Source organism: Dryobates pubescens, chromosome 16 (genome assembly GCF_014839835.1).
Source record: "Dryobates pubescens isolate bDryPub1 chromosome 16, bDryPub1.pri, whole genome shotgun sequence".
Taxonomy (NCBI): Eukaryota; Metazoa; Chordata; class Aves; order Piciformes; family Picidae; genus Dryobates; species Dryobates pubescens.
The window spans coordinates 16258743-16329620 of record NC_071627.1 but is presented as its reverse complement, the minus strand read 5'-3'; the positions used below and the strand labels follow the sequence as shown (position 1 = coordinate 16329620).

General features: G+C 49.2%; 1 protein-coding gene across 1 annotated transcript; it reads left to right on the top strand.

The window, feature by feature from the left end:
- Positions 1 to 31642: 31642 nt before the first annotated feature.
- ADRB2 (adrenoceptor beta 2) lies at positions 31643 to 66295 on the top strand. The gene is made up of 2 exons (XM_009904719.2): positions 31643 to 32914; positions 64327 to 66295. Exons 1-2 carry the CDS (start codon positions 31738 to 31740, stop codon positions 64359 to 64361), a joined length of 1212 nt encoding a protein of 403 aa, XP_009903021.2. The 5' UTR covers positions 31643 to 31737; the 3' UTR covers positions 64362 to 66295.
- Positions 66296 to 70878: the final 4583 nt, after the last annotated feature.

Sequence of the window (70878 nt, the reverse complement as noted above, 5' to 3'; positions counted from 1 at the left end):
TCACTGCTGCATGCCAGCCTCCTCATGGCTGCTGGCAGAGGGTGGAGGGGTTGTTTATTTTCTTTATGGGAAAATGGGATAAGACACATTTCTTTAAATGGTACTGGACTTCATTGGCAGTTTATTATGGGATAAAGGAAAAAGACTGAGCAAAGCACAAGTAGATTGAGTGCAAGAGCAGATGCAGACAGTGTTGGAAATGATCCTCCCTCCCATACAGGCTGTGTTGAGCCCTGGCACCTCATCAGCCACAGGCTCAGGAATGTCCTGGGGTTAAAAGCCAACTCCAAAGCATGTTTGGGCTCTTGATGTCTGCTCCAAGAGAGGCTGGATATGTGGTACCCAGGCTGGGCTTGGATTCATATTCAGGCATCAATGTACCAATGTCCCAGGAGTGACAAGAGAGCTCTTTGCCAGCTTCATAGTGAAATCCTTACACAAAAAAAACTTCTCAAAAGCAAGGCCAAGGACTCTCTAAGCTAAATCCAGCCTAGCAGAAACCAGTCAACGATGTGAGCACTTGGCAAGATGCACTGCACCAGTATCTGGGTGTAGCTGGATTTGCGGATTAGCTGAGATCAGCTCCAGTGGCTGACTCCAGGGCGTCAGGGAGCTGTTTCTGTGAATGGTACCTGTGAGAACCATCTGGGAGTGACTCAGCCAAACAGCTTCACCAGCCCTTCAGAACACATCACACCTCATTTTCCTGCCCAGCCATAATGCTGCACTAGTTGCTGAAAGCCAAATTGCTCAGCTGGGGTGAATTGCAGCAGCATTGCCAGCCCCCAGCCCCTGGGACCATCCCTGGTTTGCATCAGCTAGACCAATTCCTCTTATTTTTTACCTAAAGTAGGGCATAGAAATGGGCTTGGGTTGGTGTCTGTGGTGTCTTTATCTGAGGTTGTGGGAGAGAACTGTAGGCTGGGAGGTGCCACTCCAGGGTGTTGCTGAACCTGTGCTGACAGTGGGATGAAAGACAGACCAGTGCTGAGCGTGCTGAAGCAGTTAATTTATTTTGCTGTCCTGTAAATCTTCCTTCAGGCCTTTTGTGGGTATATGCCCAATACTTCCTTTCAACAGCAGACTGTCCACAGAGCAACAAGAGCAGGGAAATTGCTTTTTTTTTTTTCAGCTGGGCTATTTAAAGAAAGACTAGAAGGGTGAGAAGTCTGCTGTCTGCCCTTACACTGATGAGCTGAGGATGCAGTGATGATTTATGAGACCCTTTATTTCTTTCTCCACCCATGTGGTTTCTCTGTGTTGTAATGCTCGCTGGGCTTTGGGTCATTTTCAGCTTGGTTAAAGGTGTATCTCATCTACACAGAAGGGGTTTTCATTCATTTCTGGCTTTAGCCATCATCTTTCACTACCCTGGGAACCACAGCATTCGGTGAGGGTGTGCTGTAGGTGGCATCAAGCTTTGTTCCCCCTGTCAGCCTAAACTTAAACATTTTTTTCCTCATAGTCATGACCAAACAGATAAAAGTCCTGCAGCCAATGTGTTCTTTACAGGCCTAGAGACTTTAAGGTAGTATGTTCTGTCTTTCAGGGTTGCCTTCAAAGTGTTAAATGCTGGGTGTAATGACACAGAGGAGGCAAATGTTGTAGGTACTGCTGAGCTGGGTCACTAGTGTCTTTGTCACCCACGCCCAAGACTGCCCTGGATCAGTGGGGACACCCTAGGAAATACTCTGCATTTTCTGGGTAAATTGAGCTGCTTGATGCTTCAAAAGGATTTACAAACCACTTCCAACCTCACTGCAGTACCTCTGTGTGTCACTGCTAATAGTAATTACTTAAGATCACAGTGTCTTCACAAACTCCCTACCATGTCACCATTCAAGTTAAAGCTGGTTTGGCACAGCAGAACAAACAGCATAAAGATGAGGACACCACCAGGCCTTATCCTGAGGTTTTCATATCACAAGTGCAAACCACTGCCTCCTACCCTGGTGCAATCCCTCAGTGCCTTTGAAGACCATCCCTCCATGGCTGGAGATGCTGCTTTGCTTTGCAACATCTTGTTTTAGTATCATAGTATCAGTCAGGGCTGGAAGGGACCACAAGGATCATCTAGTTCCAACCCCCCTGCCATAGGCAGGGATACCCCACACTAGATCAGGCTGGCCAGAGCCTCATCCAGCCTGGTCTTGAACACCCCCAGGGACGGGGCCTCAACCACCTCCCTGGACAACCCATTCCAGGGCTTCACCACTCTCATGGTGAAGAACTTCTTGGGGCCACAGAGCCCAAAGGAAAGCTGATGATGAGGCAAGGTGTCTGACAAAAGCTTTGTGTTCCATGAGCAAATAACATCCCCAGCTTTGTTTGCTGAAAGGGAGATGGCAGTGTCTCTCACATCCCTTTTCAGCACGGCAAACAGCATCACAAGTGTAACAATATGAAAGCCATCAGCTGTCATGAGATGGGGAATCTCCTCCATCCCAGGCCAGAGCTGTCCTCTGAGGCCTTGTAACTTCTCTGTGCTGGGGAGCCTGCCTGCTTTCTCCAGTGAGAAGAAAGCCAGAGAAACACAATAAATGGAAAGCCTCAAGCTCCTGACACATGAAGGAAAATGGAAGCGGTGCAAATTAACGAGTGACTAATAGGACACTGTAATCATCTGCAAACACAAGCAGAGTGTGCACACCAACAAGAAAAGGAAAGCAATTAGAAGAACATTAGGGTGGGGTTTTTTTACATTTCTTCTATTAAAGAAATAGAATGACTAATTGAAGGAAAGTGTAAGCTGAATGTCAGGAAACAATTCCTAACTGTGAGCTGTGCAGGGGCCGTGGAACAAGCCTATAAGAAGAATGGAAATGTGATTTCCTGAGCTGTTCAAACCTGAATCAAACATTCATGGCCTGAACCTGTCATTGACCTGGCAATAGACCAGCTCCTGAACCAGTTCTGCTTGAGCCTCTGGTTTGTCACAGTTGTTTTAGAAGAAAAGTAACATGTTAATGTCTATGGAACAGTTAAATTCACCACAGGAATCCTTTATTCCTTGAAACTCACGGAGAGAGACAGACTTCTAATTCCATGAAATGCTAACAGGAAGATCTCAAACACTGTTTGAGTGCATTTGCCTTGAACCCTTCCTTCTCTTGAAGCTGAGGAAAAACAACTTCAAATTACCATTTTATCTTTATTGTCCACCCTGGAAGGAGCATTCATTTTCTGATTCATTTACTCCTGTGATCAGTGCCATCTTGAACTCTGAAACTGCCTCTCTAGGAGGTTACTGCCCATCTGGGTTTGGTGTTTTCAGCCCTGACAGTGCCCTGCGGAGCTGACCTCCGCTTGCCATTCCTTCCCAGCGTCCCCTGTGGTGCTGGCAGTACGGGCTGGCCCCGCCGTGCACAGTATGCCATAGGAAGAGGAAAGGAGATGGCCTCCTGACAAAACTTGCTATTGTGAAATGCTAAGCTCTAGGGAAAGATAGCAACAGAACTGCTAATAAACAAAGGCAGCCCAGCGTGCGGAGTTTCTGCTGCTCGTGAGTTTTCTCCAGCCTCTTGAGAAGGGCTGACCTTTAGCAGAACAGAGGGATGTGGCTCTCAGGAAAACAGTTTGAGGAGAATGGTTCATCCCTGCCCAGCTCCATGCAGTGCCACTGCTGAGTGAAGGGATGGTGCAGAGAAGTACCGGGAGCTGCTGAAAGGACAGTGTTGGTCACACACTTTCCTCTACACATGTATCAAAACAGCCAAGATCAGGAAAAGGGCAATGAGGCTGGAGAGAGGCCTCGAGCACAAGCCCTATGAGGAGAGACTGAAGGAGCTGGGATTGTTTAGCCTGGAGAAGAGGAGGCTCAGGGGAGACCTTATTGCTCTTTATAACTACCTGAAGGGAGGTTGTAGCCAGGAGGGGGTTGGTCTCTTCTCCCAGGCAACCAGCACCAGAACAAGAGGACACAGTCTCAAGCTGCACCAGGGGAGGTTTAGGCTTGTGGTGAGGAGAAAGTTCTTCACTGAGAGAGTTGTTGGCCATTGGAATGTGCTATCCAGGGAGGTAGTGGAGTCACCATCCCTGGAGGTGTTCAAGAGGGGTCTGGACATGGCACTTGAAGCCATGGTTTAGTAGTCATGAGGTGTTGGGTGACAGGTTGGACTTGATCTTTGAGGTCTTTTCCAACCTTATTGATTCTATGAGTCTATGATTCTATGAAATCTTGGTGCAGGGAAGAGAAGATGGACTGTTTCCCTGAATGGAAACTCCCTCCCAGCCTGCTGTGGGACACTTACATTCCTCTGTTGTCTTTGAAGCAGTGGTGATGGTTGACTGAGCACTGTCTGAAGAAGCACACACAGAGGTGTCCCTGTTTGTAGAACTGATTTGCAAAGCACTGTGAATTTCCCAGTGCTGCCAAAGTGGAGGTGTAAATCAGCAGTGACAAGAGAGGCTGTTGTAGGAAGGGTGTGTGTGAGCACAGGCACAACTGACAATTACCCAGGGACAATTCCAACCACGCTCTGGTGTACTTTTGCTCTGTTCACCACATGCCATAGAAAGATGCAGTTAGTGTTACTTAACATTTGGCTGTTTTTCCCAGCTTAGACATTGTTGACTCATTTGGTAGCTGCGTTATTTCTTTGGAAAGGTTAAAGGTTTCCAATCATCCAGGGCAGAAACAGAAAAAGATCACTAACCCAGAGGTGGATGTGGACCTTGTTCTGACCTTCAGCTGCAGTTCCTGCCAAGTCCCTCAAACTGCTTTTCTGTTCTTATTCACATTTTTAATGCAGAGTAACTTTCCTGTAACCTCAGAGTTTAAATTCATTGTTTCTGATGTCACTGATTTATGGCATAAGGTTGTAAAATATAAATGGAGTTTTGGATAGGAAAGGCCTAACTTGGGGTAAAAATGAGTCACAGAACTCATAAGTTAGAAATGAGAAATGTTACACTGGGGGAGCAAGAGACCTTGACTGAGACCAGGAGGATGTGACAATGACATCCCTTTTCGCTTGCTACTAGCTCAATAGCACAGATGAGGCAGATACAAAGACTTTAGGTGAAAGTAATTTACATGAGCAGAAAACAGAGCATTCAAAAGAAAGCTCTGGCCTTTCTACAGGCCTTTCTGCACTTCTAAATCCCAAGCCATTTCAGAACAGGTTGTGCTAAGAGACCACCCAGGTGGAGACTACACTGCGCATTGCCACTCACCTGGCTGAGAAAGATTTCTGTGTTTCTTGGATCACCCATTCAAGACTGGGCCTCTGCCTGTGGCAAACTGCTAGTGCCTGGCACATGACAGATGTCTGTTCAATGTCTCGTGCCCTGGCTGCTAAAAATACCCTTGGCAGTCAGCGCCAGTGCTCAGCACTTGACCCACCTATGTGTGTGTCTCTGTGCCATGTCACTCCCCCCTGTCTGGGCATGGTTTTTCACTACAGTGGATGAGGGCTATGCTGAGCTCACTAAAGAGCTCAGCCCTTACATAAATGACAGGTTGTTATGCTTAGGTGGCCTTGAAGTTTCTGTGCTCTTGCAATCTGTAGTGCACCCGATCTTGATAGCCAAGAATAGACCTAAAGCCCTCCACAAACACACTTGCAGAGCAGAATAAACAGGTCTTCAGCAGAAAGTAGGTTATCTGCCCAAGCAATCTTTCAACAGGCTCTTCTGCCTAGCCCAGGCAACTCTCGGGGCTTCCCCTTGGGAGTGGCTGCCATGATTTGGCCAAGGGTAGTCTACCTCTATCTCACAGTGTCACAGATACCATGCTTGCAGCCGGGGCTCCCACATCATGAATTGTGGCCAGCTCCTCCCTCTTGTCCTAAATTCAGCTAACAGAGAGGTACAACTGGATCTGCTGATTCATTAGTGTAAGGGAATCTGGAGAGAAGGGCTGTGTGCCCTGCAGCAGTCTCCTGGAGGATGAAGACATCCCTGGCAATGGCACAGGCTGTGGGGACAGTGCTGACTTGACCCTCTGTGTGCTTTGAGCACACTGACACAGGACTTTTGTGAAGCTGTTGCTTCAGTGACCATTTGACTGGAGCTTGACATCAGCATTTCAGTTGCAGGAGGAGAAGCTGTTCAGCAGGGCCCAAGACAACTGCAGGTACTAGCATACGTACCTCCCTGAACAGAGCTGATTTCTTCAAGGACACATCTTTGGCCTTGCCTCAGAAATCCTCACTTCCCATCCCTGAAACACTGCAGTTATTTCAGATTCCTTCTCCCCTCCTTTCTGCCTCAGCCTCAACCTTCCTGGTATTGTACCAGTGTTTGGAAGCAGTATTCCTGGAAAGATCTCGCTGAAGTCATCAAGGGACTGATTTTCACATCTCATGTGGGCACCAGTACCAGAGAAACTGCTGGCTGGACTATTTGTCCAGCTGCTCTGTTACCATAATTGTGTGTATCTGTTCAAAAATCACATGGCCCTGTCTGCTGGCACTCAGTCATGAAATGAAAAATAAATGCTAAGCTTGCCATCTACTATTTGTACTTTCAAGCACTTTGAGTTTTCAGTTCAGTCTCTGTGTACTGTGTCCTCAGTGAGATGACAGTTCTTCACTTTCACAGCTGGCACTCAGTACCATGTGTGCATGATCCTTGAGAAAGCATGAAGAGGGATCCCTCAGAGTCTTGTCCCAGGCAGCTGGTCGTTAGCCACCAGCTCAGAGTGATGCTGAGCTTGGGGCAGGCCCAGGCTGTGCCCCGGTGCGCTGCTGCCGAACTGCCCCAAGCAAAAGACACAGTGTTTGTGCTGGCTGAGGCAGGACAGATGACAACTCAGAAAGCAGAAAGTTTACCAGGATAAACATATCCCCATTTCTCAGCATTAGGAACAAACTTAGATTGGCAGTGTGAATCTGTGCCGATTCAGGGATCTGCAGCATGAGTCTCAAACCTGGTTGAGCACCCTAAAATTTTATTTAGCTCTTGGATCCGTGGTCTCCTGTTAGCAAAGCTTTACTATGTCTAGAAGTTAGCTTAGGGCTCTCACTGATCTTTGGCAGTATCTTGAAGCAGTCAGTCACCATGTCTCGGCTAAGCCATGACTACATGTCACAGCCGGCAAGAGCAGCGTGGGGTATCCCAGTTCCTGCCTCCTACAGCTCACAGAGACAAGAGCCAGAAGTGCCTGATGGGCACAGGTGGCCTGTGAGTTCCTGAGTGTTTCAGCCTCCTTGATCTTGAAATGAATTTTTTTTTGTGGAAGACTTCATCCTCTGTTGAGCTATGGTCTGTTCCTCAGTTTTCATCTGGTTTCTCTCAGGAAAAGATTAAAGTGGTGGTAGCAGCACTCCTGCTATGGTCTTCTGCACTCCTGCAGCCCAGCCTGTGAACTACATGAAGCTTTAGCTGCTTTGCCCTTGTTCCTTCCTCTGGAAATGAATTGAAGTCACAGTGACAAGCTTACTTTACCAATGTTGGACTCTGGCCAGAGTTTGAATATTTGGCTGCTCAGATATTTTCAGCTTGGAATCCCCTATCATTTTCTGTCATATCTCCCCAGCCCAAACACTGCATTTCCACAGCAAGCTAAAGGCAAACACATGAACTGGAAAAGGTTTGCCTAATCTCATCACCATCGTCTGTGAACTGTGCATGTGAATGGCTTGACATATGATACTTGTGCACAGTGTTTTAACCAAAGTGTCAATTCCTGTGCTTCCAGATGCTTTTTATCAACATCCCCGAGGAGTCCCTTGTGAGCACAGGGACACACTCTGCCCTCAGCCACACCAGGATATGTCTGAAATAGTTTGGTTGTCTGTAGTAGTATAACCGGATTTTTATCAATGTAGCTGAGACGAGATTCTGTCCAAGATGTTCTAATAAAAACAAGAGGCTGCCCTGGGAACAAAGAGCATGTGATAAGTTTTTTCCAGCTCACTCAGCAACAAAGAGCTGAGAACGAGATGGGGCTGCTTACAAACTCATGGAGGTGCTGACATCCCTCATGCCTTTCACATTACAGCCACAGGGCTACATGAGGCTCCCGATGTCTTCAGGGATGGAGGTTTTGCGTGGAGATAAACTTTGGTACTGATGGACTCTGTAGCTGCCTGATGAAATACACAGCAGAGGCAGGAGGTCAGTGAATAGTAGGAAAGTTTCACCTTAAGGGTGAGGAAAGATCAAGAAGAGTATCAAGATGCTTTAGAAGCAACAGCTTGTTTGCAGAGGGCTTGTGACCCAACCGCCCTCTCAATTCTGTGTGCTCACAGGGCTGGAAGGACAAAAGACTTTTGGATTTGCCATTCGGTGTGTCAGTGATGAAGGATTCATTTCTGTTGGTGTAAAACCTGTTCAGCGGGAGCTATGTCTCCATATTATGGTGGCTGTCATCACAACAGAGATACTGAGACCTCTCTCACTGGGCATGTTGTCTTTAGCCATGTTGGAAAGTGTCTGGTTAGAAATAAGGTGGGAGGCACACTGAAACTTCCCTGTATGAATTCCTTTGGAGGCCTCCAGTTAAAGCAAAACCACCTGAGCTCAGAGGAAAACAAAAAAGAATCCAGCACTGCAATTACTGAGGCCCAGGCATCAACCTCTATCCTGCACTACATATCTGTGGAAAGTTGGTATCTTCTTGGTATCTTCTGATGTGGGAAGACAGTGGACTCACAGATGAATGGGACATCCCAAGGGGCAGTTTGGTGGATGCTTGCCTACTCCACAGCCTGAAATCTCATCCCTGTCCTCTGTGACTGCCTTGCCACCACCCTGTGTTCCTCTTCTTGGAAAGCAAGCACCTTGTGGGAGCAGGGCAGGGTAGATGACGGCTTTATTGCTTGAAGCTCTAAGTACTGCATCCTGCTTCATGTACTAAAAACTGGTTTGCCTTTTCCAGAGCTGCTTCATAGGCTTTCAGGTTCACAGCAGTTCAGCCTCATCAGGTCAAAGGCAGCTCAGTGCTTACGTGCAAAATTGTTTCATAGTGGGAACACAAGCAGAAATCCCAGGGGGTGGACTGACAGCCAGTCAAGATCAATAAGAACTGTGCTGCCAGGCTGGAGAAAACTGTGAGGACAGAATTAACATAAAGTGGGAGGTGATGGATGGAGAGACCGAAAGACTTTTGAGCTGGGGACAATGGTGTTACATTGTAGAGGAAGAGAGTAGTGGGACCACTTGCACTCCAGACCTCCAGTTTACAGGTGTGTTGCAATACTGGTGGTGTTGATCTTGTGGGTAGTGGCTGATGCAGGAAAGTACCCAGCAAACTGTCAGAACTTGCAGGCTTAGGCTAGACTGGGGAGCAAATACAGACATTTCTGGTGTGGATGTCGAGGTGATACAGTCATGAATGTGGACCTGAGTCTGTGTCTACCTATTGCTGACAACATACACATACTGGCCTTGCCTTGGTATCATGCAATGTCAACACACCCATGTCATATTCTGATTCTAATTAGTTAGTACTAATTCAGATCTAAATAAAAACTCCTGACCAGCCAAACTTTGTTTGCATGGTCTGGTCTTTCTGTTCAGTGTCCTTTTAATGACAAAAGCTATTGGACACTGCCCAACCCATTTGAAAAGAAAAGAAAAGAAAAGAAAAGAAAAGAGAAGAAAAGAAAAGAAAAGAAAAGAAAAGAAAAGAAAAGAAAAGAAAAGAAAAGAAAAGAAAAGAAAAGAAAAGAAAAGAAAAGAAAAGAAAAGAAAAGAAAAGAAAAGAAAAGAAAAGAAAAGAAAAGAAAAGAAAAAGAAAGATTTTTCTGTGTCATCACTGCATTATTTGATCTCTAGATTCTACACAATTTTCTACTTGTAAGACGTGACAGAATGTCTTCCTGACAAGTCCAGAGCACATTATTCACTGCTGCATCAGATATACAACCGGTAACGTGGCAATGAAGTGTTCTAGTCCTGTTCCTGGCAGTGACACTGCTCTTAAGTAATCCACTCAAAAATACTCTCTCCTGATCCAGTTCTCCCACCTGGACAGTGTGTTGATAAGGGGACTGTGGTGATGAATTGCCTCTCTTTAGAGATTCCCCCATGGAACCAAATTATTGCATGACAGATTTCTGAGGTCAGGAGGCTGTGCAAAAGCCTGCAATCTCATAAAATGTGGACAATATCCCTGACAAATGGCCAGATCCTGCTGTCCTGTTCTGACAGCAGCAAATGAAAACAAATTCAAAGGCTAATGCCTAGATGAGCATCTTACCCTGGGTATGGTGGAGTGTTCTTGTTCTCTTCCTGCTGGGACTGGAACAGTGCCAAGCTGACAGGACTTTGCTTCAAAGCCTGCTGGTATTTCCTTTGAGTCATCTTGGTGAAGAAGCTGATAAGGCTAGGCCAAGACTCAGTGCAATGCTAGTGTATCTGCCTGAGAGTGCAGATCTCTCCAGGGCACTGCCTTTAGGAGCCCCCCGGGGTACGAGTCAGCGCTGGAGCTTTGGCTCTCACTCCTGCTCTGTACAGACATACTTTTTTGGTGAAAGTCACTGTCAAACAGGCCATGCCAACAGGAACTGGTTGAAGAATAGACCTCATACAGTGGATGGGAGTCAGGATGTTCTAAGTCTCATACCCTAAAGTTTCCTAAACTTCCTCAAGTCCTCCCATGATGTTTCATGCTTCAAGACCAGGTTGGATACATATTTCGGACCCTCTGAAACTGTGTGAACCCAAATATGCTCGGAGCATGCCGCCAAAAGTCCTGTCAGAGGAACCCTGAGTGCCACATATGCAGGTTTTCCAGGAGCTCAGGCAATGCACAGCCACCCTGCAGCAAGCCAGCAGCAGCAGAGCATGGAGCCAGGACCTCTATCAAGCAAAGAAGAAACTGTGGTAATATAGTTGTATGTGAATGAAAGCTTTCTTCCAGGGATGGGCAAAATTTGTACATCCCCATCTTGGAATCAGTCTAGGATTTTTGACCCAAACACTGGGGAAATACCGTGGGCCAGGACAACCTCCTGTGATGTTTTTGGTGCCTGGTTTTGGGAATTAATTTCTCATTCCCAGTCGTGAGTCTGCCTGTGGCATTTTATCCTCACTAACAGCCACATCCGAGCTGAACTCATTGAGCATTCAGAAGCAGCTGAGATGGGATTTATTGGATTTTTCACACTGGACCAAGAAGCACCCTGACCCATCATTGCCTCCTCTCAGCTACTTATAAAAGTGCTGTTTCCAAAGGCTGAGGTGCACACAGGCTCTGTCTGACCACCTGTTGCAATAAAAAGGCAGAATAACCTCAGCTGGGCTCTGCAGTGCATTGCAATTCCTTGCCCACATGAAGAAACTCTTTGAAAATCAAGAGATTGCAATTTGCTCTGATTTCCCCTTTCTTTTTTTTTTTTTAACTCTCAAAATTATTCATTCATGCCAAGCTCTAGCTATAAACCAGTTTTATTTCAAGCTGGCTAAGCAGCTTTCAAATCCTGAGTATTCATTATTCATTTCAGCCAACTCTTTTGCTGAGCTGTTGGTATGTTGTGGAGTTTACATCCATCCTCCACTGCCATCCAAGGAGGAGGTGCTGTGATCACTGCAGGCTCAGAAACACTGCTAAACACTGATTCCTGAGTACCCTTGGCTTCACTGGGGCTCTTTAGCTTAGAGAAGAGGAGACTGAGAGGCAACCTCATCAATGCTTATAAATATGTAAAGGGTGAGTCCTGAGAGGATGGAGCCAGACTCTGTTCTCTGGTGCCCAATGACAGGACAAGGGGCAATGGTGGGAGTTGAGGCATAGGAAGTTTCATGTAGGAAACTACATAGTTTCATATGAGGATTTTTTTTTTTCACTGTGATGGTGACAGAGCACTGGAACAGGCTACCCAGGGGGACTGTGGAGTCTCCCTCTCTGGAGATAGTCAAAACTCTCCTGGATGCGTTCCTGTGTAATCTGGTGTGGGTGATCCTGCTCTGGCAGGGGGGTTGGACTGGATGAGCTTTTGAGGTGCCTTCCAGCCCCTGAAATTCTGTGACTCTGTGATTCAGTGCCAGCAGAGTAAGGCCAAAGTTGCTTGGAAAATCCCACTCCCACTGTGAAATGTAAGCAGCACTTGGAGGTCTGCTACCTGGCTGATTTAAGGACTTTTAAAGGCAACGTAGCGCTCGTTGTCTGAACAAATCAATGTGTGGGACCAAGTTTTGAGCCACAAGCTGCCCAGGGCAAAAGGACTGCTCCACATTGGATTGAAAATTTAAAATGGAAATTCTATATACAAATATATACAAAAGGTATTCAGGTAAAAGGAATACATCCACAAAATAGGCTCAGTCCTCCACCTGGGCCTACCAGGCCAAAATCACAGGGTCACAGGATGCCAGGGGTTGGAAGTGACCCAAAGAGATCATCGAGTCCAACCCCCCTGCCACTGCAGAACCATACAAACTAGCTCAGGTCACAGAGAAATGTGTCCAGACAGGCCTTGAAAGTCTCCAGAGAAGCAGACTCCACAACCTCTCTGGGCAGCCTGTTCCAGTGCTCTGTGACCCTTACAGTAATGAAGTTCCCCCTCGTGTTGAGGTGGAACCTCCTGTGCTGCAGCTTGCATCCATTGCTCCTTGTCCTAGCACAGGGAGCAAGTGAGCAGAGCCTGTCCCCTGCCTCCTGACACCCAGCCCTCAGATGTTTATAAACATTTATTAAACCCCCTCTAAGAGCCTTCTTCCAGAGCCTTCCTAAAACCTCCACCCCACTCAGCCTCAGCAGGCCCAAGCGCAGCCAAGCTGCCCCCCACCCCGAGACTCAGGCCCTGCTGCAGGCTTCACCAGGCCTTGCTGCATAGCTGGAAATTCCCTGCCAGCAAAACACCCTGATAAGTGTGTGCAAAACACCCTGATCATTCTTCTGAGCTGTACCACTGTGCCTAAACTATGCTCAGGTTGGGGTGGAATTCCATCATTTTCACAGCTTTGTGCCACGACAAAGGTAGCAGGAACGGCGGTGTGAAGTTTGTTCCCAGCGAAGGGTTAATTAAAGGAGATACAGGGAAGCTGGAGGAGTGACAGCTTCCAAGGGGCTCATGTGAAATGCTGGTGGGGTCATTTCCACCACTCGCTTCCAACTTTCCCTGTGATTCCCTGAAGTTCTTCCAAGACAAACACAACGCTGTTTGCTGAGGCTTTCCCAGCCTTCCCCCTGACACCAGAACTCTCTTTAGTGGAGACAAATTCCCCCAAGCTGTTTGCAGCAACTGCTGCCTAATGACTATCGTGCTGCTGGTTCGTTACAGATTACTTCAAGATGCTGAGAGATCCTGCCTGTCTAATCCAATTTGTTTCACTTTCGATGCCTCCAAGAGGAGAGGTTGAACAAAATAAATGTATACCAAAGCGATGTCTGCTGCACGCTATTGAGGAATCCTGCTTGTCATGTAAAGGTCAGCTGCTGTCAGACTGCTGCTAAATCACAGCATTTTCTTTCTTCTCCAGCCTGGGAAACAAACTGAAACACCAGGACAGACCTGGACCTGGAAGAGATGCAGATTCAGTGTGAAGCTGCAGGCCATGTGGCTAGAGCAGTCTAACTCCTCCTTGGCAGCGAGAGAAAAGCTTCTTTACAGGCACACATCTTAAGAGCATCTGGGAAATGCACTTAGAGGCTCTGATGTGCTACTTATTTCCTCAGCAATTCACTTACCTTTCCACAGAATTGTAGAGTAATTTAGGTTGGAAAAGGTCTTTAAGCTCATTAATTTCCAGCCATTATAACCCTAACCTGCTAAATTCAGCCCCTCTTGGATTTAAAAAGAGCATTGCTACTGTTGCTCTGCCTCTGCAGGGAGCAGAGGGCAAGGACCTTGAAAGGTGACTCTGATGATTTGGTCTGCAGAGTCTTTTAAGTCCTGTACACAGACATGAGTTCAAATTCACAAGTCAAACATTTGCGATGGTAGCAAGCAAAGAGACAGAGCCTTGCATTTGCTATGGAGAGGTCACCACAATATTATTCTGAAATGTGCCATAAATTCTCTTTAGTTTTATTTCTGCACCCGAGAGGCTCTGTTTACATCAGTATGTGCAAACTTTAAGGAATCTTCAGACTTTCTTCAACAGACTGGAAAGCTTGCAGCAAAATGCTGGGATGAGGCTGATACTGTCCGGTGTCCTGGCCAAATGTACTGTACAAGCCCTGGAGTTTTCTGCACGTTCAGACCATATCTGGACAAATCTAATATGTTTCAAATCTAGGAGGCATGAAAACAAGAGCTGGCCTCCTACAACATCAGTGAAATATCCATTCTGCATGAGAAGGAGCTCATCATGTATTTCCAGATGTCACCACCAAATACCAGAGGAGAAGACCGGAAGGAGCTCCTCGTTCGTTTCTGTAGTTTCAGTGTTTAATAACCCTGTTGCAGCTGCAGTCATAACCTCTGATCCCTGCCCAGTCTGGATACTTTCCCTCAGACTGGAAGAGTCTGGAAGAGGAAAAGCAGAAATATGATGTTTAATGGTCCTTGGTACTGAATTGACAATTAATTTGTGCATTATTTGAATAGCTATGAAGTCTTACCTTGCTATTCTAATTTGCCTTCAGCTGATGAAAGAATGAAAGAAGAAAGAAAGAAGGAAGAAGGAAAGAAGGAAGAAAGAGGGAAAGAGGAAGAAAGAACGAAAGAAAGAAAGAAAGAAAGAAAGAAAGAAAGAAAGAAAGAAAGAAAGAAAGAAAGAAAGAAAGAGAAAGAAAGAGAAAGAAAGAAAAAGAAAGAAAGAAAGGAAGAAAGAAAGGAAGGAAGAAAAAATTTTTTTTAAAAAAGAAGAAACTAAAAGAAAAATGAAAAAATAAGAAGGAAAATAAAATTAGGAAACATCTCTTAGCAGAAAGAATATTCTCTGGAGTCACTTGAAGAAGGATGTCAACAGACAGCATGAAAATGTGTTTCCTATGCACTGCATGCCTGAAACAGGTGGAAATGATATTGTTTCTGTGAGTTTTTCACAAAGCTGTTTCCATCTCCTTTAATATGGGCTTTGGACAGAGGAGGTCAGCACTAAAAATCTTCATCTACATAGTCAGATACAGTCTTATCATAACCAGTCACGAATATACCTTCTAAATCTTGCCTTAACATGGAAAAGAAGCCTATGTTTGCCATACAGAACAGACCTTATCTTAGTGCTCCAGTTTTAGCCTTTCTCCAGTTTTTGTCTAAAGTAGGAAGTACCCAGTTTTTATGGGTTTTATGGGTTCAGATTATGAAATATTGCTTCTGGCACTAAGAAACTTGTTCAGGTTTGCCCTTTAAAAATGCTGTTTATTTTCTGCAAACAAGAAGTGACATTATCCCTACTCTAGCTCAGGGTTTGGGTTGGGTTGGGTTGTTTTTTTTCTTTTAAGTACTTTGTCTTCTTAAGGAACAGTAGGGATGTAGCTGAAAGGTCCTCTCCTTCCAATTTGCAGAACACATTACCTCTAAGAACAGTCCAGTTAGCATTTCCACAGGTTACTCCCATTTGTAATTTGGATATGTTCTGAGATTTAAAATGCAAGGATCAATTTCTCAGTACACTGCACAGCCACAAGCTCATTTCAGTGCTTGCAAACACAAAGTTACACTGGATGCAGAATATAGATTTCACGTTGTTTTCTTATTAAACCAGTTTTTGACTGAGGACTGTGGACCTTAATACCCTATATGGTCAGATATGAAGACAATTCACTACTAGGAGCACTGCCAGCTAATGTCCTAATCGTGTCTCTATTGCAGTGTATTCTGTCCCTTGAAGATGAAGTACAGTATTGAAATCCAGAAGGATGAGCTGAATTTCAGTACCTCTGACTTGAGGATGCCAGGAACTCACATACAGCTCTGAATTATGGTGACTGTAGAGCCAAGCTGAGCTCCACTGGGATGTGGGATACTATGAATACCTCTAGGACTCTAACTAGAAAGACATCTTTCCATACTGTGTGACAAGAAGCTGTAATAGGATCCAACATGGATACCGTTTACCGAGGCAGAGAGAACACAAGGTTCACCTGTGTGAAACATAAAGACCATGAGCTGTGGAACAGGCAAACAGAAGCTTGAATGGTTTATAATCTTAGGTGTTGACTGGGCACAAATTAATCTAATTATTAGACTACCCTGGCTTGGCAACATTGCAAAAATTCCTTCCAATTGCACGTTGCTTTCTTCCTCTCATTCCACCTTTTCCTCAGACTGCATCTGCTTTGGCTTCAAACACTAAAGAAGAACCATACCAAAGCTGAGATAGGGGCACAAGGAAAGGACCTGCTTGTTCCCATTGTGGAGGCCCTGCTGCCACTAGAACATGTCCCACTGCAACTTGGACATGCCCAGACATGTGGGACTGCAGCCTGTCTGCATCAAGTAGCTTCCTCCAGAGAAGTTTGCCAGTCACAGAGCATTAGGGAGTGACACAAACATAGTTTTAAAAAGTCATCAAGCACAACTAGATTTTCACACTGTGGCATCCAGAATATGCACAGGCACATGCCCACCCCTCCAGTGAGTCCAGAGCCTGCCTGGTAAACACCGGTGTGTGATTTGTGAGCTCCTAGAGTTTTGGCATGCATCTATGCTGTGCTATATGTGTCCTGCGTGGTGACGTGTTTTGGGTACATCGGGTTCCTACTCTGTCTTGCTTGCATTTAGGGACAGAGACAAATGCTGGAACCTGTGACAGAGTGGAGGAAAATAAATGAACCTTCAATCAGAGAGGAAGAATCTGCCCCACACCTACACCTCCCTCTCCCCCACCCCCGAACCCCAAAAGTGCTCCTATCTTGAAATTAGGTGGAAAACATTTCTTCAGCAGCTATTTAGTTTCTTTCCTCTTTCTCTGTCTACCCTACTAGCATGTTTTAAAGTTAATTACAACATTCAATAGTCTGTTGACAGCATGCCAGCAAGACTCCAGGAAGGACTCAGCAGAGGGTCTCTGGTCCATGCTAAGGCCAATTTTACAAGCACTTCCTTTCTCTCCTGAAGCACTGCAGGGGTAATACAAGATCTTTCCTCCCTATGCTGCCACTAGAACATCAGAGTTCTGAGTCATCTCCACACACAGAGGCTTTCCTTATTGTACAGAGGAGGTTTATTAGTGTACACAGCAGCAGCTCCAGTCCAGCCACCCAGGCTGTGGTGTTTAACACCCTCAATCATTTGATTAGCCTCTTCAGATCAAATTACTGGAACTCCAGATTGATAAAACCAGTGTTCACTCTTGGCTGGATTCCTCATTTTCCTTCTTGTTGCCTTACCTTCCAGATCCTAGCTATTTTGAAATCCATTACTTCCAATCAAAGCCCTTTAGGACAACTGACAGTCCTGTCTGTTTCTTCCCCTGCCACCCTGAACTATTAGAGCAAAAGAGGTTTTCATTAATATCTCCCAGCTATGCTAAGCATGATGCAAAAAGAGGTTCAGGGAGCAGCAAGCAGACACAGAGGTGCTGCACATTAATTTGAGTGCAGGCAGATGTGTGCTTGCTTACGTTAAGGCACAGAGACGTGAAGAAGTGGATGAGTGAACTGGGAGAGAGCCCCAGTTTTTGACCTGGTCTCTGTCCCTTCCTGCCACCCTTCCTTTTTTTTTAATCAGGGTTTTTCCTTCATAATCTAATAATGAAACCTGATGAGCTTGTGAGTGAGCGAGTGAGTGAGTGAGTGAGTGAGTGAGTGGATAGCATCCCACCATACATTCCTACAAGGTGGCAGACAAGGAGCAGATGGAGGAGCACAGAAGACAACATTTTTCCTGAGCTAGGGAATAAGAATTCAGGAAATCCCTCCAGCAGCACTACATATTCATAGTAGTCTTCACCAAAACCATCTGGTTTTATCTCTTCCTGATCCAGACAAACCCCACGCTGAAGAGCCTTCAGCACAAGAACAAAACAATCATTACATCTGCATGTCTTTGCCCTTTGTCTCTGTCCTTTCTCTGCTGTACCAGATCTTAGTCCTAGCTCATGATGGCACATTTGTGAAGGACACTGACCTTCTCAATTCAACCCTTGAAAGATCTACAATGTTGTTGTGCCAAACCACAACTAAAGCAATCTTTGACAAAAACAGATTAAAAAACCCCTCCCTGATCTTTCTGTCTTGGCAAAACTTAAAAACATGATTTAATGCATGAGTAAATCCTTAGACATCTCTGTGCATTCTATTTTTCTCCTAGCCACCAGCATGATGATTAGAAACCTGTCTGGTTTGTACTATGCAGCATGCTGAGACCTGAAATTCCACTTTGCCATGGTCTGCCTGGAGCCTGGGAATGATCCGTGGGTGCCACCTCTGCAAAGATGGTACCCTGCATAGTTGACATCTCCTCTCTCTGGGCCATAAGCTGAGAAGCCCTGGTCACAGTGGTGCTAAACCAGCTTGAACTCCTGCTATGTCACCTGAAAGTGAGCTTGAGAGAGCTGTCCAAAGCTGAGGTGTCTTTGGGTGCTATCAGACTTTCTGCTGTGCAGTGATAAAGGATGCTGCCAATGTGACCTTCTCCTCATGACTGGCTCTCACTGCGTCTCCTCACTGAGTATCAGATCAGTCTCACTGAAATTAAAGGCCATCTTGCCATGTGAAAGCAGACTTTGAGAGAAGCAAATCAGACTCCTTACTGTCAGCCCGCAGTAGCAATAGACTGAGCTGTTGATGATTCAGCTCTGCAGTTGCCAGTAGAACCTTGTCTTCCCTTGGTTTTCTCAGCAGAACCCTAATGGAGCAGAACAAGCAGCTACCCTTTGCTGAACAACTGCACAAACAGAGCTGTCAGCAACATCTCAGACCATTGGGGAGCACTAGCTGCTGATAAGCCTTTAAGAAAAACACGATTTGTACTTTACAACAGGAGCTACACACTCATCTTTTTCCCCATGGGTGAAAGATCCAAAGCAAACAGTGCCATGTCCTTATCAGCTGAAACATCTCTTGGGGAGTGGTCCAAAAGTGACTAAGGCAAGGCTCTCCCCTGTGAAGAGCTTTGTCCTATTTCCAGACAAAGATATTTGCATCTAGTTAAATCCTCTGGGCTTTATCAGTGGTTGTATGTGAGTAAGAAAATAGTGATGGACACAGTGCTAAAAAAAAGTACTGTAAGTCTCTCACATTCCTCATTCCAAATCAACCCATTATGTGGCAGATGGCTACCCCTGTTTGTGCCATGCTATTAACTGTAACAACCATCTAAAGCATCCATTTCCCCAGCCACCATCCTGGAAGTAGGAGTGGGTATCTACTATCAATTACCCACTAACAACAGAGCTAGGAGGCTCCAGAGATGAACAGACTCTTTATGGATGAGAAACAGATGATTTGGCTCCACTAACAACCCAGATAAGAAACTCAGTAGCCCTTCTTCCAGCAGGATGGAGGGAACTATAACAGAAGCATTAGATGTGTGTCATTTCTTTTCAATCTTGGAGGGGAGTGGGTTTCTAAGCAAGATCACAGGTCCCAGTGCACTGCAGATCATGGTAGATGGTTGTTGGGCTGCCCAGGGAGGTGGTGGAGTCACCATCACTGGAGGTGTTTAGGAAGAGACTGGATGAGGCACTTGGTGCCATGGTTTAGTTGATTAGATAGTGTTGGATGATAGGTTGGACTTGATGATCTCAAAGGTCTCTTCCAACCTGGTTTATTCGATTCGATTCAATTCGATTTGATTTGATTAGATTCTACTGGCAGCCAGATACTGTCATTCACATCCTCAAACCCTGCAGCTCACCCAAATCCTGGAGCACCGGGGAATTTGGGGGCATAGGCAAATGGGACATAGGTGGGAAAGCGCAAGGCCATGTGCCTCCTGTTTTGCTTTCTTGGAATTCACTCAGAGACGTCTGCTTCTTGACATGGGCTCCCATTTGAAAGATTTTGGCTTCAGAGAAGCTGCAACCAAACATGAAAGAGCCAAGAACTGGGTCTCATGGGGCTGGGCCAGATGCCTTCATTCCTTCCCCCACGGCAAAGCTCCTGTGAACTGGGGTCTCCCACATCTCTCACAAAAGCTGCTGACTTCACTCATAATGATAATAATAACACAGACTGTGAGGGCTGTTTGGGTAATGAGCTTTACATTCTTGGGGGGAAAGAAAGGTTTGGTGACTTGGCTGGTGAAGCGAGTAATGGAGCCAGGACCCATGACCTCCTGGTCCCACACTCAATCTCAAGGAGAAGGTTATTACTCTTGGCACCAGAGATCAGTGGAAAGCAGCTGCTCTGTGTGCTCTGGACTGTTTTACCTGCTTCAATAAACCCTCCACATCCACCCTGGCTGGGAAATACAACTGCTGAAGTCAAGATGCCAGCAGGTGAAGGATGGAGGTGCTGCTTGTTTTAGTTTCATTTATTTAAAGCCTTATAATTACTTTTCACATGGCTATATTCATTAATATTTATTTTGGACTTCAAGCAGGATTTTCCCTTTAAAAACTGCACCCACTCGAACTCTGCAGCTGCCTTAACTCATGCAGTAGGAATGAACTGAGATTTACAAGGAAAGGGAATGTGTATCTTCCTGTAAAGTGTTTTTGTCTTGTTAGGTCTGTCAACCACAGCCACCTAAAACTCTAAATCTGGACAGAGAGGAGGCTCTTTTTTGCAGATAAAGGGTCTGGAATACACTGTGTGGGATAGTTACAGCTAGTGCAGCAGGTGACAAACACAGCAAACCACCAGGCCTTCTCCATACCTCTGCTCTGCCTGTAAAATCACCCACGGTCTTTTAGCTTTAGACAGTCTCTTTGGAAGCCATTGAAGTTGTTATGGAAACTGTGTAAAGGAGCGAGTTACTCTCACAAGGAAGGCTTCACCTCAAACACCAAAGCCATCTGTGCCCACAGTGCTAGTGGGAAATGGTGCTTGGGCTGCTGAGATGTCCTTGTTCTCTTTCAGCTGTGCAAAAGTAGTTTAGGAGATGAAACCAAGGATGCATTGCAAATATCTGGTGAGAAACAAGGGGTTTTTAAACAGGTGACAGGCAAAAGTTCCCATTTCTGGACCAATGTGCCTCTACCTTGATGTGCACAGCCCTGTGTTGTCATCTCTGGGATGTGAATGCTCCTTCTGTACCACACTGCAAGAGCAGCTGCTGTGCTGGTAAAGGAACAGCCACATTCCCTGTGTGCCCTACACAGGCAGGGATGACATAGTGATAGAGCTGGGAAGTCTGTGTGGTCCTGTCCAGTCACCATTCTGGCTGATACTGTGCAGAGGGAGCTACTGACAGTGACAGGGATGACAGAGGTCCCTCCTTGTGAGTATTTACCCACCGTGCACACGCATCCAGCTGGTTGCTGGTGGTTACACTACAAACGAAAGAGTGATGACTACTGAGCTCATCAACGACAGGGACAGGGACAATACATGGGCTCTTCCTGTGCAAAGGAGGTGGGGTGAGGACAACACAGCACACCAGCTCTCTGCTAGTGTTGGCATATGCTCAAGGAAAGTGCACAGGCTCTTCTAGCTGGCAGACCCCCAGACTGTTTTACTTTAAGGGTGAAGTTGATTAGTTTGACTGCATCTGCTTTTATAGCATCCCCCAAAGATCATAGAATCATAGAATCAACAAGGTTGGAAAAGACCCCAGAGATCACCAAGTCCAGCCCATTACCTAATACCTAACACCTCATGACTAACTAAACCATGGCTTCAAGAGCCATGTCCAACGCCTCCAGGTACAACCCCAGGAGCTTCAGGTATTGTGCTCCTGTTTGCACAGCACAGCTGCCAGGCACAGGCATGACTTTCAGCAAAAGCCTTCAAACCCTGACTCAGAGGGATGTGGCAGCAGTGGGGACAAGAGCTCAGCACAGTGTTCAGGCTGAGAAGCGACTCAGCAGAGGAGCTAGGTGGGCTGCTAGGAAACCCATGGATAAAACCATGGTGACCTGGAGGAGGAGTTCTGCCTCATGAGAGGCCAATGTCATTTCTACCTCCTCTCCTCCTAGCCCTCAGCCCATATCTGCATGTACATCTAGTTCTGTATTTTGGAAATTCAGGATCTCCCTCATTGCATCACCTGCTCCTCCAGGTTTCTGGAACACCTCTCCCTGCTTTCCACTTCCATTGGCGAGTTACACAAGTGATTATGAAACCAAATGGCTTTGACCTTTGAAGTGGGAAATCAATGGCTGGGCAGGGCTCAATTTACTGCAGAAATATTTACAGGCACATCAGGAACATTGTATTAATCTCTTTCATTCTGGGGAGAAGGCAAGGAGCCAGCATATGTTAAACTTCATTCATACGTTAGGATCTTCATTATGACTGTTGGTTTACCAGCCACCTGGCTACAACTCCCTTCAGGTCGTTGTAGAGAGCAATAAGGTTACCCCTGAGCCTCCTCTTCTCCAGGCTAAGCAACCCCAGCTTCCTCAGCCTCTCCTCACAGGGCTGTGCTCCAAACCCCTCCCCAGCTTCGTTGCCCTTCTCTGGACACATTCCAGCAAGTCAACATCTTTCCTAAACTGAGGGGCCCAGAACTAGACACAGGACTCAAGGTGCGGCCTAACCAGTGCAGTGTACAGGGGCAGAATGACCTCCCTGCTCCTGCTGGCCACACTGTTCCTGATACAGGCCAGGATGTCATTGGCCCTCTTGGCCGCCTGGGCACACTGCAGGCTCATGTTCAGCCTACTGTCAACCAGTACCCCCAGGTCCCTCTCTGCCTGGCCGCTCTCCAGCCACTCTGACCCCAGCCTGCAGCACTGCATGGGGTTGCTGTGGCCACCTTTTCTTTTTTGAGCCTTTGGTACTTTCCTGGCGAACTGAGGGAGAGCATGCCTGTTCTCTGGGGAGTGGGCAGGAATTCTGGAGGATACATCCAGGGTTCTCAAAACGTTGAGTCTGTGCCTCCACCAAAGAGGTTAACAGCCTGAGTAGCAGTAAAAACCCAGGCTTGCAGGTTCTCTATTTATTCAACTGGTTGGACTTGCAGCCATTTTTTATCCCAAGCATTCTGCTGTGAGCTGGCTGAAGGGGCGAATTGGAGTTTGCCAAGGTTAATTTTAGTAAGAGACAGCCTTACACCACTTCCCTCAGGGCTAGCTACATTAAAAGGAAGAAAAAAAACCCAACCACAGATTAAAATCACCCAATTATCATACTACAGCAAATAAAAACATTAGCCAAAGATGTAATCTCACGTGCTATTAAAATGCACTAACACAAAATACCATTCCCAGATAGCATCTCCGAGGTGAATGCCACACACAATAGCCCATCTAAAAGTGATTACTTACATTGTTTAAGGAGTTAGAGTGTTTGTTCTGACATTCCAGAGTGGGCTGGGGTGGGTAAAGAGTCTGAGTGGCCATAAGACATGGTGCCTTTCATTTTCACACACTGCTCTGACCTTAGAGTTCATGAATGAGCTAAGAAAATGAGGACTGGATGAAGTATACAAGGTGGGACATGGTGCCTTTCATTTTCACACACTGCTCTGACCTTAGAGTTCGTGAATGAGCTAAGAAAATGAGGACTGGATGAAGTATACAAGGTGGGACACGGTGCCTTTCATTTTCACACACTGCTCTGACCTTAGAGTTCGTGAATGAGCTAAGAAAATGAGGACTGGATGAAGTATACAAGGTGGGACATGGTGCCTTTCATTTTCACACACTGCTCTGACCTTAGAGTTCGTGAATGAGCTAAGAAAATGAGGACTAGATGAAGTATAGAAGGTGGGATACACGATGTGAGCTGGAAGTGTGCTGCAAAGTTCTCCCATGGTTAGGCAAGAAGATGAACAGACTTCACATCAGATGCCAGGCTGAGAGTGGGCAAGCAATATTCAAGTTGCCTACCTCCAGATGTACACATCCCCTTCATATCTTAGTGCCTACTACACTTCTTGCTACTAGACATGGTCTCCAGTGAGGTAGATTTGTTGATGGTAAGCAGCAAAATGAGTATCTTTGGATGTTTCTGGAGATGTTTGTGAACAAGCCTCATTTTCCTCAAAGCATTCACATCTGAAGTCTTCTCCTGTCCCTCAAATCTTGCATAACACAACTATTGCCTGTCTTTTAGGTGTCAGTTAACTCCCATGCTAAGAGTCAGATCTCCATAACCATTCCCACTACAAATGTCCAGTTTCTGTGTAAACCAAGAAGACTAATGGCTACAGGCATTACAAAGAAATGAGACAAGCCTAGGTTCACTCTCAGATCCTTCTGAATTGTGATTTCTTTTTTCCAGCAAGGTGATCAGGGAAAGTATGGGACCATGAATGTTGTAACCACCAAGAAAAACAAACGTTTTTAGCACCACCTTGTAGTGTCCGCTCTAAAAGACCTGACAGGCATTAGTGAATGTCCTCTTCAGATGCTTGGAGGAATAAGGATTAACTTATTCTACTTCACTGAGGGAGAGCAGGTTAAGTGCAGAGTGACTGAAAAGGTCTATGTGATCTAGGAACCAAGGCTTATAGTCTTCTCTTTGCCATTATATGTCTGGAGCACTTGGCCAAGGGTTCAGAAGACGTAGCTTTTTGGGGACTCCATGGCTTTTGAAAGATGTCCACAGGATGGCCAGGCATCTGCTGGCAGTGTGGGCATGACAGACTTGACTACCCATACTCTAACTAGCCAGGGCACCAGAATCTCCAGCATGGGCTGTTCAAATCTGCCTGAGATCTTGGCATTGTGGAAGCCCTTCTTTCTGCACCCTTACTGCTGCTGTCAGTCCTCCTGGCCGTGCACACAGTGCAGAGCTACGGTTAGAGCTCAGCTCCATCTCAACCTGGCCATCTTCTCTTGCACATCTCAGCTCCCCAGCTGGCTCTGTCCTGCCAGGTGCAGGTCACCCAGGTACCAGCTGCTGGCTTGGCTCCAATACATGTCAGTGTAGCTGCTTTCAGACCATGCCTAGAGCCTTGCCCACAGTGGAAAGGGTAATTAAACTAAATTTAAACCTCTCAGATTTGTACCAGATGAAGAGCACACACAAAGCACCCACCATGGCCATGCCACTCTTCTAGTTCTTGAATCATCCCTCAGAGCTGATGGAAAGTTTGGTCTGACCAGCAGCTCTATAAGCTATTTTGGGTTTGATGTGCAGCAGATTTGATAAGAAAGCTCTCAGGAAAAAACAAATTTCCTCTTGGACTCAGCAGAACTGGGCACATATTCCGGCACACACAGTTCCCTTTCCTATAAGCTCATGAAGTAGCCTTCTAAAATTAGGAATGAGAGGTGAAGCTCTGGCCTTGCTGCAAGCAAGGACTTCTATCTCCAGGACCAAGATGTCTTTAGAGGGTCCCTTCCAATCCAATGCAATCTGTGAACCTGCTAATCTGTGACCAGGATTCACTTCAGGGGTACAGTAGACTCTAACTGATGGTGGAGAAGTGAGGAGGGCAGAGGGCCCTGTGTTTCCTGCATTTCTTCTCTGGTGTGTCTCCTATATACATGCCTATTGTCTGAGTCAGAGGTTTACACTGAGTCAGTGCAGGTACCATGCAATGTGCTTCCTGCCTAATGGTGCTGAGCATTGTCTGAGGAGTGCAGAACACCTCACACGACCAAGGGAGGATAGAGGCTGGAAGTGAGAAGCAAGGCACCTCAGTTTGGCCACAACTTGGTGCATGTGTGTTTGAATCAGACTTGTTTGACTCACACTATGAGTGTGTCATTCAGTGTGGCTCCAACCCAAGCTCCCATGAAATATGGGTACATGTATGTATTCTTACCATCTCTGTGGCCCCAGGTGCCTGTGGCACCTGGTTAGTGTCTCCTGTGTGGGGGTAGTGGAGCCAAAGCCATCTGGGTGATGATGGTGTCTGGAGGATGGGCTACAACTACCTGAAGAGAGGTAGTAGCCAGGTGAGGGGTTGGTCTCTTCTCCCAGGCAGCCACCAACAGAACAAGAGGACACAGTCTCAAGCTGTGCCAGGGAGGTTCAGGCTGGATGTTAGGAAGAAGTTCTTCACAGAAAGAGTGATTGGCCATTGGAATGTGCTGCCCAGGGAGGTGATGGAGTCACTATCACTGGAGGTGTTTAGGAAGAGACTGGATGAGGCACTTGGTGCCATGGTTTAGTTGATTAGATGGTGTCAGGTGATAGGTTGAACTTGATGATCTCGAAGGTCTTTTCCAACCTGGTTAATTCTGTTCTATTCTATGCTATGCTATGCTATGCTATTGCTATGCTACTCTATTCTACACTCAAAAATCTCCATTGTTTGGCAACCCCCCCGCTGCAGCCTCATGCTTTGCACCATGCAGGGAAACAAGATACTGGGGAGTGGGTAAGAAAAGCCTGCTGGCAACATGGGCTCAGAGGTCATTGCCAGGGACAAGTCAAAAGGGAGGCTTGGTTTAGAGACAGTGATCTCCTCTGCTTTTGAAAACAATGTTCAGTTATGGGAAAAAGATTAATAATAAGAAAAAATGCCTTGATAACCATCTTTTATCTCTAGCTGTTACTCTGATGCTTTCTTCTGTTTCCTCTGCTGCCCTCATCTTGTGTCATTTTGTAACCTGTATTCACCATCAATATTGATTTACAGGCAAGCAGTTCAGTATTTGACCCAGAGACAATGAATCTCTGATGCTCAGCTGTGCTCCAGCCAGTGTCATGTTCCATATAAAGCTCCTCAGTTTTCACTAGGGTCATTGCTCATATTCAGCAGTTTCCTTTTTATCTTGGTCTAGTCTAAAACCAAAAACAAAACAACAAAAAAAGGACAATAACTGAGTTGCTAAAAATGCCAGTACTCCAGAAGGTAATAGGCATCATCTCCCACACTCAGCAGAGTCACAGGGGTGGGAGATGCACAAAGAGGACCAGAGAAGGATCCTGCCCACCTTGGTGCAAGGTGGTTGATTTCCCCTCATTGCTCCTTTTCCCTTCACACCTCCATGGCACCCTCACAGGGGAGGCTGTGGGCAAATGCTCTCTTTAACATCATTGGCACCTTTCCAAGTGTTGGGGATGGTCCTGTGTCAGATAGCTGCTATCTCAGGCTCTTCATACCACCTGCAGCCCCTGTAATGGAGAAGAGCCCCTCTGTAGCTCTATCCCCCTGCAGAGGCATGTGAAGTGGGCATGGTTCTTGGGAGGGGTGGGAGGTGGGGGCTGAGGACAGCTGTCTGAGGGTGAAGATGGCAGCATCAACCCTGCTGAAAAGAAACAGGAGTGTTTCTGTCCCCTCTGCTGTCCTCCCTGTTGCAGGTGGGTGCCAAAGAGAGCCCTGAGCTTCTCCTTACTGTTGCAGGCTCCTGGAGCAAGGACCAAGCTCCTACCAGATTGTGCAAGAAGCTCCAAAAGAGAAAACAGCAAACAAAACCTGCACTTTATCACTTGACCCCGAATTTCTAATTGCACTGTTGCTCCAAAGAAGCATGAACCAGAGGTGAACAGGGAGCTGTGAATCAGGGGTGGCTCCCCCTCATGGCTTTGAAAACCAGAGAGGAAGAGAAGAGCCAAAAGGTTGCCCTGCTGCTACCAAAGCGGACCTGACAAAAGCTTCCAGACTCCTGCCAAGCTACTTTGAAGCAGGATAATGAGGAAGGCAAAAGCCCCCGGAGGAAAGTAAAGGTGACCTACAGAAATTGTCCATGTCCCTCTTCCCTTGGGCTGGTGAGCTGCTCCAGCACACAGCTCTGCTACAGCACAGCCAAGTGCCTAAAGCTGACCCTGAAAGCCAGGCACAAGCACACAAATGCAGCACAGAAGAGGTGAAAGGCAGAATGAAACCCCTCTGAGCAGGCACTGCCAGAGCATCCAAAGGGTGCCCAGCAAGGCACAGGCCCAAACGGGCTGCTCAGCAGGGGCCAGTCTTAACCAGCAGCCACAGAAAGAGGAATGCTTCCCTCTACGCTCTCTGTGTGCTGCTTCTGCTGCTCTGTGCCCTCCCTGCAGAGACAAGTCAGATACTGTAACTGATCAGTTCTCTGCAAGAAGAGAATTTTAGAGATTCCTCTCCTGCCAAACACTGTGTTGAGCAGTGCCACTTCCAAGTGCTTGCTAAGGGCCTGATCTGGCCAGCTGCTTAATATCAGAGTGCTTTGTGCTTTCCAGCTTGTGATAAGCATCTGGGCAGGCAGAGTTAGGGCCAGCATCCCAGCTAGTCACAGTCCTGGGGAAGGTCTTGCACGACCAAAACCCTGGCTGTTTTTTCCAATCATGTCAGCTGGGCTAATAAAAGTGATTACCTCTTCCTACCAACCCTTTCTCATTGATCCCACAGGCTGTTCTTCAAATGTCACCCAGCAAGGAGGGAGCACACATCCAATTATAAAAAGAGAAAAGATTAGCTTGATGACAAAGCAGCGGGGTCAGTGGTGCTGATATGCTGCAAGAAACAAATTAGATGTGACTGGGTTTGACACCTTCCAAGCCACAGGAACACAGAAGGAGGCATTTTGGGCTGGGCTGAGGTATTTCCCAGCACTATAGGCAGCATAAGAAGTGCAAATGTTCTTCCTAACCCCTCCTCTGAGGTTTGGTGTTATATTTGTCTAAAAAAGAAGCTTTGAATAGGCTGGAAAGCTAACAACTACTCAAAATCCAATAAAGGCAGGAAAACCTCCAATGCAACTCAGACCTTGTGTGGTGAAACTTCCTTTTATGTGGGGCAAATTCCTGCCTTTCATTGGAACCTGTGGTCAATAGTCCCACTTGGTGTGGGTCACTGCATAGCCAAAGGCAGAAATCAGCTCAAGGAATGGGTCCCACCCCACTACACCTCACACAGATGAACAAACATTGCCAACAAGAGCTGCACAATCAAGGGAGAAAAATCAGCCTTTCTCTGCTTCCTCCACCACACTCTGTTAACCAAAGCAGAGGGTCAGGCTTCTTTGAATATAGTACTACAAAGACAAAATATTTAGGTGAAAGCTTGGTTAGCTGATTTCTGTACTGTGGGCCACAGAGAATTCCAGACTACCGAAGCAGGCCTTCAAGAGGGACACAGGACCATTACTGTGGACATGCAGGGTTATGCAGGTGCCTCTGACAAAGCACTTGCTAGGAAGCCGAGAACTTAGCTCTTCCAGAGCTGGCATTTCCCACCAGTTTCACAAGCCTGCTTCTCCTCTTTTCAAGACTCAGGGCTTCATGAAAAGATGAACATTTTTGAGATAACCTTAATGGCTTTTTGAACACTTGGATTTGGTACCAGAGTACTCCCAGATGTTAGCCTATCCCACAGGAACAGCACAGCAAACTTACCAGGTTACCACCTGAGATTTACACCGAGTGCTTTCTAGAACTTCCTGATCAGCTCTTAAATAAGAAGGGGGAACAGATCTGAGGATGACATGCAGTTCCCACACCCTCTGCTTTTCCTTTCCTGTTCTGCTCTTCCACTATTGCATCTCAACTGTACCTCTGCTTTTCCAGCAGCTCCTTGCTGTGCCTCCTCTGCTGGCCCCTGGGGATGTGGGGGCCTGTGTGCATGGGAGCTGGGGAATAGATGCTGCCAGCAAGCCCTCACTGTGCCTGTGTCTGCAGACAGGCCAGACCCTCAGCTGGTGTGAGGGCTGTGAAAGCCACTGGAGTGCCACAGCTTCACAACAGCTGCTTACAGTTGTACCTGTTGGCATGTGTGGGAAATGTATGGCCCCATTTATATCAGCGGTGGAAAAGGGGACACTCCTGACAATTAGCTAGGATTGTTAGTACTGCACATGTGGCTCTTCCAAATGGCTCTGCTTCCCAAAGGCTGCACACCTGCAGCAGGATGGGGTGCCCTGCGGGTCTGTCCACACCTTGGCATTTCTGAAAGCTCTGAAGAGTGCGGATGAAGAAGTGGAGCATGGAAATAGAGCAGAGAAGCAGAGAAGCCACTGGTTGAGGAAGTCCTGCCTAGACAGAAACCTCATGCTGCTGAAACTGTCTTTCACCTCATTTCCTGATTCCAGCACCTCATCCTTCCCCCTCTTCAAACTGCGAAGCTTCCTCTCCATACACTGGGCTCCTCCATAAACAGCCAGGTGCAGGCGGGCTGTGACACACACCTAGGTGGACATGGTGCCGTGCTGGTGGGACAAAGGCTACTCCGCACCACAACCCAGCACCTGCAGCTGGCACCTGACCCTCAGCACCATGGCATGGCCTTGCCACCCGGGAAAAATGAGGTAGAATCGCAAAGTCCCACCAGATTCCAGCAGCAGATGCATTTCAAACTAGATTTCACGCTAATTCTAGCTGAGGAAGTCAGGAGTCCTCCACTGCCTCTGCTGTGGGAGGGCCACAATGCAACACCCAACCAAATGCTGACCTGCAGCTGCTTCTGGTGCAGGCAATGGTGTGGGTGTAAACCCGGGCAAGAGCAAGGTTTTCTATTCCCCCTTTCTGTGGCCTTCAGGCTTCACTGTCACCCCCCCAGCACCCTGGGGCCTGCAAATAGTGTGATGTGTCTGTCAAAGCTGTCAGAGCAGAGCAATGGGCAGAAATGAAACTCCTGTGGTGTTACCTCCCCACAGGCCAAAAGGAAGTTCACAGGATTCCTTAGTCCTTACTTAGCAAATCTGTTTGCTTTGGAGGGAGGTACTGGTGATAATGTCTGGGGCTGACCACATGCCTGGCTGCAGCGTGGCAGCATGCGAGAGTTGTGCAGCATCCTACCTGGCCAGTGCTCCTGGGTCACTTGAGGGGTGTCTGCACCTCTGATCACCTCCAGGATTTCTGACCAGCTCCAGCACATGAATTCATCCCTTGCCCTGGCTGCCTTGGGTGCCAGCTCGGTGCTGGGCTGGAAGTGAAGCCAAAGCAACAGTGTGAGGATGGGAGATGGGAGGGACCATCCTGGTACAAAGTGTCTCCAGTGAGGATGGGGACTCTTGAGAAAGACAAAGTCCAGTGCCCAGCCAGGGACAAAGTCTCTGAGCACCAGTGTCTCCAGGTCCTGGTGCAGGGAGCATAGAGGGTGCACGGGTGGGGTGTGAGGTATGGGGACAACCCAGGGCAGGGAGTGCCTGTGAGGTGTGGGGGTACCTGTGGGACAAAGGAGTGCAGGGACATCCCTGAGGCAAGGAGTACATGTGTGATGCTCTTAGGTGGAAGACATGGGGACATTGCAGAGCAGGCAGTGTGGAGGGGTGCAGGGACGGTGCAAAGTCCAGGGACATCCTGAGATGGCAAGGATGCACGGGCAGGAGGGGTGTGGGGGCATTACAGGTGGGGAACGCTTGGAGCACAGGGACACTGCCGTGGGAAGGGAGGACGCACGTGGCGTGCGAATGCTGTGAGGAGTAGCACAGGTGGGCAGGGGGAGTGTAGAGTTACGACAGGGGGCGAGCACGAGTGAAGCACAGGGACACCGCCTTGGGGCAGGAGCGGGCGAGTGGCGTGGGGACATCATCGGGACGGAGCCTGCCTGGGCAGAGAGAGCGTGGGGACACCACGGGGACGTGGGAACACGCGCGGAGCACAGGGACCCCGCGGTGGGGCAGGAGCGGGCGAGCGGCGCGGGGACACGGCGGGGCCTGAGCCCGCGCGGTCGGGGGTCGCAAGCGGGGCGGGGACGCGCGTGGGACAGGCGGGGGGGTGCGCGGCGCGGGCTGCCATTGGCTGCGGCGGGCTGATGTCACGGAGGGTGTCGCTATAAGCTCCGCGGCGCCTAACGGGCGGCACGAGTCGCGCGGGTGCGCGGCGGGACGGGACAGGAGCGGTGCAGTGCGGTTGTTAAGTCCAGGGGATCCGGTGCGGTCCTGCCCGGTCCGGGGCAGGCACAGCGGGAGCGCCCCCGCGCTCAGCCCGCCCCGCACCTGCCGTCCCATATGCGCGGTTCGCGGCGCAGCGCTGCCGCGAAGGAGCTCTAGGCAAAGCCAAGCCCCCGCCTCCTGCCCCGGGGAGCTGCTGGAGGGGCCATGGCGGGGGTGGCGGGCACCGAGCTGCCCGTCGGCAACGTCAGCGGCAATGAAAGCGCCGCTGACCCCACAGTGTCTCGGGACGTGTGGATGGTGGGCATGGGGATCATCATGTCGGTGATTGTCCTGGCCATCGTCTTCGGCAACGTGCTGGTGATCACTGCCATCGCCCGGTTCCAGCGCCTGCAAACTGTTACCAACTATTTCATCACCTCGCTGGCCTGTGCTGACCTGGTGATGGGGCTGACTGTGGTGCCCTTTGGTGCCAGCCACATCATCATGGAGATGTGGACGTTTGGGAACTTCTGGTGTGAGTTCTGGACGTCCTTGGATGTGCTCTGCGTCACGGCCAGCATTGAGACTCTCTGTGTCATTGCTGTGGACCGGTACTTCGCCATCACCTCTCCTTTCAAGTACCAGAGCTTGCTGACCAAGAGCAAGGCACGTGTGGTCATCCTTGTGGTGTGGGTGGTCTCAGTCCTCACCTCCTTCTTGCCTATCCAAATGCACTGGTACCGGGCAGACAGCACTGAAGCTATCCAGTGCTACGAGAAGGACACATGCTGTGACTTTTTCACCAACCAAGCCTATGCCATTGCCTCCTCCATCATCTCCTTCTATCTGCCACTTGTGGTCATGGTATTTGTGTACGCCAGGGTCTTCCAGGTGGCCAAGAAGCAGTTGCAGAAGATAGACAGGAGTGAGGGGAGATTTCACACCCAGAACAAGGAGCAGGATCAGAAAGGGGGAGCTGGGCATCGTCGTTCCTCCAAGTTCTTCTTGAAGGAGCACAAGGCCCTCAAGACCTTGGGCATCATCATGGGCACCTTCACACTGTGCTGGCTGCCCTTCTTTATTGTCAATATTGTGCATGTCATCCAGGACGACATCATACCCAAGTATGTGTACATCCTCTTGAACTGGTTAGGATATGTCAATTCTGCCTTCAACCCTTTGATCTACTGCCGGAGCCCGGATTTCAGGTATGCCTTCCAGGAGCTCCTGTGCCTCCGCAGGTCCGCTCTGAAGATGTATGCCAATGGCTACTCAAACAGCAACGGCAAAAGTGACTACAATGAGGAAGACAACGGCTACCCCCTGGCAGCGGACAAAACCTGCGAGCTGCTCTGCGAAGAGGGTTCCTTCCCTCACCCCGAGGGCTTTTTGCACTGCAAAGGTATTGTGCCAAGCGCGTAGCGTCGAGAAATGGGGGGCTCTAGCGTGGCACACAGCGGTTATAAAGAGGAGCCAGTCAGCCAGTCGTCTAAGGAGTAACAATCTCCCCCCCACCCCCCCGCTCCCGGTAATAGTAATGAGCCTCTTCTAGATCGCACCTAAAATCTAATGGCTGCGAGAAACCCCAAGCTCGTCAAACCTCCCGCAGACAGGCAAGGGGATGCCTCGGGCAGGCTTGGGTGGCTTCTCGCACACTGCCCGTTCGGGGGCATGACCGTGGGTCCCTGAACAGGAGGGGGGTGTGGGATTTAAGGCTGTGCGCGTCCCCGGAGGAACTTCTGGCCGTGACCGGCGTTGAACTACCTCATGACACCCCCGTTAGCGGCCGCGGCTGCTGCGGAAGCCGGGCTGGAGCTGGGTCTGCACCGCCCGCCCCGGAGGCAGCACCGAGGCCCCGCAGGACCCTTCTCGGTTCCCTCCTCGTAAGCGAGCCGGTGGCTGTTGGACCCCACTGTAGTCCGGCACGGGGGGCTATGCGGAGGTGGCTCCCTGCGGCAGAACCCCGGGGGAGGGGATGCTGGAGTGGGGCTGAAGGCGGCTCGGTGGTGCTGTGTCCGACCCGCGGCTGTTGCCGTCAGTGGGACCGTTTGAACGCCCAGAAACCGGGAAAGCTTATTTTGACAAGCGCTGTAGGACTTTCTGGTAAAATAATAACAGAAATGAATGGAACCGTTTTCTCAGAATGTCAGGCTGTGACTGGGGGTCTCGGGAATGTAGTGCTGGGCAGTCGGGTGAAACGCTGCTACAACCACAGACCATCCCCTGGTTGAGGCTCCAGCCGGAGCCTTCCTACTGCCCCGTTTGCTCAGCGGGAGTCATGGATGACAGTGAGCCGGAGGAGGTGGACTGAGACGGGTTTCCCCTTTCTGTGGCGGACTGAAGGCACGACCCTGGCCGCGGGACGGCCGTAGGTCTGTTAGTTTGGTGGGCGAGGGGTTTTCCTCTCTTTGCTCTGCCTCCCGTCCCCGCGTTGCAGGAGCTGGCGGTGGCAGCGCAGGCGGCGAACTCGGGCCGGCCGGTGTGGACTGTGGGACGGGGACACGGGGGACAGGGACGGGGACACGGGGGACACTGCTGCTGAAGGCTTGCTCTCTGCAAGTCCCTAGCCGTAGGAAATCAGCAGCCGGGGTGGAAAATGGAGCTCCCCCAACCATTGCCTTCACCCGCGGCTGCTGGGTGAGAGGCTGGACCCAAGCACCTGGAGGATGTGTAAGTGCGGGGTCTTTCCAGAAACATTCGTTTGGGTGGAAAGGTTGCTCATGGCACCTGCCTGTGCTCGGTGGAGGCTCTCGGGTGGATGCTTAGACCCCACGTGTGTGCAGGCTTTTCTCCTCCCTGCACAGTTCCATGCATTTGCTCTGCACCTCGAGGATTTTGCTTGCATTGATGCTAGAGACATGATGTAGCCAGTCTGGGGATCGGTGGGTCCCCAGCAGAGTTGGGTTTTGGACATCAGCAGGATGACCTGGAGCTGAGTCCTCTAGGGCCAGTATGTCCCACTGCAGGACAGAGGGGATTTGGGGCAGTGCAGCAAGGCAGCTGGGGAGCTTGGAGGCTGGGAGGGGGAATGGAACAGGTTTTGTGGTTGCCAGCACCCATTTGTAGTCCCTGTGTGGCTCTGGTTTTTTTGTCTGCTTTCAGAAGGACTTGCCCAAAATGTTGGTACCAAAAGGGGCAGCCCCAGGAAGCACTGGAGGAGCATTTGCCCCAGGATCCAGCAGTGTGGGTTGGGGAGTGGGGATTGCTGCTGATCTCTGCTGTGGCAGCTGCAGGTTCAGGGTAGTGAAAAACTCCCCCTCGAGCCCTGCCCCCCCATCCCATGGTAAAGCCCCACCTGGCTTTTGTGGGGCAGAGATCTGGAAACTCCTAGTGCTCCCTTCTTTCTTTCCCAAAGGAGTCCTGATCCTGCTTGGAAATGGTGCTGGGAAGGAGGAACAGCTGTAAGAGCCTTCTCCTCCTCTAGCCCTGTGACAGGTGCTGGCTCAGCTTCACTTGCAGCCTTTCCAGCTCAGCATTACAGCAGAAGCAGTCAATGTGCCGAGAGCCCTTTCTTCCCACCCCTTGCTGCCTGCTTTGGTGCCTGTGCTGGTCAGTGCCCTCACTTGCTCTCTGGGTGGTGTTGTCAGCAGTCGCCAAAGGCCTCTGAGTGTAAGCCGTTGGGCAGATTAGAGGTGAGAGGGCATGAAGAGGTGTGGTGGCATGGAGTGGTGTGCAAGGCCCCAGGCCATCAAAACCATTTGCTCCTCAGATAAACATTAACAGGCTGTGCAAGCAGGGGGAGACCCAGCACAGGACCAAGGCTGGCAATCAGGTGCTGTCTGCTTCAGACTGGACATGGATGGAAAAGTGAGAAGCTGGCGTGCTGTAGAGCTGGTGTAGGTTCACAGAATCAGGTTAAAGATGCGCTTCTGCTTGGTGCAGGCCATGACCATTATGTAGTGTTCAAGAGGAAGTGAAAATTACCCTCTTGATTGTAGAGATTGATACATGCAGTGTTGCTACATCTGCTGTGTTTTCAGCCTTGCCATATTTTGCAATGCCCAGGGATCACGTAGGCAGCAGGTAGCAAGGGCGCAGAGGGAGGTGTCCCACAGTGATAACCAGCTCCTGACTGGGGGCCAGGGCAGCCTCCAGCAGGTTCAGCAGCCAAATTCCCCCTGGCTTTGGGGCAGGAGCCTCTGGCACAAAGAAATACAGTGTCCACTTTTCAGCTGCTGTCTGTACGTTCACTGCTATTAATGATTTGCATTTCAGTAGCACATGCTGTGGACCAGGACTTTGCTGTCCAAATAATTGCTCTGTTTGTTTGGCTGGCTATGTTCATACTTCAGATGTTGTGGCTGTGATGTAGCCAAGTGGCTTATTGCAGAACCACCACAATATCCAGAGTACATGGATGTGGAGGGGACAGAGGACGTTGGGCTGTTTGCACTGGGCAGTTGACCTTGGTACTGCAACGCTCACCTGAGGTGTTAGGAAATGTCAGGCTTGCACTGAAGTCTGGGTGGTGAAGAACAGATTTCTTTCCTCTAAGGCAACATGAGTAAAACTGGTGAAATATGAACTGTGCAGTTCTGGGGGGTGGGGGGTGGGGCAGCTGTAGTTGAAGCAGAAACATTGGAGGAGAAAATACTGTGGCATGACCAAAGCCAAACTGACAGACTTCCCTGTTTCATGGCTGAAAAGGGAGAGCTGTGTACAGAAATCCTGTGGCCCTATTAAAATATTTTATAATAAAATGATGGTTTTATAAATACATGCTGGGCATTAAAACATGGAGCACTGAAGCTGGGATGTTGGCTGCTCAAGTTAGCCACTTTGGCCAAGCAGTTTGTTATTGGTTTTAAGGTCTTAGTCAAAATGAACATCACAAACACAGCTTTTGTGTTGTTACAAAACACTATCCTCGCCCTAGGTCCTGCTTGTGGGTTGGGCAGCTGTAGTTTCCACATCAGGGGCTGCCTTTGCTTTGTCCTCCAAAGCAGGCAGAGTTACGTCAGTCCTCAGCCTTTTGGGAGCGTTCTTGGAGAGCCTTTACCTTCTGGGAAGCCAGGCCTTGAAATACAACCTGCTGCTTGCCCCAGCTCTGTGTGGAAGTGCGAGGGGAGCTGGCAGAGGGGATGGGATCTAGGTGCAAATCCCTACCTGGGAGTGCAACTCAAGCATCTCCTGAGGGCTGGCTGTTCCCAGACCACCTCATATCCCAAACTCTTCAGCAGTTCCTAGTGCACAGCATCACCTGTCAGTGGCTGTCACACTGCTGTCAGAGTGGGCACAAGTGGAGCCTGGCTGTGTCCACCCATGGAGTTAGGTCCACACCTTGCAGCCTCCACCTGTGGATCAGGTGAAGGTGAGACCTCTGCCTAAGGACACTGCTAGAGACTTAAGTTACCAAGTACAAATGTTTGAGAGCAGGCCAGGGATTAGTGGTAGTAGGAAGGAAAGCCTGGCTTCTCCGGAGGGAGCACAGCATGCTCTTCAGCTCTCCCACGTCACAGCCCCTGGGCTTTTCAAAGGGCTTATTTATGTATGTATTTACCATAAGGGGCAGGTTTTTGCCATAGAGGGGAGGGTATTGGCAGCACTGGCTGCAAATAAACAGCTGGCTGCAATCTATCTCCCAGCATCTCTTGCCCTTCTGGCATTACAAAGCTCCTGCTGCCAAACACCCGCACTGGCTAAGGGGAGGGCTTTTGTCTCCATTCCTTTGCCCACAAATGTTTGTTTTCACTGGTGTGATGAATCCATTTCCCAAGGAGATGGGTTTATGAGCATGTTCATTCCTCTGGCAGGAGAGAGGATGGCCTGCCTTGCGTGTTCCTTCCTCTGCTTTCTGTCAGCAGATAGAAAGTGCCCTCCTTGTAAAAGCAGCGAGGAAGCAAAGGGTCCCTGGCCGACTGCAGCACCGCCTGGCTGTGTAGCTGGACGGTGAGGATGGAAAAGGGAGGCAGGGATGGTGTCTGCTGGTCACCAACATCATCCCAGTCCCTCCTCCCAAGCTGCCTCTGCAGAAGCATCCAGCCCTGGTGGAGCACCTTGTATCTCATCTGACCCACATATTTTGCTGACCTGTAAGAGCAGTGTCGGTGTCTGTGCTTCAGGTTTGCGGTGTGTGCGGTGCCCAGTGTGGCTCTCAAAGTTCAAGTGAGCAAGAGCTATTTGGAAAAGCCACTCTGGCCTTGGATGTTGTCCACAGCAGAGAGGTGGTGTGACCTCAGGCTCCCTGAGACCAGTGTTTTGCAAAGATTAAGGTTTCCTTCATTGCTGTTTTTACCCATGTGCTTGGTTTCTCAGTTCCACAAGCGGGACTGCAGCCACCCTTTTGCATGTCCTCCCTGTGCAACAAAGTCTCTTTCAATGTGAAAGCTTGGCTCTTTCTGAGACTTGAACCCAGCAGCCCAAGAATTTCTTTCCCTTGTTATTCTTTACTGGAGCTGTTTAGAGAGCAAGCATTAGTCCTGTCCTAACCTTTCTTCCTAGGGGCAAAGGGAATGTTTTGCAAGGGAACACCCATCCCAGGTTGAGGACACTGTCATTTGACAGCAGGGGTAGCTACACCCTCGTATCAAAGACTTCTTGCAGGGTGCTCTGTTACACCATGGGAACCTGTAGATGCTTTTTTGCCATATTACAGAGTAAGGCAGCAGCATTCTCCCCAGCACTGCCTCTTGGGAAATGCACTGCAGCTGCTCCTCAAGGGCCCAAGCTGCAGCTGGTGGCATGGGCAGACCCTGTGGCACAACTGCTCCCTCTTGCACCCTTGGCCAAAGGACTGAGGCTTGTGTTTGCCCACCACTGAACAAAGTACAGCCAGCTTGGTCAGGAGCACAGATATTTCCCTGGGGTCTTAGTGACACAGCTTGGGCCTCAACAGAGCAGCACATGCTGGAAACTAGAGTTTACACAGAACTTGGAAGGAGGTTATCTCTCCTGCTAAGTGTTGTAAGAGCAGAACAGAGCCCTGATTCCCCTGGATTTGGCAGTGAGTGTCTGCTGGAATTGCTGTATGTAAGGGTGCTGCATCAAGCAGAATATATTGGGGGGCATTAAATAGAGTGGATTTTCTGCTTCCCTATGTATGCAGTGCCAGTTTTCCTCCTATTTTTTCACTCTCCAACATCACTAGTGCCAGTGAATTGGGAAATATTTACTTGTTTACTGTCCTTGGTGAGGTCATTTTTGCACAAGTGCATATATGTTTAGATAGAGGTATGTGTATCTCTTTCCATTACCTATGTACAATGCTCTAGAATGTACATAAATAAGGGAATGTAAAGGTGTTTTGTTGTGATAGATACATACATGGATGGATGGAGATCTGTGTTCTAAAGCTTGAGTATTTATTGCAGGTCCTATTGATTGGCATTGTGTTTAAAAAGAGAGTCTTTATGGTTTGCCTGTAGTCAAGTGTCCTTGCTTAAAGCTGTTTTGCTGGCTGTATTTCCCCCCCTACTCTTCTAATGAATCCCTCAGGACTCACCACCACCTGAACAGCCTGGTGCTTGCAGGGAGGCACACACAGCCTCCTCGAGTGGGCAAAAATTGATCCAGCACTTTGAGCCCTAGAAATGATGAGGAAGTGTGGGTGCTCAGCATCTTGCTGTAAAATGGCTTCTCTGGTTTTCACCTCTTATGTCAGGCTTTGCAGAGAAAGTGTTATTTAAGAGTGCACCTGCTCTTCTGCCTGTTTGGACTTGAAACAGTGGCAGTCTTGCATGCTTCAGCACTCCCCACCAGGGCAGGGCTGCAGAAGCATGGACTAGTACGGCAGAGGGCTTAATCCTCTGTTGCTGGTCACCAGTGCCAGCATTCCTTGCTACTGGGAGGAAACACAGATCTCCAGTGCAGAGACTGTGAGGATGGGAAATGGGGAGCAGTGCAAAATATGTGCAGGGCTTGTCTGTAAAGCCTGGTGCTGTTTCTGCCCTACTCCAGCCCAGAAGCAAGCCCTTGCATTGCAGCAGAAGTGCTTCCTCTCAGCTGTCTTACCTTGCCTGGGATGCACAACACACCCCTCAGCAGAGCTCCTCATTCCTGGCTCAGCACAGTGCAAATGCTATGCTGCAGCTTCTCCAGCTGTACTGGTTTGGACCTTACTCTGGAATTGGGAGTTACTGGGTGAATTGCCCTGCAAGAATGGGAGTGACCTGGACAGAGTGTGGTAGGTCACCACTGCCTCTCCCAGCTTGCTTTATCTCCTAATTAGGACTGGGAAAGCTTCTGGGAGGTCATCTTTGGAAAAGTATCCTAGTCCCCTAGCCTGTTCTCTGTTTCCTGCTGCCCAGCCCTGTTGTCCTGGTGCTCCTACAGCTTCAGGTGGGGGTGAAGAAAGGGCATGGTTAATGTAAAGCAGGATCCCAGCCCAGCATGTTGCAATGATAAGTATTTTGCATTCTTTATGCCACTTAAGAGCGTGATGCTTTCATCACCATTTTCTTGGCAGCAGAGGCCACTGTGTGCTCTGCACATTTTGAGGCTTCCTTCCAGAAAGAAGTGAAGAGTTGCTGTGCAGCTTGGACAGGGAGGATTACACCACCAGGCACTTCCAAAATACAGCAGATGCCCAAATTGTAATAGTGTATGGGTTTGTAACTGTGTGCTTCCAAGAGGTAGAGAGCCCTGGCTAGAAATGCAAGCTGTTGATAACTGCAGGGCTTGTGAAGAAGGAATCAGTCAGATCTTCAGCATCTGTGGAGAGATCCTCAGCTGCTATCCAGCTCCCAATAACCCCATTAAAACAGGACATTCAGACCAGAGGAACATTTCCCATCCCATCATGGAAAGGTGCTTGGTCCCAAGAGACAATTAGAGCCCAGTCCCTGCTTCTCAGCACAGTCTGGGGATTGTCCTGAGGCTCCCAGCATCGATGCCACAGGGAAGGCACAGCCACCCATGTCAGGGCTAGCTGCAGTCTCACAGACATCTCTTCATTGCAGGTGTAGGCAACAGGAGCAGCTGTGAGAGGATCTCTCACCAACCCTAGAGAGAGTCTGAACTCATCTCCCCACTCTAACCACCTCCTGAGCTCCCAGCCCAGTCCCAAGAAATGCATAAACAGCAAATGGCCTCTGGGAAGATCCTGCCAAGTCCTTTCTCCTTCATGTAAATATTTTTTTCCTCTTAAGTGTGTGTGAGTGTGAAAAATCCCTCCTGAACCTTTTTGCAGGGTCCTTCCTCCAAAGCCTGGAAGTCCCATCCTGCTGTACTGGGCTTCTGTCTGGAAATGTATGGCAGTTTTTCCTGAGAAAAACTGGAGCAGAAGCCCTAGATAAGTATCTTGATGTGTTGCCCTGGAAGCAAACAGCTCAGTGGGAGATACACACTTGGTAGAGAGAGGAAGAGTGTCTCATGCAGCAGAGATGGTGGAAGCCCTGATTTACCTGTGTGCAGGGAAGCAGTGTGAGGGATCTGCCTAAGTACCCATTCACTGAGGAATCTGTTCTCATTGTTCAGATGTTCTCTTACTCTCCATTCACCTCACCGTGCTGTCCTGCTTGGGAATGGGTGGGAATAGGCATAGGCTGTCACCCCTGCCTGCCAGCCCTTTGCCTGAGACCACAGGTGAGCTCTGTGTCTCATGAAAATAAGAAGACATTGCTGGTGGTGGTTTCAGAGAGGAAGCACGTTGGCATCGTGACCAGCCTTGCACAAGAGAATGATGCTGAGATAAACCTGCAGGTCTTTTGTAACATCTCATTGTAACCCAGATAGTACTGTGTTGGTCTGGCTCAGCATGGGACAAGCTAGGCTCAAAAGCTGGAGTGCAGAGCTGCTGAGTGTGAAGGGCTACACAAACAGCTTTGTAGCTAAAGAAGAGAAGAAAGAAACAATCTCCTCATGCTCTAAATGAGAAGCACCCCTCCAGCAGCCCAACAGTTTGAAATGGAGAGATGTTGACTTTCTAGGCTGGGTTTTAGGATGGTCTTCCAGGGAAATCTGTTGTACTGGGCCCTGTGATGCCTTTTGTGCCTTTGCACCTTCCCAGGTGCCTTGCTAGGCTCTGTTGCTCAGCTCAGGCAGGATGTCTTTCCACTCAGCTTGCCATATGTGAAAGCTGTCTGTCCTCTGTACAGCCCACCAGGGCACAGGTTTTCCACTGGGATGTGTGCTGCTCTCTTCCTGTGCTAGTGCAGGGCTGCAGTGCACCGGTGTGAGCTGGAGGGTAACTTGTGAAATCAGTCGTGAGGAGGAGTCAGTTAACACTGCATTAACACTGCATGATCTTGAAAGCCTGTTTGTGGCAGGGTCAGTGTCTGCTTGCAGATCTGTGGCATGTAAGGTGAGGAGGGAAGAGGGACACTTGTGGCTGGCCTGGAAGGGTAGGTGTTCCCCAGCCTACCAATTTTTTCCTAGCACAGAGGAAGGGTCTTGCCCTCCATGCCATTTTGCTTTGCATTGCAATGAGTGCTGGTAGGGACCTGCCTTCCACCAGGACCAGCCCTTTGAAGTGCTGTGGCTCAAAGACACTCCTTCCTTTGCCTTCTCCTGGCAAGCACAGGTTGTCCTCCTCTTCTTTTCAGCTTCATGAAAGTGGAGTCATTTGTGAACCTGCCAGGGTTTCACACAACAGAGATGTTGGCACACTCTCTGCTATGGAAGATGGAGCCCTGAGCAATGTCAGTGGTGGTGGCAGTGGGGAGGCAATGATGGCAAGTCCCATCCAAACCTGGAGGTCCTGCTATCTCCAGCTGAGATGCCAATATGAAACTGGGGAAGGCACTAAGCTGGGGGCACAATCCACAGGTATTGTAGCACAGCAGCTGAGCAAGAGGAAGCTGCAGGGGGGAGACCTATGGGAGGAAAAAGGGAGAGAAGAGCCACAGAAAAACATTTTGAGAGTCTGAACAAGAAGGTTGCTCCTCATAACTGCACAAGGTGGTTTGTTTCAAAGCTGGCAGTGTGGTTCCCTGTCCCTCTGGGGATCCCTGCTGCAGAGAAAGGCCCTTCTTAAAAGGGGATCCACAGGGTACCTATTTATAGCATGGAAATCCCTCCAGGAGAGACATGCAGCCCTGAATTGACATCTCCCTGTCCCCAGGAGCAGGGCAACGTACAGGCTGTTCCTCCTGCAACCCCCAGCCCCTCCTTCACAGGGCCCCAGCTGACATTTGCTAGCAGACTGTAAGGGACAGTTGTGGGCATCTCTGCCTGCTGCAGGAGGTGATGACACTCTGGCTGCCACCACACCAGGCTGGTGCAGCAGGAGGAGGTAAGGAGAGGGGCATGACTTCAGCTGGGCTGCCCCTCGCTGGCCAGGGGGCAGGGGAGGGAGAGTCCAGCATGGGAGGTGGGGGCTGAGTACTGTTCCCAGAAAGGAAAGGTCAGGGTGCAGAGCTGTGGTGTGACTAGCCTCTGAGCCAGAGCTGGTGGTAGCAGGGCTGGGGCCAAGTGGGCTGTTATTTCTAAGCATGACTTGTGGATGTTGTCCAGGAGAAACACAAATGAATTGGAGATGGGGAAGGATTGTTGTTCTGAAGTGAAGCGTGAGGTTCTGCAGAAGTGTGGTCTAAGGGCACAATGAGCTATCCCTGCCAGTGCACAATGGCCCCCAGGACCTTAGAGGGACCCCAAGATGGACTGTCAGCATTGCATCTGCTCAAGTTTGATCTCAGGCTGGACTCAGTCCCAAACCTCCACACTGGGGGCAAGCTGCTGCTGAGCAGCACAGCTGGGCTCACTTGTTGGGCTGCAGGATAGGATTTCAGTTCACTAGTTAGATGGCAGAGCTTTGGGGATTTCCCCTCCTGATCTGATTAACAAGCCAAAGCCCTATAACAGTGATTCCAGAGATACCATCTTTGTCTGCCTAAGAATTCCCTTTAACACACAAAACTTGAAAGGGGAAAAATGATGATAAAACTGTTTGGACAGGACCAACTTTTTTAGTGTAGGTTTGGACAATGCTTGCCAAACAGCTGTGTCTGTAAGGAGGCTTCCATCAGTTCTGACAATAAAGTCATAAATCCATTATGGACTGGTGATGAAACATGGACAGACCAAGACTTGAAGGAGATTGGCTGAAGGGACAAACGGGGTCACTGAAATGTAGCCCCAGGAGAATGCAAAACGATGATGAACAAACAAATGGAGATGAGAAAAGGGCCCTAGGAAGGACCAATGTCTTAAGCACCAGCAGGAGGATCAAGTTGCAAAGCAAAAGGCTGGATCCTGTGTGGAAAAGGAGAGACTAGAAAGAGATTGAAGAGGGAGAAGAAACAAGGCTGGAGAGCGCTGTGGCAGCAGGGTCTGCATTTCAGTGCAGGCAGCTTGGCTGGTGCCTCTTCTCTTTCAGCCAGTGTGAGTTTGATTTAGCAGATCTGGCGTGAGGAAGGTGGCAGGATGAAGGAGAGGGGACAGGCTCTCAATGATACAGAAGTGCTGGTGAAGCATAGCTGAAAGACCATGGCCATTTCCACCACAGCCACCTCATTTTCTCCCTTTTTCCCTCCGAGTCCCAGAGCACCTGGACCTTGTTGGAGCCTCCTCCCACCCCAGGTGTGACCACTTTCCCTCCCCACCCACTCCCCTTTTTAATTCCCCCCAGGGAAGGCAGAAGCCCTAAGCTGAGCCCTTCTGGGCTGAGGGATCCTCCTCTCATCTCTGGTGAGTGCCCCTGGTGCACACTGGGTGATGGTGGTGGTGACAAAAGGCCGGGGGGCCTGGTGGCCCCCCGGTTAGGTAGGAAGAGCATTGATGGTCACTCCAATATCATCCACGGGTGCTAGCTGGGCCTCCTTACTGGGGCTGAGCTCCTCTGTGTGGTATCTTGGCTGGTTGAGGGTCTTGCCCTGGGCTTTGGGATGGGTACAATGATGGTATTGGTAGAGCAGGAGCTGTTTAGGCAGGGTGGAGGATGGAGAGGGGGGAGTGGGAGCTGCTGGGGGAAGAGGAAGGCCAGTGGTGGAGGGGGAAGCAGGAGCTGCTGGGGCAAGAGGAATGCTGGGGATGGGAAAGCAGGAGCTGCTGTGGAGATTTGCTCATGAGGAGTAAATAGTATAATTATGGCTCCACTAGATTCCTGTATTGTTGTTATATCAAAGCAATACACTTAAGGACAAAGGACTTCTAAGGAAAAGTATCTGAGATTATTTGGTTTTCTTTTTCATTTACTTGCCCTCTGAAACTTAGGAGTTGTATAAAGTCAAATAACTTTTATCCAATGCTTGTTAGAAGAGTGGAAAATGTTTTGCTGGTTTTAAGAGGGGTGACAAAATAAGTGCAGGGAGGAACTTATGGTCGTGAAAGTTGCCCTGGGAAGGGTAAACCTTCTGTGGATTAAGTGTTTTGTGAAATTGATCCTCTGAGCTAAACCACTTGCTTTTAACACCAGAAATGCATCTTGTAGCTTAGCCTGTCTACATTCAAAAGGTAAGTCTCTGGGGAGACCTAATGGCAGCCTTCCAGTATCTGGAGGAGGTCTAGGAGAGGGATGGGGAGAGACTGTTTACAGGGGCCTGTGAGCAAGCTGATAGGAAATCATCCTCTGTAGGCATTGCCTTGTGTCTCCTGGAGAGTGCTGGTGAGGTGCAAATAGAGGGGCTGTGCCTCTGCCCTGCAGCCCACAGGATTTCCATCCCCAAAGCTAAGCCATGATACTGGTGCCCAGCGTCATCCTTGAGACCATGACTGCTCCTAGCTGTTTCCTACTGTTTATGCACTTTACCCTCCTAACACACAGGACTTGCACCTCTAGCATCCCTGTCTGACCCCTCCAACATGTGCACCAGTCCTTCTCATCCTGTCATTGCAGCTCAGAAAGGGGAAACCTTTCATCCTCTCCTCTGTCCTAAGCTGTCTTTGGCCTTCACTAAGACTTTTCCTCCATTTTCTTGGGGCAGCTTAGGCCCTGAGCTGGCAGAGTTGTCAAAATTCTCCTGACATGTCAGGAAGGTGTAGCTGCATTCCAAGCAGATGCTCTGATGGTAGAAAGGGGCCAGACCCAGTTTCAGCCATGCAGCCAGGGCAAAGAGTCATCTCTATCAGCCTGCTGCAGTTCTTTACCAGAGTTTTTCAGAGTCAGGCACTCTTTTCAGGCACCCACACAGCTCTATACACTGTATAGAAATGAAGGGAAGCTCACAGTTCTTCCAACACCCAGGAGTCCAAAGCTGAGTTACTTCATGGCAAGATTAGTTTCCCAGTGGATTTCTGCTGGAGTCAAGTGAAAAATGTGGCAATCTCTCCTTGCATTTCTTAAAGAAAGAGCTCCTCTGGGTGGGATGATAAAGCTTCTGAGCATCCCTCCAAAGCACCACCAGTCCAATGGCTAAGAAGAGTCCCTGCCAAATCCATTGCTTTTTGAATAAAAGGCATAGCTAGGGAGAGAAGCAGCTTGATTTAGCAGTTGGGGCAGATATGTTTGGGTAGTGCCTGCTTGTCCTCTAGCTGGTGTGGGCTGAGGGTTTTAACTTCCAAAGTCTGAGTGCTGAAAGAATTGGAAGCTGGGTTAAAAAAAACACAACACTTTAAAATGAGTTTTCTGGTAGGAACCTCCCCCTGTAGATAGAGGTGCCCAGCAAAAGGCAGTGATGGGCAGCAGGTGAAAACTGTCTGTTGTCTATGCAGTAATACACCATCTTTATTTCCCCTGTTTTCCTTCCCTCCCTTCTGGAGCTGAGGTATTTGAGTCCTGCAAACAGCTTCTTTCCTGAAGCATCTTTCTCCTCCTCTTGCTTGTAGAAGACACCAAGACAAGCCCATGCACTTGAAAAGTCCTCTCCCAAGCCTTGGCACAGGAGAGGATTACACAAAGCAATAATTTGTGATTTCCTCTGAGCCCCCAGGTTCCTTCCCAAGCTGTTGAAGCTTTGTGTGGAGCAGTGAGTTCCTCTAAAATGAAGCTCAAGCTTGCTTCCTTCTGCAAGGCAGCTCTGCTGCCTGCCAAGGCATGACTGGGGAGGGCGTGGAGCAGGAGTTTCTGCCATCCTGCAGGCACCATGCCTTTGTGGTGAGCATGTCTGACAAGTATGGAGACAAATCAGCACAGCAGTCTCCCTGCCCTGGCCTTGGCAATAAGCAGGGGGTGCAGCTGCAAGGTGCAAGTGGAGAGATGGAGCTTTCCCAGCAGCAGAGCCATGGCAAAGGGTTGGGTACTTGGGTGGCACCAGGGATGGTGCCTGGGCTTTAATTATCAGCATCATAGAATCAATAAGGTTGGAAAAGACCTCAGAGATCATCACTCACTGAAGTTTTGCTGCTCTTAGTTTGCTTTTTATTTCCTGAGGTGTCTCCACAAGACAAGATGTGCCAGCCAGCAGCTGTGGTTTGGAAGTGGCAGCCCAGTGCAGCTCACCTCTTCTGGTATGTCTGTCCTGCACGCTTGTTGGTGCAGCAGATGGGCCTGCCTTGCTGCAGCCGTGCTGCTCCCAGTGCCCTGCCATGTGGCTACTGCCAGCACCACTTTGCTAAGATGGTTTTACCATGAGCAGTTCCAGAGGACATCTGGAGGGACCCCAAGGGCAGTCAAATCTCCATCAGGGAGATGGGAGTCCAGCAGGACTGGGACCTGGGCAGGACCCTGGACATATTGGGGGTGTAAACCTATCCCACAGTCCAGATCCAGGCTGGAGTTGTCCCTCTCTGCAAGGCATCCTTGGAGACACCCTCCACCTCCAGTGTCTGTAGCCATCCCTTGGGAGCAGCCTGGGTGATATTGCTGCTGGGTAGTGATTGTGCTGTTACTGGTAGTGCCAAAGTGCTTGCTCAGGCTTTGTACGCAATTCCTCAAGACCTCGATTCTCTCTGAAGCACAAAGGCCTTTCTGTGAGGTGCTGGTTGAGCTGCAGGAAGAAACACAGCCCAAAAATATCCCCCTGGTCTGCAGTGACAAACATCTACGGTACAGGACCCAGATTAGAAACTGAGGTGGCTGAGGTCTGTGCTCTGCTGCCGTGACTCATCTCGCACCTCGGTGCCTCGGTTCACTTGCTGGCAAAATGGAGCCTGCCAGCAAGAGGTGCCTGGGAGGGCAGAGCCTCTATGAGCAGTGTCCAGGAGTTTGGAGAGAAGCTGCTTCACAACTGCCAGCTATTGTCATTTCTTGGCTTCTGCAGCAGGAATCTGAACCTTGGCCTGATCCAGCTTCATTTAACAACTGAACGGTTTTGTGCCTCTGCCAGAGCTTACCTAGAGTGCTGTGAGGTTGTCTGTAAGGCCACTGCCACTAGGTTGTGATGCCTCACCACAGAGAGTGGTGATCAGGGGCCAGCTCATCAAAAGACAGCAGGAGCAGGGAAGTCATTGTGCCCCTCTACTCAGCACTGGTTAGGCCAGACCTTGAGTACTGTGTCCAGTTCTGGGCTCCTCAGTTGAAGAAAGACATTGAGACTCTTGAACATGTCCAGAGAAGGGCAATGAGGCTGGGGAGAGGCCTTGAGCACAGCCCTGTGAGGAGAGGCTGAGGGAGCTGGGGTTGTTTAGCCTGGAGAAGAGGAGGCTCAGGGGAGACCTTATTGCTGTCTACAACCAACTGAAGGGAGGTTGTAGCCAGGTGGGGGTTGGTGTCTTCTCCCATGCAAGCAGAACAAGAGGACACAGTCTCAAGCTGCACCAGGGTAAGTTTAGGCTTGTGGTGAGGAGAAAGTTCTTCCCAGAGAGGGTTGTTGGCCTTTGGAATGTGCTGCCCAGGGAGGTGGTGGAGTCACCATCCCTGGAGGTGTTCAAGAGGGGAGTGGACGTGGCACTTGAAGCCATGGCTTAGTGAGTCATGAGGTGTTGGGTGACAGGTTGGACTTGGTGATCTTTGAGGTCTTTTCCTACGTTATTGATTCTATGAACTCTGCCTGAAGAGGCCAGCCCTTGTGTAATAGCAGTAGAAAGCCATTTTGTGTTATCAGCTAGTCTTGAGCCATCCTCCCTCATTGAAATGTGACTGCAGCCCCTGCAAGCCTTCCCTTTTTTTGTTAGCCCTAAGTACATGTTAAATTTCCTTCCTTTGGCTGATGATTTAAAAAAAGAGCTTGCTTCCTTCCTTCTGCTTCTTGTGTGATTCGTTCAGGGATGCCACATTTCTCTGCTGGTGATAAAGGAAGCCAGGCTAAGGAGGCATTATGAGCATCAATGCAAATCAGGACAGAGAAGCTGGAGGATGCTGCTGAGTGATTAAAGGGCTGGCTGAACTGGTTTGTGAGGCATGAATAACAGAGCTGAGTGTATGTGCTCATCTCACCTGCTCCACCTTTTATCTTCCTTACATGGAAGTTGTTAACATTTGGCTTTCAGTAATTTATGAGAAGCTCAGTTAGGATTTCCCACAGGATGGATTTCCATGACACAGAAACTACTGTTTCATTGCACATCATGAGCTCTTTATTGGCCATTACTCCTTCAGTGCTGGTTGCTGCTGTCCTCTTGCCCATCATGGGGACTCACTGTATTGCAGGGTCAAATGTGGAGGAATCAGACAATGTTACAGAGCTGCTGCTCACTCTCCAATGTGAAATCTGAAAGCCCCCAACTTCTGTGTTGTTATAATTATGCAACTGATTTAATGAACTTGAAAGCCCTTCCATGCCAGACTGCCAGAGGGCTCTAGATGAGCTGCTTGAACCTGCTGTGAATACCAGGACTGCCTTTCCTGCAGTGGGACCATCCATATTTAAAGGGAGGTTCAGGTTACAGCTGGCCTTCATGGCACAGCCTGGGATCGCTTCAGGGTCATGCTGCTGTGAAGTAAGGATTGGCCCTTCCTAAAGAGAAGGGGAGCATTACAGTAAATAAATCACTGAAGTGGGAACCCAGTGTCCCCTTAACATCTGCCCCTGACATTTCTGCACGTTCCTGGAGAGGTCTTGCTGGGATTTTTCCTCTTTGGTTAACTTCTACAAGGGCTGCTCCATGTCCACCCACCTTTCTGGGCTCAGGAGGACAGGTCTTGATGCTGTGTTTTGCTCAGCTGAGATTTGCCCTGGAAAGGATGGCTGAACAACCTCAGACTTCCTGGCTGAGAACTTAGCTCAGAACAGAAGCAGCTGCTGCTGAAGCAGGTAAGGGCAGGGTCACTGGAAGAAGAGGTGCATCCCTCAAGTGCTGCAGGTCACAGTGACTGAAACCATGAGATCCTCAGCAAACCAAGCTCCACCTTGCAGGGAAGTCTTTTTATATCTCTGTGGTAGATGCTAATCATTTGCTCACTTGCTGTAGAAGGTATTTGCCAGAGAGTAAAGCAGAAAACCCCCTGAGGGCTGCTGTGGTGCAATCACCAGCTCAAAGTCAGGCCCTGGGAAAACAGGCCTTGTGTTTACCCAGGTGCAATGCCCACTCCACCCATGGATTCCTGGCCATTGCTTTCATGCTGTTTGCAGTGCAGACCTGGGTTGCTGCATGCTGCAGGGCTGTGTTGTGTCTGCCTGTGATACCATCAGCTGTGTGCAGCACCTCAGCAAGCCAGCTGCTGCTTGGGCAGCTCTTGCTTTGCTTTGAAGGAAACCAAAGCAGAGTGTGAACTCAGCTGTGGTGAGGCTGAGTGGTTTCAGCGCAGGTTTAGCCCTGTAAACCCTGGGAGCATTTATGAGCCCGGGCAGAAAGCTCTGTGCTCCACCCTTTGATGTGGGTGAGCAGGATAAGAGGAAAAGAATTGGGCTGAAGCATCTCCTGCTGAATGATCATCCAAGGCAATTTTGAAAATGACACTTAAGCTCCAGAGCTGCTTTTGCAAGTTACTGGAGATTTGGTGCACAAAAGAGAAGCAGAGGATGGCCAGGGCTCCATCTCTCTCCCTGCCCACACAGCTCTGCCTTTCTAATAGGGTTGTCCCCAATTTAATGAGCTGATAGAGTTGCAGGACTTTCCAGGAGCAGTGTCATTCCCATCATGGAACCATGACTATGGAAAATTGCCACTTAAGCTGTCCCTCAGGTTGTTTGTGCAGCTCCAGTACAGAGAGGGTGAAGTGAATGTGTTTGCTTTTGGGTTGCTCTGGTGTAAAGGGAAAGATAGGTCCATTCCTTCTTAGCTTAAGTACTGTGAGGAGGGAACAGGAAGGAGTGATGAGAGATGTTCTGCACTGAGGCCATGCATGTGGGCAGTTCAGAAATAGTCTACAAGGAGAATGTCTGAGGGGCATAACATGCTGCTCAGTCTTCAAAATAAGACTTTCTGCTTGTTCTTAGGTGGGAGACAGCATCATGTGGGGAGCCACCCACCTCAGATCTGGTTTCAATGCTGTGCTCTGCAGTTCTGCACTGCTCTGACACATTCATATCCCTTTCTAACACCTCTTGACTCCTCGGCTGGTTGAGAGCAGGGCACTTGCACTGCTGCTCAGGAGCCTCCAGTCTTTCTTTAGTCTTCAGAAACAGAAGTGGGAAACTGCTGCTGTGAAGGAAAAAGGCTTGAGAGCTCCTAGCACGAGGGAGAGCTGCTTTATGCTGTGCCCCCTGTGGGTTAGGGATACATCTAGGGAAGATGCCAGCTAAGAGAGGGTTAATGTCACCTCCACTTTCCCCAGAGTATGTGTGTCCTGAGGGACAGTCACTGCACAGCATGCCTATGGAGGAAGGGCTGTGATGTACAGGACCATGCTGTTTGTACAGCTTCTGTTATTTATGTTCTCTGTTTGTCAGTCACTGCTGCCACTGGAGGGGAAGGACTCAGCATCTCCAGATGGTTGGTTTGTACTGAATCACTTACCTGCCTTTCCTAGGCATTATCAAACCATATGGACCCCCAGAGCTTGCATTAAGAGAACCTCAAAAACCTGAGACTTTTCTTTCTTCTCCTTCTTCAGTTTGCTCTCCCCTTGTCTTTGCTCATTCCCTTCTAAGCTGTTGATATTGGTGCCAGTGTCAGGTTTTCAAGCTGCCATTGACTATCCCAAGGATCACCATCACATCTCTTACTTCCCAGTGGCAGCAGCTGTGCCTTGCCAGGTCAGGTGCTGTCAGAATTTAAGGCTCTGTAAAAGGCTCTGACCTGTATGAGTCCTGTAACCACTCCTGAGAAGAGTGAGTGCTTCCTGCCCTGCTGCAGCATTAACATTTCACCCCTTTGCTTGGTTTCCTTTCATCAGAGAAGTTTTCCCTCTTGCCTTGTGCACCTGTTGCAGTCTGGCTAAAGGACAGCCTGAGAGCCCCTGAACAAACCTGATCTGCCCTGGGCAGCTTGGGAAATATCACAGAATCACCAAGGTTGGGAGAGACCTCAAAGATCATCAAGTCCAACCCATCACCACAGACCTCATGGCTAAACCATGGCACCAAGTGCCACGTCTCCACATCTCTGGGTGTGGTCCCCCTCTAGCAGAAGGACAGGAGAAGAACAGGAACTGGTAACTCCTTCACCCTTCCTTCCCAAGTGGTGATGCTTAAAAATATCATCAAAGTCCTGTTTAAGGCACAGCTGCTTTTGAGCTGTCTCATGGCCTGGATCTTCTTGCCAGATATGAACTTGTGTAACACAACAGAGTGATTTGGAATCACAAGAACTCAATTTCTCCCCAGATCACCATTCATGGGCAGATGCTGCCCTGTCCTCTATTTTGTTTGCCACATCCCAATCCCAAGTAGTCAGGCAGGTGGATAACACACAGTTCTGGAGAATAAGTTGAGGGAAAGGATAGGGTTTACTGGAATGAAGAATTCTACTTGTAGGCAAAATGGCATCCACTTTGTCTTCAATTGGCCTTTGGAATGGGCTGCCCAGGGAGGTGATGGAGTCTCCATCATTGGAGGTGTTTAGAGGAAGACTGGATGAGGCACTTGGTGCCATGGCTTAGTTGATTAGATTGTGTTGGGTGATAGGCTGGACTTGATGATCTCAAAGGTCTTTTCCAACCTGGTTTAGTCTAGTCTAAATTGGTGCCCACACTACCTCATCAGTCATGTTAGTCCCAAACCAGCGTCAATGTTAGCTCACATATTCATCAGGGGATGTCAGAGCCGCACAGAATTGGTTGGAGAGTGGAGATTTGGAAACCAGCCTTATAACATTAGTGGCTCTGGCTTGCTAAGTGACCTTGGTCAGATCTTAAGTGCTTATCTGCTGGGGGGGTGTGCCTCCTTCCCACCCCCTTTTGGATCAGCAGATGAAATGCGCCACTTTGAAAATGAGGGAAATGTTATTGTGTGGATGTAAAGAGCCAAATGCTTTCCCTTCCTCCTGGCTGCTGCTGGAACTACAGCCAGTGGCCACACAACAAGGTGCTGGGGGCTGCAGGCAGGGGCACCTCCTTCATGCCTGGGGAGGGTCACAAGAGCGAATTCCTCCATCTGGCTGTGCTCCAGTTTTCTTCTCTTGGGGTTAGTGCCTGATGCATGTTGCTTTCTGTGTTGGAGGAAGGAGAAGAGCAGCTTGGAGGTGGGCTGGGTGGCAGGAACATTGACCGCCTGTGTCCTTCCCTGGTGAGGCTCTGCCAGGCTCTGCTCCTTCCCATCAAAAAGAAAGGCCAGCAGCTGCCAGCTCCCAGTGTATGGAGGGGGCTGTGGTGGCTCAGCAGGGCACCAGCAGTTGGTGTGGTGGAAGTGTTTCCTTTGGCCTCCCTGCACTCTACTGGGTCTCTGGGGCTAGTGTGGGGTATGTAGGCTGCCTGAGGATAGAGGACTTGGTTGTAAACCATTTCCCACATGTGAGGCCATTCCAACTTGTGCCCTTGGGATCAGAGATCATCTGCACTGGAGCTTTGCATGGGAACGCTGCCTGCGAGAGAGGCAGCCGCAGAGCTGCATGTGAGAGATGGAGTGAGGATATCCTTTGTGTCTCGTCCTCTCCTGCTGCCTTTTACCCCCAGGAACAGTCTTAAGGGAAACCCAGCAGCACCACAAACACTCCCAGCACAGCACAATGAGGCATGTTACATCCCTGTGTTTCTGAAGGGGCAGATGGTAATGCTAAGTTTCACCTATCCTGAATTCCACCTGTGGAATTCCCCTCCCTTGCTCAAGGCAGACAGCTGTCCTGGAAATGCTCAGTTCAAGGAGGCAGAATATAGGTTAGAACAATCTTGGTAGCTGTGACTGTCAGTTATGGGTGTTCACATCTGGGAAATGCACCAAGTTCCTCTGAGAAGGGAGATTCTGTTCTGAGCAGCCAGGGGACAGTTGGTTTGGATGTTTGCCAGTGAATCGGAAGCGGAGATCTGGGCCTTCGTCCCCGGTCCCTTATCTCCAGCCAGCTCACTGGTTGTGCATTGAGTCTCTCAATCTGGCTCAGTCCTTTATTAGCAATAGTGGCTGAGCATGGGGAAAACTCACTCTTAACACTTTCTTCAATAAAAAGGAAGCCTGGTACAGGGCAAAGGAGCAAATTTGCTTCTGCTTGCTACCTATTGGACACTTGCAATAGAGCCTTGTGGGTGACTGTGATGGAATCATGGTGGCTTCTGTTAAGCCATCTGGCCTTGACAGCTTTACCCTTGATTCCTTATCCTTCTCCTTACATATCAGACCACTAAGAATATCTGGTGGCTGCTGCCAACTCAGGGAGTCCCTCAATAGTGCTGAGAAGGTTCCTCCTGACTAAGTATCTCTCCAAGTGGCAAGGCAGTATGGGGAGGATGTCCTGGCTTTTTGTGGTAGAAAACACCCCCCTGGCTGAACACTTGGTGTATAATCAGAAAGCTGCCCTGTGCCACTAGTGGACTTTCTGAAATAAAAGCTCTATTGCATTTTTCCCTGGCCCCAGGTTATTTTGCATGAAACAATTAAACAGACCACCCAAAACTCGTTCACAAGGTTTCCCAGACGTCCTTGGAGCATTTGAAGCAGTTGAAGGAAATGAGAGTTCAGACCTGAATTCCCCAAGCAGTGACGTTCAGTCTGGAGAAAGATGTATTTTCTTTTCATTGCTTGAAGCCAAATGTCCTCAAACATTTCCTTCTTCAAACTTAGGATGTTTTTTAGTGTGAAGCCCCTCCAGGCATTCATGGGCAAGCGCTGAAGGACCTTCTGTCCCGTTTGTCAGATCCCTGAGCTCTTTCTTGTCCGGAGGACTGTTTGCTGTTCTCATATATGGATTTGATTTCAGAAAAGCAGGACAGGGAAGGCATCTGGGCTTCATCTCTGTCATAATGGCCCTAAATTTGACTCTCTTGATGGTGGTCCACCTCTGTCTGCTGAGGCTGGCAGCCTGTCACTTCAGATACTTCTGGGCCACAAGGTGAGGTCTTGAAGAACTTGACCCTAAGTTGCACCTCTTCAAACCTGAGAAACAACCTTGCTGTCCTGTCTTGTTAGTGTCAGCTGCCTTCATCTTAGCACTTCCCATCAAAGGCTGGTTCTTTGGATTGTTTATTTACAAGTAGCCTTCACAGCAACCTATCACAGCAGGGCAGGAAAATGCAGAGCTTTGGAATGAATAGGGAAAACAACACTTGCAGTCAGTGGTTGGCCTCTCCTTGAGCTGGTAGTTCTCACATTGCTGCCACCTTGCTACTCAAAAGCCAGTGACACTTAACTGAAGAGCCCTCATTGGTGGAATTCACTGGGGAACCTCAAGAGTCCTCAGGGAAACTGTCACTGGAATACCTTTTTGTGCCAGACTGGCAGCTAGTGTATTTCCACAGCCCCCAAGCTAAGTGTGCTGACCAGAGAGCAGATACCCAATTTTCACAGGAAATTTAGGAAGTAGTCTTTGCTATTTCACAGCTGGCTGGCAGGAAAGAAGAGATGGTGGTGTGCTCATCTATGTCCTTTTTCATGTTGCATGACCTTCTGAGCCTGGCACACAGCAGTGCTCCTACCTGCTGTATTTCACAGGACTGCAGGACAGTTGGGGCTGGCAGAGACCTCTGGAGATCATCCTGACCCTTCAAGGGTCAGTGAGAGCAGCTTGCTCAGAAGTGTTTCCTTTGGTTATGGCAGTAGGAGAGCTGAAATCCCATCCCAGCAGCTTCCTTCAGCAGGGTGTAGGCTACAGAGGCAAGCAGAGGAGTGAGGGTGCTGTTTGGTGTTGTCTTGTTCCTACAGGGAGAAAGATGTTCTGCTCATTGTTAACTTGTTTGGTTTGGGTTTAAGTCTGTATTAGTTGAAACAACTGCATAGGAAACTGGGTGTAAGCCCAGCTTAGGGACAAGTTTACACTATGCTGGCATCACACCAAGGAAAGGAAATTACAGCGTGCCACAACCCAAGACAAAAGCATTGGCTGCTTTATCTGGCATGCAGCTCTCTGGTTATAGCAGCAGGCTTATCTCTGCTGGCATTTCAGGTTGAGAGAGCATCAAAAGGGTCTGTTTTTTTTCATGCAGTCAGGAAGTCATGGGTTTGTGCCTCGAGAGCACAGTGAGATCCCACATACTGGGTATTTGACACTTACCTCATGTGTACGTGCAGGAGCTTGTGTCTCCGTTCCCCCATTGCCCTGAGAGTTGCAGATGCAACGTTTGAGCAAAGCCCTTCAACTGCAGAGAGTTGAACACACAGCAGCAGCACATGCTCCTGCACATGGCACCACTGTCAGGAGAGCACTGTGTTGGGTTTGTGTGGCAAGGTTTTGGTAGCAGCAAGGTGCTCCAGGGGTGGCTTCTGTGAGAAGCTGCTAGAAGCTTCCTCCGCAGTTGATGGAGCCAATGCCAGATGGCTCCAAGATGGACCTACTGCTGGCCAAGGCCAAGCCCATCAGTGATGGTGGTAGTGCCTCTGTGCTGACATATCTTTAAAGTGGGGGGAATCCCCAACCTGTACAATTGCAGCTGAAGAGACAGGTGAGAATATGCAAGAGAAAAAAAATCAGCAGACATCAGTCAGTGAAGGAGGAGAAGGAGGTATCCCAGGAGCAGAGAATCCCCTGCAGCCTGTGGTGAAGACCATGGTGAGGCAGCCTGCCCCTCTGCAGCCCATGGAGAGTAGTGGTGGAACAGATACTCACCTGCAGCCTGTGGAAGACCCCATGCTGGAGCAGGTGGAATTTGGACCCCCACAGGGGACCTAAGCTGGAGCAGTCTGCTCCTGAAGGGCTACACCCCATGGAAAGGACCCAGGCTGGAGCAGTTCATGAAGAACTGCAGCCCATGGGAAGAGCTCACATTGGAGGAATTAATGAAGAACTGGTGCCTGTGGGAGGCACCCCATGCTGGAAGAGGGGAAGAGCGTGAGGAGTCCTCCCTCTGAGGAGGAAGGAGCAGCAGACACACGTGATGAACTGACCACAACTCCCTCCTGGAAAGGAGGCAGAGAAATTGGAGTGAAGTTAAGCGCACAAAGAAGGGAGGGGTGGGAGGGAGATGTTTTAAGGTTTAGGATTTATTTCTCATTAGCTGACTCTGGTTTGGTTACTAATAAATTAGTGTTCCCCAAGTTGACTATGTTTTGCCTATGATGGTAGCTGCTGAGCAATCTCCCTGTCCTTATCTTGACCCTCAAGCCTTTTGTTACATTTTCCCTCCCCTATCCAGATGAGGAGGGAGGGAGCAGTTTTGGTGGGCACTCGGCACCCAGCCAGGGTAAACCCACCACACACAGGGAGGAAAAAATCATCATTTGCCAAAAACTAGAACACCTCAGAAAAGCATTACACAAGGCTGCTAACTCTCCAGCAGTCCAGAGCTCCTGCTGGGAGATAGAGGGATTTTACAGGTTGATTTAACAGCTTCAAAGGCAATTGTTGCTCTTTTGGGAACCACCTTCAATCTGTTCAATAATAGAAAAGCAAAGCAAACAATGTTTCTCCCCCTTTCCCCAAAACTCAAAACAAGAACCAACCAACCCCCTCAGAAAAGCTGGGGCAAGCAAACAAAAGAGAAGTAAGATAACACAGCTTTTGAAAGCCTGTTGCTTTGCAGCTGTTGACATGCTGGCTGCTTTCCAGAGCTGCTTTGAGGATCTTCTGCCAGGGCAGGGGGAAAAACCAAAAACCAAACAAACAGAAAACCCAAATAAACAAACAAAAAAGAGAAGTCCTTTACACCTGGAATCTGATGAGGACATTATTCAGCAAAGTGAATGAAGATCCTGGTTTGAGGTTTAGTGATGGGATGGCCATCTGCATCAATTTAAGAGCCAGGTAGATACAAGTGATTATCCTAGGGGTGGGAGATCTATCTTCAACTGGTGATAAAGAACAAAGAGGAAGTGGTTACAAGCTGCACCAGGGGAGGCTCAGTCTGGATGTTAGAAGAGGAGGCTCAGGGGAGACCTCATTGCTCTTTACAACTACCTGAAAGGTGGTTGTAGCCAGGAAGGGGTTGGTCTCTTCTCTCTAGCAACCAGCACCAGAACAAGAGGACATAGTCTCAAGCTGCACCAGGGGAAGATGGAATGGGCTGCCCGGGGAGGTGGTGGAGTCACCATCCCTGGAGATGTTCAAGAGGGGATTGGACGTGGCACTTGGTGCCATGGTTTAGTCATGAGGTGTGTGGTGACAGGTTGGACTTGGTGATCTTTGAGGTCTCTTCCAACCTTGGTGATACTGTGAAATACTCCTTCACAGAAAGGGTTATCAAACATTGGAATGATCTGCCCAGGGCACTGGTGGAGTCCCCATGGCTGAAGGTGTTCAAGCAGCCTGTGGACCTGGTGCTTAGGGACGTGGTTTAGTGTTGACCCTTCAGTGCTGGGTTGAGGGTTGGACTGGATAGTCTTCCAACCAGATGTATTCTGTCTAGATCTTCAGAGAAGTTTGACAGCACAACCAATAAGTGGAGATGTGAAGCTAACTTGGTGCCCACCTAGTGAGAAGCAAGCTGGGCACGTGCTAAGAATTGAAGCTGTTTAGGAAGCTGTGTCAAAGTTCAGCTTTGGTTGCAGCGGCTGCAGCATCCCTGTCCCATAGGAGAGCTCACAGGGAGTATAAAATAAGCACAGTGGTGCAGAGGAAAATGTCAGGGAAGACACACAACCCCCCTGAGCTGATGGAGGCACAGCCAGGCATTCCTGGGGCTGTGACTTGTAGCTAGGAGTCATCAATGAGCTCTGCAGAGGAAAAATGCTGTGTCAGAGCCCTGCAACAAAACAAGCAGCATCACCATGTGTCATCTGGAACATCACCTCATACAGCCAAGTACAAAGATGCCCTGAAGCACAGGTTTGGATTATAGCTAACTGAAGGGGTTGAGATGTAATTTTTTCCTTTCTTAAGTAAGTGTTGTCATAAAGTAGAGTAACTCTGGGATGGGCACACTCTGGGGTTCCTCGTGCCCTTATGTTACACCTTGTCTTTTTAGCATGCTTTAACTGGTTCTTCTTTTACCTTGATCTGTGAAGAAAGATCAGATGGTTCCTTTCATGTTGTTGTACCCTGGGATGCTTGCACCCTGCACTTTCAGCGTATGCTATTTAAAGGTTACAGGAAGACTTGTTGGCAAATGGTAGGTGACAGGTTGCAGAAACATGGGAAAATAGCAGGGGTTTCCAGTGAGAGATTGGAGAGGCAGGAAAAGAAAGAGGGGAGAATCTGCAGGCAATCTGTGCCAACCTTTAGTAGGTTGTAAGATCCCCATTTAGATGCAGAGACTGTGCAATGCAAAGCTGGAGACTGTCCTGTGTGCCTGGAGTGCAGGAAGGCTGCAGAGTGAAATCCAGGTTTCCTCTGCCCTCATTCCACCCTGGATCCATCTGATGCTTGGGGGAAGATCTACTCAGCTGCCTTGTGGATAGCTACAGCAGTCTGAGACCATTTCTCTGGTCAGGTAGCTTAGATGGAGATTTCCACAGTGTGTATAGAATCATAAAATCAATAAGCCTGGGAAAGACCTCAAATATCATCAAGTCCAGCCTGTCACCCAAGACCTCATGACTACTAAACCATGGCACCGAGTGCCTCATTCAATCCCCTCTTGAACACCTCCAGGGACTCAAAGATTTGCAAACCACTTTAGGAAACAACCAGGACAATGTCCTGTCAATCTCCAGCATAGGGCTATGGAAGGATTTTTTTTCCTTCTTCATTATTTCCTTGACCCCTTAGGAAATGTCCCTTGGGGGCATTTCAAAGTCCCACTGTGGCTATGTGGGCATCAATTGATTCCCATTGATGGAGAGGCTCATTTTTCATTTCCCACCAGGTCTTCACCCTACAGAATGGCTGCCCTTGAGCCTGGGATGTGTTATGACTAATGAGCAAATGTCACTACTGGCCATTAATCACTAATTATTCTATCATTAGTCTTCCACCTCTTCTGGAGCTGTACTGAAACAAACCAAGGGGATTTAAACCAGTGCTATCCAGCTGCCTATGTGGTTAGCGAGATGAATGCTCGTGGCCTGTCACCACACATGCCTTGCTTGGTGGGGGGTGGGTGGTCCACCCCTCTCATCATGTCTAGGCAGCTGGTGGGCAGATCCAACCTCCCCACAGGTGAACAGGCACCAGTCAAGAACAGAGGCTGCGAGGTTTCTTCAACTGGCTTCTGTTTTGGATGTTATGCTTTGGCTTGTGAACCCTGAGGAATTCAGGCCTCAGGGCGGAGGAAACGTTGGAAGAGGTCAGGCGAGCTGCGCTCCCTCTGTGCTGCTCGGAGCAGCACATAGCACACGTTCCAGGGCAACATCTGATTTTCTGCTTTTACAAGGCAGATGTTTAGGATAAGTGAGGTTCTGTTTACTTTCATTGCCATCTTCCAACCCTCCTTCCTACGTGCGTGCACACATTCGGAGACCGTAAATAAGGAGCCTTCAGATTCTGTCGGTTTTTGGGTAGCCAGCCCTGCCTTCCATCAGTGCCTGGCCTGGGTTGTGTACTGTAAATCCAGCTCCCCTTGCACATCAGTTTTACAGGGGTGTAAATCAATTAGGTCTAATTCCTTCCTCAATGACAGCAGCGTAAATCCGAGATCGCTCCGCTGACGTCGGCGCTCCAATGGCAGTGTAGAGGAAAGTTGGGCTCCCTTGACTTCAGAATGTCACTGTTGATTTACACGTGAACAAGAGGAAAAGTAGTTGGGCTCAGCATGCCCTAGCACTGTTACTGACCAGCAGGCCAGGGCTTGCTCTGGGATACTGTGGTGGTGATGGAGAGCACCTCCATGGATTTCGCTGGCGCTGAGTTGATGGAAATGAGTTGTGCCTTCAGCACGGCGTGGCTCTCAAAGAGCTCCATGTTGGAGGTCTCTAATGAATGTGCCCCTGCATAAAGTGATTAGCCCCATTGCCTCTCAGTGACACTATTCCATGAGAGTCAGATAGAGATGAATGTGACCATTTGGCTTGTGTTCTGATGATGATGATGGAGAGCAAGGCAGCAGTACCCTCATATCTTGATGGACATCAGGCAGGTGTCAATGGAGAAGCTGCTGGTTGTAGCTGGAGACAGAGGGGCACGTGGAGGAGCTGCCCTTGCAACTGGTGTCAAGAGCTAGTCTGGAGGGGTGGGAATGCTGGCTGCACTTTTCTCTTCTGAGAGGCCACAACCAGTTGCAGGCATTCTGTGCTGGCAGCATTCAGGGTGTTAATCCTTACTCACTCATTTCTCTAGATTTTCCCACCTTGTCTCTAAAGGGCTGGAAGTGAAAGCCTGGCTGTAAAAGGGGCTCTGACCCTCTCTCTTCTTTGTTGTGGCTTGGCTGTAAAAGGGGCTCTGACCCTCTCTCTTTGTTGTGGCTTCAGCCTGCAGACTGTGGATTTAAGCAAAAGGAAACAAGAAGTGGGTATTTCCTTTTGAAGCTGTAGGGCATCCCAAACTTTAAAGAGACTTTGGCAAAGAGGGTCTGGATTTCTTTGGCTGCTCTTCAGGAAGTTAGGGAGCTCAGTGGTCACCTAAGAGTCTGTCAGCCTTGCTCCATTACAGCCAGTGGAGATAAAGCTGATTTACACCCCTGTTCTGTTGGCATCTGGCCAATCTCTTAATTGTTCCTAAGTGACTTTCTTTGTTAATAGCACACATTTGCTGAGTGGCTCCATTTGCACACAGGGAAGTTCAGTCATGTGTGGCATAACTGCTTTAAAGCCAATGAGTCCTGGAGGTGCCACAGGACAGGAAGGGGCCATGAGTGTCCCAGGGAACGAAGTCCTCACCTTCTATCTTAAGAAAAGCCAGGGATGCTTTATTTGTCTCTCAGCCTTGCCAGTGCTGCCAAAGGTGAGAGGCTGCAAGAGAACCTCAAAAAACAGATGAAAAGCTGCAGTCCTCCCTTTTCCATTTCTTACCCAAGGGTCCAGCCATGCCTGTTACTGACAGACATAAGAAATGAAACCATTCTTTGTTCTCCTGACCCCAAAGAACTCCAGCTGGGTGCACAAAATGGTTCCTACCTCCACACTGTTCAACCACGGGTACAGATAGCTTCTCTGAGCTCCAGACATGGCTTTCGGCAGCCCAAGCTGAACCCACGACCAGCCACAGCTTGGAGGTACCTTGCTCACACTCACCTCCTTGTCAGCACATTCAGCAGAAATGTGGCCCCATGGAGATGAAGTGAGAGCTAAGGAGGCACGGCCCTAGTTTTCCCACCCTTCTATTCTCACTGGTGGTGAATAGCTCAGCCGAGATGTTCGCTGGCAGGGAGCAGCAGAGTTCAGCAGGCATGAAGCAAAACTGTGATGATTGCCATAGAAACTGGAGCTTGAGATGCATCCAAGGGGGCAGCAGGAAGAGGGCATTGGGCTTCTGTCTCCTGTCAAAACTCGTGTGCATGGCTTGGAGTTGATAGCATAGCAGAAAGTCACTGCAGTGATAATCGTGTCATAAAATACCCAGCTATCCAGAAGCATCGACTTCTTTTGAGTCCCTAGGAAGAGCTAAGCCAGGATGTCAAGGGCTGGCCTGTGAGGGGTGAGGGTGGTTGGTAGCACCACTGCAAAGGGAAATCTTTTTGCAACGAGGAAAGGAGGCAATGGAATCTCAGTGGTTGCGGGATGCAGAGTCCGAAACGTAGCGCCGCTCTCCCTCATGGCTCTGTTTCCTGGATGCAGCTGTGCCGTTTGTTCAGAGCATTCCTTCTTCCTCCCCCTTTGAACTCTCCACAGCGGCGGCTTTGCCCCGGGAGCTCGCAGCGCGGTTCAAGTTCCCGTGTAAGCTTACAAGCTCCATCTATAGGACAGCCGAAGAAGAGCCCTTTGGCTTCAAGCTGATGAAAAAGGGCAGAGAATCTTCACCCGGAGATTCCAGTTTTGTTCTGGAAAAACTCCAGCGTGCTTCACATGCCGCACTGCAGAAAGTCACTGCTTCTGTCGCCAGGACTTCATAGCTGGGTGTAGCTTTCCTCCCTGGTTAAACTGTCAGCCCCGGGTCCCATTCTGCATGACTGTGGGGCCCTTGCCTGTGGAAGTTGCTGTAGTTGTGGAGCTGCTCGTACTCCACACTGGAAATATCAGGGATCTTCTAAAGAGCTCCTGATCTGCAAGATTTCTGGGCTACAGTTGTGATGCCTTTAGGTGCTGACAACTCACAGTGCCCCAGGGACAGAACTAAACGTGCACAAATCATCTAAATCCAGATGATTTAGCAAATCAGCTTCTCCTCAGCTTGGTATTTAACAATTGCCAGCCCCAGCCCACACTTCTCTGCAGAGGCTGCACCAGCAGCAATAAATTGCCATCCACAGAGATTTATTTTTGGAGGAGGAAACAAAAGAGACTTTTGGTCCTTCTTTAGTTTGAAGTAGAATCCTTCTGGGCAGCAAGGTGGGGTACAGACTGAGACTGTGTGAATAGAATAGAATAGAATAGAATAGAATAGAATAGAATAGAATAGAATAGAATAGAATAGAATAGAATAATCCAGGAAAAGACCTTTGAGATCATCGAGTCCAACCCATCATCCAGCACTATCTAATCAACTAAACCATGGCACCAAGCACCTCATCCAGTCTCTTCCTAAACACCTCCAGGGATGGTGACTCCACCACCTCCCTGGGCAGCCCATTCAGAGAAGGGAGGAAGGGAGGGAAGGAAAGGGAAGGAAGAGAGGGAAGCGAAGGGAAGGAAAGGGATGGAAGAGAGGGAAGGGAGGGAGGGAAGGGGAAGGAAGGAAGGAAGGAAAGAAAGAAAAGAAAGACTGATTTTGTAAGGCATCTGGAGTGTGAGTAGTCCTTTTAAAGTGATGCTGGCAACTGCCACTGTTGTAAATAATTTCCCTCATGTTGGAACTTCATCTTTGACTTGTGCAAGAAATACAACTTCAGTTTGGATCCTCAGAATTCTTCCCAGAGCCATTGTGTTCCCAAAGAACAGATACCTTTTGTTTTCCCCTCCCTTTCTGCAGATCCACTGTGGTTTTAAATGTTGCTTTTTTCCCCCCACCCCCCCAAGACAATAATCTTTGATATGTACTTATTAAAATACCAGGCATATGCAGTATTTGTTCCTTTCTCTATCTCAAGATTAATTTCCCATTTTTTCCATCCAATGTGTCTGTCATTTGGGTATCTCACAAAGCAGAAAAAGCCTTGTGTCTTCCCTTTTGTAGAGTCACAGATATTAAAAGCAGAAGGAAATGTGTCCTCATCCCCTGGGCAGCTGACCTGAGGGTGTATGTAGAGATGCATCTATTTATGCCAATTATTTCATGCAAAAAAGCTTGGCTTTTTTTATAGCTGCTGCTGGAAAAGCTTTGTTCTGGTACTGAAGCACCCAGCTGCCCAGGGGGTACGGCAGCCTCTGCCAAATGCTTGATCACCCCACTCACACAGCTCTGCAGTGCAAGGGCACTGCAGGAACATGACTGCAAAATGTGGGGGCAGAAGCTCACCTACCTGAGGACATGCAGCATGGGGTAGCATGTATGGGCAGGTCACCACTGGTCATGGAGAGCGTGGTCTGCTCCTGGTGCTCTTTCATCCACTGGATCCTTCAAGAGGGTGTTCAGCTGGGGAGAGTGCCTGAAAGCTAAGGTGGAGCCAGTGGACGTGGTGCACCCCAGGCAGGACCAGTGAGTCCCAGGGAAGTGTACTATCTTTCTGGGCTTCAGCATTAGAATCTCTTCTACTTCAGCCTCTGTTTTGCTAAACTAATGTCATCTTTCTTTTTTCCTTTCTCTGTCCCACAGAGATCCCTGGATGTCCAGGAATGGTTGAGAGCTGAATGGGCTGACTTCTCTTCCTCACCATCCTGAGCTCACAAGGGCTCTGAAGTGATTGAGTGGGAGCATGGCCTTACTTCTCTGAGCCTGGGGATGCTGTGGGAAGTGATTGCCTCGGCAAACATCTTCATCCCAACCCATAGCCCATTGTGCATCACCTGAAGGAGAAGCTGATGAAGGATAACCAGAGGACCAGGAAAGGCTCTCCTAGCCTTGGAGGACGCAGATGGGGGACCGACCGGCACTGAGAGAGGCACTTTGACGGCGTGACTGCTTATGAAATAGGCTCTGAAAGGAAGCTACAGGAGCCCTGTGAACTGAAGGAGGTGATTGTCCAAGTCACCATGAAAGGTGCAGAAGGGTTTCCCTGGCACAGCATCCTTGGAAAGCACTTTCAAAAGGGAAGAGGGTACCAGGACCATGTGGCCATCTACATTGACTGGTTTGGAAAAAGCAAGGTCACTGCCTTACAGTCAGGTCAGGAGACCAGCAGGATGTGCTCCAGCTGCCTGTGCACGTGCTGTCTGGGGCTCCAGATGAAGCAGCAATCTGACCAAGACTGAGAGAAGGAGAGTGGAAAATTGCTTTGGCTTATTCTGTGCTTGTTTCTCCTTCTGGTGTCTCCTGTCTACCTCTTTTTCTCTCTAGGCCCATGTGTACTACATGTGTGGCCCAGACCCTCACAAACAAGCAGAAGTATTAGGACAGGGCAAATCCTGCCCAGTGCATGGCTGTGTTGCTCAGGGCAGTGCTGTTGCTAGATGGGACTGACATGGGACAGTGCAGACTTAGCATGGCCTTGGTTTGCTCCTTATGGCAACAGATCTGCAGCTGTAATGCCTGGACTTCAGACTTGAGAAAGGTTTGAACCTGGCAATCCATTTACTTGCAAGCAGTCACATGCTAGCACAGCCAGCCACACTTGGGAGCTGAGTTTTAGCACCTGAGTCCCAAAACATTAGGGAGCATCCATCCCTCTCCTGTAGGTGTGGAAATGAGCATGTCACAGGCTGCACACTTGGCTCCTGCATCTTGGACTGTAAAAAAATTCACTAAGCAGAGAGAGATACAGAGATGAGGGAAATGACAGAGACTTGGGCAGAAAACAGTAGGCAAAACTGGTTGAAAACCATAGGAAAATGTGCCCCTCTTAATTGCCCATGGTGTCCTAGCACCAGACTGTCACACCCAGCTGGGTGGCTGCAGGTCTCTGCTCACCAAGCTGCTCCCAGAGGCCTGGGCAAAACCTACTGGTACTGAACTGTGCCGGGAGCCCCATCTCAGACCTTCTCCCTTGGGCTTCCAGCTGCAAACCTCTTCCCTGATGTGCAATCCTATTTATTTATTTATTTTCTTGCTGCATGATGCAAAGCTGCTAACAGAGCACCCTCCCCAGGGAGAAGGGAGCTGGGGAATGTGTGCTGTGTCCCTGACAGGAATGGGCCAAGGGGCAGGGTTGTGCTGGAGCCGGCCGCAGGCGTATGCCCGGGATGGGTTTGTGGGGCAGGAGGAAAGGGCTGCAGTTAAAGCAGAGATGCTTCCCCTGGGGTGGGTGTGCACTTTTGACTTGTCAAGAATTAGGAACAGTCTGGGTGAACCCTTGCTGGGAAGGACAGCAGGACAGCTGTAAGCTGGATGAGCTCTGCAGTGCCCCTCTAGCCAGGTTTTCTCTGTGCAGCTGCTGCTGGTGCAGGGGATGTGCCTCTGTGGAGTTGCTTGCCCTGATCCTGTCCCTGCAACGCTCCCAGCTGTGATGAAGCAAACTTGCAATGTGTACATCCTGGCTTTGGACACTTACAGGCAGCCCTATCCCCTGCCAGGGCAGGGTCCTGCCAGCATGCTCACAGGGGTTTAATACCTGGCAGCCTTTTCTGCTCTGTCCAAAGAGAGAATGCATGTGCAGACCGATTTAAGGCAGCCACTTGGAGAGCAGCAGACACGAACCTCTCCAGGCACTGCTGTAGCTGTGCTGTAATGGCTCATGCTCAGCCTTGGCTTTTCCTACCCATTTTGCTAAAAAACTGGCACACCAGCATCACACATGGTCAGGTGTCTCATTCAGTGCAAAGCCTGCCCATGAGTCTCGGTGCAGAGGGGAGCCCTTTCTCTGAGGGAGGCAGACTGTCCTGTGTCCTGCTGCTCTTCCATGAATCCCACGCTCAGGAGCGTGGAGCCTGGGTGCCTGGGCATCCCTTGGCAGGCTCCTGGCTGCTCTAGGCCAGCCTGACTTTTCCCATACCCTTCCCTCTGAGGTGCTGCACCAAGACTTTGTCCCAACCTGCATGGCTGCTGAATGGAAATATTTCCCAAGCAAAACCTGTTCCTCAGATGATTCCTCTGCCTGGCTCTAGTCACTTCTTATGTTCTGGAAATACTGCCCTGGGGGTTAGTTTTCAGGTTAGAGGCACTCATGGGATTGTTGTAGTTCTTTTCTTACAAATCTCTCAAGCAGGTCAGTGAAATGGATACAAGTTGCTCTGATAGTTGGCCAGCATGGCCCAAAAGCAGTGACCTGCTGTTGCTGATTGCTTCCTTGCCAGGTTGAAAGTGTTGGAGATAGAAGAGATGTATTACAAATCCATCTGCCCATGACCCTTCAGGCTTGTTCCATGTATTGCATTTACCAGTGGTGTGCTGGGTCTATTTTTAAATGCTCTGACACCAGGGTCATGTTGTCCTTTGGGAGATTGCTCTGTAGTCCAAGTCAGGAGCTGCTATTAGTATTCCACCTGCATTTCCTCCTGAAAATTTCATTCCATTATTCCTAGTGCTGCTCTTCAAATACCTGCTGCTCATTATGTCCTGGTCAAGCTCTACCACTTGACCTGTGCTCTTCTTTCCTCCAAGAGCCTCTCCAGCAGTCTGTCCTTCCCATGGTTCAGCACTGAATGAGCCTGTTTGTTACTTGAGCTGTGCAGAGTCTGTTAGGGATCTGTACCCACCAGCAGAGCAGCCAGGATCTCTGGCAATGCCTGGTCTCCCCAGCAGCTGAGGAGCTGCTCTCCCCCTCATTGCAAAGCATGTGGGGTACAGGAAAGGGGCAGACAGAGAGATGTCTGAAAGTGGACCAGTGTTAGCAGTGGGCACTCATGTCCTGTAAGGAGCTAACTCCTTCCTGCAAGGAGGGACAGGAGACAGTGTCTCCACTCAGCAGAGCACAGGCTGAGCAATGCAGGTGGGTGATGCTCCAGTATTGCCTCAGCTGTACTGGGGAATCAGTGGGGAGGCTGAAATCCATGCTGTGGTGGGGAACTGGGGTCTGTCCTGCCTGGAAACTGTATCCATGAGCTGGAGGCACAGCTCTGCACGGAGGGAGCCCTGTGCCCTATGTGCAGCACGGGGGCTGGGCAGGCTCAGCACAGGAGGAGCGCTTGCCTGGGAGCCTCTGTGAGCAGCGCTCGGCTGGAGCCCTGTTGTGATTGTAAGAGCTCTGTTCTTCTCACCGAACAAACTGTTCCACAAATAAAGAATGAAAACTCCTCCTCTTCCCACTCTCCTTTTGTTATGCTGCTCACTGAGTGGTGCCAGAGGAAGGGGCTGCACCTGGATGGTGGGAGCAGGACGTCGCTGTGGTCCTGCAGATGCCAGGGCAGCTCATGGTGAGATGCTGGGGCTGGCTGGGGGAGATGTGGAATGCAGGCAGAACAGCCAGGGGGGAACCAAAACACAAAATGCACCAAACCAGGATGCAGGGCCCTGCTACAAAGCTTGCTGGTAGTGATGGGTAATGGGGTGCAGGATCTCCAGGCACTGTGGGAACGGGGCGGTTGGACAAGGTTAGAGAGAAGCTGGACAACAGCAAAGCAGTCCGTGGAAGTACCATTCCTCCAGGTGCTGTGGAGCAGAGCAGGAGGACAGGTCAAAGAAACTGAAGAAGAGGAAATAAATAAATGAACAGGTGAAAGAGGGTGCTGAGTCCACCATGGGTTACACAGGATGACAACACAGGAAATTGGAGTCTCCTGCATGGCAGTGTGTGGTACTGAGGGCTGATTCTTAGTGCAAACTCCAGATCAGTGATAAAGCAGAATCTCCTTAATTCCTCCTCTCAGTCCCCAGCTGTTCTCCCTGGTGGCATGGGGCAGGGTGGCAGTGACAACATTAGGGCTCTTCAGAAGCGATTGTCAGAGGAAGGACTTGGTCCCCAAACAACAGAAGAATCAAAATTACACATTTCCAACAGAATTCATGATTAGGCAATTAATCACCCCCATTTAAAACACTGGAGGGCCTGGAAGCCCTAATGCATAAAGATGTTCAAGGCAGTGTTAGTGCTCTATCTGCATCAGCAGCCTGTTGTCTGGCTGCCAGTGGGCTTTAGGCAGGATCCACGCTGCGGGTCCTCGCAGCCTGGGGACCAGTCCTCTGGTGGGACCTGCGTGCAGAGCTGCTAGGAGCATTTGTTATCTCTTGCCAGAGAACAGAAATGGCCTTGAACTGCTTCATAACTGTATGCAGGTCTTCATTTCGTGTCACCAGGAACCACACCAATTCAGCAGCTCTCAGCCCTGCAAGACATTTTCAAGACACACACAGCTGTGGCAATGTGTGCAATCCATGTGCATACCCAAGTGCCTACCCAGCTACATTAAAGAGGCTTGTCTAACCTCTGCAGGCCTCCAGCAAGCTAACAGGGTGGATTTTCTCCATCTCCCAGACTTTATCTGGGTATACTGAGCTCTGGGGTCAGCCCTGGGCTTTGGGACAGGATAAACTGTGAGCCTTATTTGCCTGGAGCACAGACAACCCTACTGCCTCCAGACTGCTCAGGCTGTGTCCAAATACCTTTCTCAAGTTCCTAGAGCTTTAAAAGCAATCCAGGGTAAAGAGCTGCAAGGAGATTATTGCAGGACATAACTGCAATAAACCTTTTCTTCATCCTTTCATGGTTAGAGGTATGAACATGAATTATGGTACCTTAAACCTTTTGAGAGCAGCATGTGAAAATTGCTTTTGTCAAAGGGCTGGTAAAGAGCCTCGTTAAGCTGAGATGTCAGCGCTTGCGAATGCTGCTGTCTGAATGGAGTGATTTTACGAGTCACTTTAATCCTCCCAGGAATCAAATGACCACTTTCCACTGGCTCTGAGCAGCCAGTTCAGCCTTTGCCCCTTGTTTCCCGACCTGTTTGCTCGTTTGAGGCTCTGGCACCGTGGCCTCTTGCAGCAGATGAGATGCCTCAGAACTTGCAAATGTAAACAGGTTGATAACAATCTCCACATCTGGCCCGGCTTTCAGCTACCTGGCAAACACCACAGGTTACAGAGAATTCAGAGGCTTTTCATATGCACTCTCAGCAAAACAAGAGGAAAGAGAAGTTCATCTGCTCCAGCTGCAACTTCCAGGGTTGTTTTGATAGCAAGCAGGGCTCCCAGCCTCCAGCAGCCCAGGAGCAGGATGAGTTCCTGCAGTGCCCTGTTGTTTCTGGGATCAGGTATTCCTGGAGGATAAAGATGAGAGGGACCATGCCCTGAAGGGTGTCTTAGTTCCCACACAGACCTGCAGGTCATGGTCCTTGCTGGCTGCAGCCACATGCCTTCATTCAATGGTCCTCCAGTTCTTAGCATCCTCTTAAAAATCCCACAGCTGGGCATAAGCAGCAGGTACTGTCCCAGCTTTCTGTGCCTCCTGGAGGATGGGTCCCTTTCCCCAGTCACACTTCCTGGCCTGCACCAATATTATGCCTGAGCCTCTTTGGACAGCCCAACCTGCTAACATTCTGCCTTCCTGAGGCAGGAGCTGACTTCTAGGTCTCCCAGACACCTTTCCTTTCAACTCTATAGGCATAAGCCCCATTAAATGTTGGATTAAATAACTTTGTGCTGACAATTTACCATCATTTCAGCTATTGTGGGAGAACACTTAAATCCCAGATGCTCTGTTTTGGTCTCCATGGAAATTGATGGGGGGAGGTGGGGGGGTCACCTTTTGATTGTAGAATCCTGATGCTGAGGAGAATGATTTTGCCTCCTCAGTGGAGGAAGTGATGGGGGCTGGGTTTGTTTGTCTGCTTTTGGTTTTGTACATGTCTGTCAGCGAAATTCATCATGAAAATGTGAACCTAACCCAGACCAAGCTGTCATCTGACAGCAGCAAATGGAAAACAGGGAAGAAGGAGCATTACAGAAATGCAAATGATGGTAATTAAAAACGCCAGGGAAATGACAGCAAAATGCACCTGGGCATTGCAAACACAAAGCTGCTTTATCACTGCTGCTTCTCTCAAGACTGTTGTGACTGGGAACGTAAAGAGTAGAGAAATATCTTACGCTGTAGGTAACCATTAAGTATTTTGTTGCTTGTCCTGACTGCAGCCTGCATGGGGAGCCCATGTTTCAAGAGTTAATCCCCATTCATAGCCTCACAACCAACTGAAAGGCTGTAGGGGCATCTAGGGGTGCGGATGACTATTAGGGTGTTGCAGCCAGGCAACCAGAGCAGAGAGCTGCACGGGTCTGGGTGTTGCAGCAGCCACCTGGGAAAGGGTCTAGTCCTGCAAAGCCCAAGTGGGGGCAAGTAGA

Bases quoted from the DNA above. Each gene is read 5' to 3' on its own strand.
- ADRB2 (XM_009904719.2), top strand. From the start codon at position 31,738: ATGGCGGGGGTGGCGGGCACCGAGCTGCCCGTCGGCAACGTCAGCGGC. The intron at 32,915-64,326 runs GTATTGTGCCAA...TCTGTCCCACAG, and splicing joins GGGCTTTTTGCACTGCAAAG to AGATCCCTGGATGTCCAGGA.